The sequence below is a fragment of the Panicum virgatum genome, chromosome 4K (genome assembly GCF_016808335.1).
Source record: "Panicum virgatum strain AP13 chromosome 4K, P.virgatum_v5, whole genome shotgun sequence".
NCBI classification, from domain to species: domain Eukaryota; kingdom Viridiplantae; phylum Streptophyta; class Magnoliopsida; order Poales; family Poaceae; genus Panicum; species Panicum virgatum.
Window position 1 is genome coordinate 31,512,777 of NC_053139.1, and position 70,688 is coordinate 31,583,464.

Genomic DNA, 70,688 nt, shown 5'->3' on the forward strand with positions numbered 1-70,688 from the left:
TTGTTTTGGCGTTGCGATCGTGAGTAGACGTTGAGCTACCAGAGAAGCATCAGTACCAGTGCCAAGAGCCATCTTCAGAGCAGCTTTGAGCAGCAGCAAGAGCAGTACAAGGAAGGCAAGTATAACATGAACAACCTATCATCTTTAAATATAATTTCATACTGCATTTTAATACTGTATGCCTATAAGGACTTTCCTAGCCACTTTATATCCTTTATATATATCCTTGGGTTGCATTTTGGTTAGTTGTGCTAGGTTGCTGCGCTATAACACACTCTGGTCCTTTTTAATTAATTTGATTAATGGTTTACTTGAACTTAATTCTAAGAGTGGCCCTCTGTGTGGATGAGTGGCTCACGTCTCGTTAAAAGATGGTTTTTGTAGAAACATGGTTTAGGGGGGCCAGCACGGTGCTTAGTGCTTGGTTGGCCACTCTCCATAAGGACCGGTTCATAGAGCGACAACCTGGGACAACAGCGCTACCACAAGGCTAGAATGGGATAGACTTGGCTTGCTAATTAGGTCTTTTTGGTTTGGAGTAACTTACCTGCGGGGCAAGAGTAGTAAGCTTCAATGGTCCCTGCTCCTCCGGCTTGGTCTGTGCTTGGATTGCGCTCCTGTGCTTGTACCCCCGGAGGTGGGCCCCATCGTCGCTGACCTATCTCTCGCGGTTACGCCTTACCAACGAGATTCTTTGTAACGGCCTCGTAGTGAGTCGCTAGTCATCTCACCTAAGGAAGTGTGATGAACCCCTGGCGTAGCTCACGACTTGTGGGTAAGGATGTGCAACCTCTGCAGAGTGTAAAACTGGTATACTAGCCGTGCTCACGGTTATGAGCGGCCCAGATCCTCCTTTTGATTAGTGGGGTTGTCTCCTTCCGACGAGGGAGGTGCCTCTCGGGGTTACCTTGGTGGCTTGGTTTTGGTTTGGTTCTCAGTAGTATCATGTTTAATCTTGATTAATTACTATGTAACTGGGTTAATGGTAATTCATCAACTCGTAGTAAATAGCTTTAATAAAATTTTGCCAAGACTTAAAAGCTAATGCAGTCAGTCAGCCAGCCTAGAGCCTCATAGTTTGTGTTATACTTGTTGAGTACAAGTTGTGTACTCACTCTTGCCTCTTCTCTACTTTTTCCTCTTGGCTACGCTACTGCTGCTCAGTTCCTGCCGACATGAGGGAGTTCGTCCAGCGCTACCAGGACTACGAGGACTTCTAGGCGTTCGTCTCCCAGTCGACGTCCCTGTGGCGCCCTGCTCAGCTTCGGAGAGCTTTTATCGTACTTGTACTTCGCTTCCGCTGTATCAGACATTTTGTCATTATTGTAATAAATAACATTCGTATTTCGATTTATTATGTCTTATTCGTGATATGTGCTGTGATATACTGTTCATTCTGTTGTATATACGTGTGACTTGATCCTGGCACGCATATGATTGCTCGGTTTATGTTCTTTTATAAACCGGGTGTTACAGAGTGGTATCAGAGCCGTATCGACTGTAGGACGAAGCCTAGATAGAACTGGTCGAGTTTTAGGACTTCTTCTCTCCAATCCTTGCCTGCTGAAACTATTTTACTATTATACCCCTTGAATTCTATGACTTTTACCCGTCTTGCCTTGATTTTTCTCTCTGAAGAATAGTTTTCGTAGATTTTGGCCTGAATCAGTCATCTGACCACCATGAGTATAGCTAGGTGACCTTTTTATAAGAATACGATAGCACGTTCTGCGACGCGTTGTGTTAGTCGAGTCTTTTGCTAAACTCGGCTAAGTCGTGAAAATTGTCTGCTTGTTATTATGCTACATGTTTGATTTGGATTTTTGAATGATTGCATAGCTTAGTAGTTTACATTTGTTTAATGAAAATCAGTTTTAAGTTAAAGTTAAATTAATTAATAAAACGAGTTAGACCGTTGGGGGTAAAACCATCCACTCTATCCTCTCTGCCTAGTATCCTGCCAGGGCTCCTGTCTTGCTTGATTGCAGAAAGGAAGTGTAGTGTGAAGAGGAGGTGATCTCCAGAGCTTCACCGACGAGGACCGTCGGTTTCTGTAAGGGGTTAGGATGTGCACCGGGCCCTACATTTAGTACAAGAGAAGTTTGAATTATCAGCAGTAATGCCTGTGCAGTGTTGTCTAAATAGGATAGAACCTTAAATAATGGAGTTTTCTCTCTTCCTTGACCTTACCAATCTGTGTTTCCTCTTTGCCCCAGCTCAGATGTCGGCAGAACAAAAAGACCTTGGAGACAGTGCAATGGGTGATGGTGAGAAAACTTGCCCGTGTTGCCAATTCTATGGTGTTCCTTGTCGTCAAGTTCGTGTGACTGAAGATGAAGCCACAACTAGGAGGAACTAGAGGTTGTTCTCCGGTACAAAGAGAAAGAAGTCTCATCAAGAGCAGCTGACAGAGGATTCCCTTTTCCTCGACGGTCCATCGGTCGATGAGCTACAGACTATCCAGAAGAGAAAGGATCCTGAGTGCTCTAGAGATACACAGGTCAAGAACCAAGCACTCTATGATTATGTTGATGGGTTGACTATCACTATGAAGGTGATTCAGCCACGGAGTCACATGCAGTCCAAAGAGCAAGCAGCAGAAATAATGCAGGATGTGATGTTAAGTTCACAGGGAGGGTCAACCCAGGGATGTGACACCCCGGCCTACATTTAGTACAAGAGAAGTTGAAAATCTCTCAGATGAAACAGAAGAGTTATGCTCTAGTTCCTTTTTTCCCAGATTTATGTGACATTTATCTGGAGTTATCAGCAGTAATGCCTGTGCAGTGTTGTCTAAATAGGATAGAACCTTAAATAATGGAGTTTTCTCTCTTCCTTGACCTTACCAATCTGTGTTTCCTCCCTCTTTGCCCCAGCTCAGATGTCGGCAGAACAAAAAGACCTTGGAGACAGTGCAATGGGTGATGGTGAGAAACGTGCCCGTGTTGGCCAATTCCTATGGTGTTCCTTGTCGTCAAGTTCGTGTGACTGAAGATGAAGCCACAACTAGGAGGAACTAGAGGTTGTTCTCCGGTACAAAGAGAAAGAAGTCTCATCAAGAGCAGCTGACAGAGGATTCCCTTTTCCTCGACGGTCCATCGGTCGATGAGCTACAGACTATCCAGAAGAGAAAGGATCCTGAGTGCTCTAGAGATACACAGGTCAAGAACCAAGCACTCTATGATTATGTTGATGGGTTGACTATCACTATGAAGGTGATTCAGCCACGGAGTCACATGCAGTCCAAAGAGCAAGCAGCAGAAATAATGCAGGATGTGATGTTAAGTTCACAGGGAGGTCAACCCAGTGGCACCTTTCACCTCCGCCGCCTGTGCTACCAATGCAGGCAAGAAGGTCATTATGCCAAAAGTTGTCCTCAGAATCAGCTGTCACCAGTAACACCCGTCCAGGACCTTTCACCAATCCCACATACCAGTGGTGACGAGGCCCACCTTAGTTCTGGGAACTGCTCCAAGCAGGATGCTCAGAGTGATCAGGATCAGCGGCAGGTGATACCAATGTGTAGTAATCGTACAAAGCGTGAACAATCCAAGAAAGGATCAAAAGAGTACCTCCAGGGTAGAGTACACCATGTGCCAGCAGAAACCATTCGGGATGATAGTCCAGTCATTCTTGGAATGCTTCTAGCTAACTCATATCTAGCTATGGTGCTTTTCGATACTGGTGCTACGCATTCCTTTATTGCACAGTCTTTTGTCGAGCATCATGGTATTCGTACTAACACATTAAAGAAGTGCCTGATAAGGTTATTCATACTAACACATCATGCTAGGCGTTCGTCTCCCAGTCGACGTCCCTGTGGCGCCCTGCTCAGCTTCAGAGAGCTTTTATCGTACTTGTACTTCGCTTCCGCTGTATCAGACATTTTGTCATTATTGTAATAAATAACATTCGTATTTCGATTTATTATGTCTTATTCATGATATGTGCTGTGATATACTGTTCATTCTGTTGTATATACGTGTGACTTGATCCTGGCACGTATATGATTGCTCGGTTTATGTTCTTTTATAAACCGGGTGTTACACAAAGGAAAGCAGACCTGAAATGTCAAAGCCCTATGGACATATCTGGAGTTAGAGCAATGTGCATTTATAAAGCTATCGCCTGATTCAGAATTGGTGTGGTAGTGTTACCTGTTCTGAAGAAGTGTTGGGCGATTCAGGAGCAATCGTCCTGTTAGAGCTTGTGTTGACATCGAGAACATCGACCGTATCAGTTTGTTCTTCGTTTGTATCCATCAGTGCATCAGGAGTTGCAGCCATCTCTTGTTGATCCTGGTTTTCTGCATTGGGAATTTCTTCAGCTGCGTCCTGAAAATAAAATTACAGTCAACCAGATGTACACATGTATGAGATAAAGAAGAGGTTTCAGAGAAATTAGATACCTGGTTGGTATTGGACTCTGATGGACTCGAAGAAGCTGGTGCTGGTTTCTTGATCACTCGCCTCGTGATCATCTTCCTTTTCTTGGTCAAGACTCGGGGGGCAACACTTGCAGAAGTTTGCCTTCGCTTGGAAGCCGACTGAAGTAAGTCTGGCTAAACAGACATTATCACTTTCTTCATTGGTGGTAATCCTTTGCAGAAGAGTACATCAGGGGCGGTTGGAAGAAAGTGGAACGGCTTCCCAGTGCTGGTCGTAGGTTCTGGACCATCTTGTTGCTGCTAACAGGATGAGCAGGATTAGCCAAGAGAAAGGGATAGAAGACTTAGAAGAAATAAAGTGCATAAATTCAGTACCTCTTCCTCGGGGATTACGTATTCAAGATCGATTTGCTGCAGTCGGGGACCTAGAGCTTTTCTGAAAACATGAGTTTTCCACATGTTCCACCAAGTATCAAAGCCGATTGATGAAGAGGTGAAGGACAGATCGGCTGGTATTGGGATGTGGAGGTCATCGAACATGCTGTAGCATCTTGAACTGGTGAGACCGTCAGGCAGATCGGCTCTGCTCTCCACCAAGTGGTGAATATGGAAGTGGGGAGGGACCTGTCCTAGGCCAAATTGCCGAGCTGCTATGGCTGGTTGGTAAGATTCATAACCTGGCTTGATAATTCTGTTAGAAGTGCTCATGCCAACAGGGAGAAAGCCAGGTCGGATCATTAAAGAGTATAAATGCCGAGTGCTGTCGTTATCGGCAAAGTTATCTAATCTGAAGGCAGTTGGGTTCTCAAAGGATTCAGATTTAGTAAATGGGAAGTAGAGAGGATTATCTAGTCTTTTGTAGAAGACTCTGAACCAATTTGCTGCATCTGCTGAATTTAGTTTGCTGCCAGGGAGACTGAACAAAAGGGATCCTATTTGCTTCACAAGAGATCAAATCTATGGGATTTTCATGGGTCCGTGGGCCAAGACAGAAAGATTTTGGGTTAGAAGGATGCGGCAGAAGGATGTCTGACACCTGAAGTTCAGAAATTCAGAGATGTGCATATGGTGTCATATTTCAGAATTCAGTATTCGGAGGCTTAGTAAGCTGAAGAAAAATTAAAGGATTGGGCCGAATATTACCTTCAGGCCGCAGATTGCCGCATCATCGATTGCAGAATTTGTCGACTGAGCTGCAGAATCCGCCATGGTTCAGATCCGTGACTTGGGATTTCGTTGTTGTGGGTTCTGATTCGAATTCTGGGTGCTTGGAGAGTTCTTGCTCGGATTTGTAGAGCTTGGTTTTCGAATTATGCTCGGATTCAAGAGTTCGGTTCAGGCTGGAAGTATTACTCTATTCTTCTGTGGGTTGCTTCTAGTTTGAATTTCGTCGGCTCTTGGATATTTATAGAAGCCTGATGCGTTGCCATCAGCTTTTTGGAAAGTAAATGAAGACATATGGAATTGAAGAAACTCGATTTCATTAAAGGAAAGTTCATTACAAGGAAAGCCGATTTTACAAAGGAATCAATCCTTCGGCTTTGAGGTCCTATTCCTACAACGCTACCTACATCTACCAGTTGTAGGTATCTGAACTCCTATGGCGCTTCGGGCTTCGCGACAGTGCGTCTCCACCATCGTCGTCGTCATCATCGCCATCGTCGCTGCTGCTGCTGCCATCGTCCTCGGCGTTGCTGCTGCTTCGCCCGCTGCTGCTGCTGCTTCCTTCTTCGCTTCCCTCCATGGGGGCCTTGAGGAATTGATGGGGGTTTCCCCCTGCCGCCGTGTCGTCACTGGTGGAAGAGTCGATCTCTTCGGAGGAGTCGTCTCCTTCCCATGAGAAGGTGTCGTCCTCACTGCTTTCCAGTTCCTCATGGAGCAGGAACTGGAGGTCTTCTCCCTCAGTTGTAGGTTCGTCCTCCTCGGAGGCGACCCCGAAATCGAACTCCTCTGCAACCCAGTGCAGAGGAGCCAGCGCCTCATAGGCTGCTGTCGGGTCCCACTCGGGGGTCGGCTCTCGGCTCTCTGGGATAGAGTCGATGGAGGAGGCCGAGAGGGAGGAAGAAGAAGGAGGACAGGAGGAGGAAGAAGAGGAATCTCCGAAAGAGTTGGAGCCAGAGGAAGAGGAGATGGCCATGGCTGGTGGAGAGTTGGGGTTTCTGCACTACTGGCTCTAGGAGGAAGAAGAAGTTTGTTGTGGAAAAAAGCTGATTCGGGTGAGATTAAATAGTGAAAAGATGGAAGACGGATCGGCAGTTTCACATTCTACGAGGAGGCAGTTGTAGAGACGTTGCGTCTTCCTTGGTGGTTACAGTGTGATTAATGAGCATTAACGGGAAGATGAAGCGACGGATTGGTTTTGGAACTATCATTGCCAAAACCAGGGGGCATGTGTTATCGCCATAAATTAACAGGATTAATTTATGGGCCGAAAGCAAAATGGGCTTAAAGTAGAAAACTGAAGAAGACTTGTAAATCGGCTCCTACGTGAGCATCTGGGCCACATGGGCCATGTATCTTTAGATTTAGTTTAAGGTTAGAGATAGAGTCCGATCGGGACAAGATTAGTTTAGATTGTTTCCCAAGTCTCCGGACTATAAATATGTATCCTTTATTATTCGTAAAGGAGAGCGTCATCACGTCTCGCAAACAACAACTCTCGGCGCATCGCCACCCCTAATCCTAGGGTTTCATCCAAGTAAGCGACATGCTGCCCTGATCGCTTCTTGCGATCAGGGCAGTATTGTTCTTGCTTCTACCTTGGTATTACTCGTACTGAAGCATTTTTGATGGCGAGTATTACTAGTTATCCTGATGTTCGTAGCATGGCTTTTAGTAGATCTGTTGTGCTTCGTTGCTTATCATCTACGAATATCATGTTGTCTCTGTGCAGTCACGTTTCAATCTCATGCTAGTTCTTGTCGCATAGAATTAGTTGCACAGAGGCAACACCATGCTTCTTATGTTTAGTAGATCTGATCTGTTATAGTTTGCTCTTATCTCAAGAGTTAGTGTAATATCTGCTAGGTTAGGCCTTGCAAACAGATTGGATGATCCGGTGGTGTAATAGATGCTTTATCTTAACCTTGATAGGGATTGTTCCGGGAATCGGCTCTTGCTAGTTCTTAGGCCTCTGTTTTGGGTTGTGGTTTAGTTGTCTGTTGTGTTCATTAGGCCTAGTCACGTGTAGGATGTTCCGATCTAGCAGTGAAGCTGTTACCATCGTGGATTGGATCAATTAGATTTAATTGAAGCAGTTTTTATAGTTATTTGCTTTATTTATCATATCTGGATACAATCAGATCCCATCTGACACCGGGACTCGATCGGCTCTTTAAAGCCGATGCAAGAGTCATCCCGGGGAGCCGACCACGGCTCGGACTTACATTTACACGTGTCTTTGTATGCAGGAAACTGTTTGAAGCACGTCTGCACCCTCCTGATCGGGTATAGGTCAGGTGGCACGCCCGGTTTTCACACATCCTCCGGGCGCGTGACGGAATTGCGGGCCGTCGACGAGGAAGCAGTGTCTGCCAGCGCCCCAGCAACCTCCCGGCTCTTCGTGTTGCCCGTCGCTACTCGCCGGTGGGTTTCGACCGACAACACAAGGCTGCAGCACGATCTTCAGCAGATGAGGGCCTTTGAGTATCAACAACTTTCTTTTCTTCAGGAGAGCCAAATGACAGAGCTGGGTGAATCTTCTCTTCTGTGATTCTGAGTTTTGTTGATTGCAGCACTGGGAAAATTGCTGAGATAACCAGAATTACCAGGAACTCTGCTATTAAATCTGTAACTAGAAGAACCTTCACTCCTTCTTGGTTCCTTTCTCATCAAATCAACTGTTAATTCCTCTTGTAACAGGGCAAGAGAACTAGCAGTATCCAAGTTTTCAGATCTATGGATCAAAACTACTGCACGAATATCCTCCCTAAGACCATCAATGAATTTACTAATAACAGTAGCAGGATTAAACTTGGAATCATGAGCAAGTAACTGATGCACTAGTTCATCAAAATTTTCAAAATATTCAGAAACAGTTCCAACTTGTCTAACATGGAAGAAACGCCTAAGAAGCTGATTATGCTAATCTCTATCAAAACATTTACAAACTAAGAGACACAATTCTTCCCAAGAGGAGACACTGACTGAATCTTCTAGAGATTGCAGCCAGAACATAGCAGGGCCGATGAAATACATGGTGGCTAACTTGACTTGGAAATCAACAGGAACAGCATAAATCTCAAAGTATGTCCCACACTTTTTCTTCCATAATTTAGGACTACTACCATCAAACTCAGGAAAAGAATTTTGAGGCAAATTAGCACCCAAAGGAACACGAGGTAAAACAGAGTTGCTAGGAGGAGTAGCCACCCCGCTCATAGTGTAAGGAACAGGAGTCAGATCCAGAGCTTTGTTCATACCTTTGACCGGGGGCGGCATGAGGGTGGTGACAACCCCATGGCCAGTTCCCCGGTGGTGTGTGTCATCGTCGTGGCCAATTTGCCCTGAAGTCGCTCCAGAAGGAGATGCAACCAGAGGAGTAGTTGCTGGCTTCGTGAAATCCAGATCCTCATATTGAAAGACCTTGTAGGAAGGGTTACCTTCTTCCTCCTGCTTCTGCGTGATGAAATAAATCTTGGTTCGCAGCGCTTTGACGGATTCCTGGAGTTCCCCCACCTTGGAATCGACTTGCGGCCGCCAACCAGCAAACTCCTTCATGATGGCCGTGTTGGCATCCAGAGATAGCTTGAGGGAATTGAACGCCTCTCGATCTGCAGTCCGGCCGGCCTGCATCTGCTTCACCAACTCCACCAGATCGGAGACCGATTGCTCCATCACCGCCACCTTCTTCTGCTCTCTCGTCTGATACTGTGGCCGTAGGAGGTAATCGAGGACGGTCGCCATGATCAACTGCTCTGATACCAAATGTCACACAACCACTTCAATTTCACGACAGTTCTACTACTCACGCGATCACGAGTACACAATTTAGTCTGGATTACAAGGATAGGGTAAATCTAGCCGCAGCTCGCCGCTGCTGGTAACAACCAGATTCTACTTTGAGTTCAGATCACACACGTCTTCCTCCAGGACGAGAGCACTTATATAGGTAGGCGTTACACAATAGCTGAGCTGGGCTATGGCATGTTTACTTCTTAACCCAATCAGGTCCTCCATACTTGCTACTGGGCCTCCTGATTCTGTTGGGCTGCCTTGTAGCTTCCTTGATACTGCATTCTTCAGTAGGTGTGCAGTTCTTGTTGGTCACTGTCGTGGCAATTTGGTTTTTTGGAGCTCATCTAACCCCAAAACATCCAAACAGAAGGGTTAGATTGGGCTAGATGCATATAAATCACCCAAAAAACTATCCCCAAAAAGGTGCTTATTGGGTTAGATTGGAACGGGCCCACCTTTTTCCTCTCCCTCAGGTTCCTGTGTGGCGCACAACACCCTCTCCATCCGCACCCTATCCCGATCCACGGGTTCGCGCCACCAGCCCCCTCCCTCGACGCTCCTCCACGCCCCCCCCCCCTCCCCCTCTTGCCGCCCCTCCACGAGCCCCCTCTCCCTCGCCGCCCCTCCGTGCGTCGGCTACGAGCCTCGCCGTTCGCCGACCCTCCTAGCACCGCCCCCAAGATCCACCACTCCAAGCCCCGGTAGAGTGCTCCCTCACGAACTCCGAGTGCCAATGGGGCGGAGGAGCTCCGCGTGGTGGCCGGGCGTGCCGTTGCAGGGGCCGACGTCAATGAGGTCGAGGTGGGTCCGTGAGGGGTCTGTGACTGCGGCGCGTACGGGGAGGGCGACGCTGAATGCCACGACGAGCACGGCGGTGAGCACCACCCCGGTGAGGAACGCTTACCAATTGCAGATGGCCTTGGCGCAGCAGATGCAGCAGCAGAGGCAGCACGAATTTGTACGGTAGATGCAGCAGTAAAGGTAGCACCTATTGCACAAGAGCTAGCCACAACAAATCCAGCTGGAAAGATGGTGTAAAGGAGCCAAATGATTAGAAAAGTGTATTTATTATCAATCTAACCCTTCCATCCAAACACCTCTTTGGTTAGAGTTAATTCAGAGTTAGTCATGAGCTAGAAACTAACTCTAACTTCTAACTCAGTTAGAGTATCCGAACAGGACCATTGTCCCACTCCACCCTCCACAGATCACAGCGTCTGTGTGTGTCTCTCCGCAGCAGTAAGACGATGACTTTAAACCATGATCGTTTGGAACGAGATTTCCTTCAAAGGCAAGAAAGGACCACGTAGTCACCAATCGCGCGATCCTGTGCGAAGCCTACCGGAAGAGCAAGTACTGTTATTCAGCAGGGAATATGCATATTGTACTGGCGTCGCAATATAGCAGTTCATAGGTAGATGGATGACATCAGCTTAACTTTGGGAGCTTTTTTTTTTACCCAAAAACTGTTTTATAAAAATACTTTATCATTTCATATGATCTCCGTCTTGAGTATTGATTGCACCATTGTTTTCTACGTGATGAGACGAACAAAACTATATTCCACTTATATATATTTTGAAGATATTTTGCACTAATAGAAACTTATGTGTAAATTTAAATGTGATATTACTGGTTGTTACAATATACATATGTAAGTTATTACTATGTATATAGTAGAAATAACTTTTTTATAAAAAATATGCAATAACTTTTAGTATTTTTTGTTATGAAATATATACTAATCACAATAGGAACATATCAGGTCCAAACCAACTTCTTCGTGCAAACCGTGCAAACTTCAATCTGGGTCATCGCATCAATATCCAAGGGGGTGCGAGGGAGAGTGGGAGTGGGAATTTCTAAAAGTATGATTAGAGGTGGACGGTTAATTGTAAAATTATCTAATCCCCCGTTACCCTTTGAAGTTGTAAAATATATACTAGTAAGTTGCAACTGGTGCAAAATATCGTTAAAATATATGCAAGTGGGATCTATTTTTATTCGGCTCGTCATGTAGAATAAAAGGGTGTAGTCGGTTCTCGGAACGGAAGTAATATGGCAGAGATAAAAATTTTAGGAAACCAGTTTTATGAGAAAAAAAAAAAAGAAAGCTCCTAGATAAATTGTACAGAGCTACTTTTGATCAGAACCACGTGTTCATATTTTTACGGTCTATTTGTCTCGCATAATGGTCAAAGCCCATCTAACTTACGACTGTGGCAGCCCATGGGCGCGGATGTCGTGCGTTTAGGTCCTGGAGCGACGGGTCACCTAAAAGCTTTTACCGGAAAGAAAGGTCTAAACCAAAGGGCCTAAAACATGAGACTTTTTCTGAGAGGGGACGAATGCACGGGCTTTGTTTTTTTTAGAGGAATGCATGGGCCTTCCTAACTAAGCCTGATCTCTCTCACCGATGGCCCGGTGGACAAAACATGTTGGGCTCGAGGCATTGGCCCAGATTTGTCTAGTAAGCCTGATGTGCTGCTACTGTGCTGCACATACAACATATATTTTTCTATGAAAAAATGTATTGGGCTTTAGGCCAGACATTTTCACATCTACATATAACCTGACTGTTGTAACTTTTTCGGGGGCTATTAGGAGTCAAGGTGTCATAGTCATATTTTTGGAAAAAAAAAGTATATCCAAATCAAAATCCGACTGCATCACTGCGTCCCTTGCGACAAAATCTTCAAACCAAGATCACACTTGGATGATTTATATATACACATGAGCTATTATACACTTTAGGTGTAGCAGTTTAATCTATGCACCCATAGCTCTAATGAGCAAAATTACTCAACAAATTTTCAATAGTCAGCAAACCGGCGAGCTATTACTAAATATTATTCAGTAACTTGGTAAATTTAGTTTGGTATGTTGACCATTATTTTTGCTAGTAACAAAAGGTGGGTGTAGATAATATTCTACAGCTGGGGATAGGTGTAGAATATTATTTTTAAAATTCGCTCCAACAAAGGAAATTATTCATGGCAATGTAGCTTGATAGAAATACGTTTGATTACTGAACACGCTAATAAGTGGGATTATGGTTCTTTGCACTATGTTTTCAACATTATACACACCATAATTATTAGTTAATAGTAATAGTCACAGTTTGTGAAGATCACCGAAGTCTCCCCTGAACGTACCTGACGTATTTCTAGCTTTGCAGCTTCCGTCAGCCAAAGGGACGCCAGCAGCCATGCCGGCAGGTGTGCTGGGCTGCAGCTAGCCTCGCCGGAGATCGACACGGGACCTGGTCGCCGGGGCACCGAGATGGCGAGGTGGAAGATGAGGCGGCGCGATCAGGATGGCTCTCCCCTGCTCTGTCCTCTGAACAGGACACTGATCGATTCGCTGTGAACCCGACAGCTGTGACATGAACCGAGAGCATTTCATCATCAATCTTTTCTAGGATTCCAGTTCCCTGAGGCTGCTGATACGCAAGAAATGCAAAGGATTTATAAGGTTGTTCGGTTCCAGGCTAGCAGCCTGCCTCAATCCAACCTGGTGTAGTGTGTGCCCTTCCAGGAATGCTGGACCGAGTGATGACGTCTGAATTAATTAGTCCCAGTAAAATCCAGTGATCCGGCCAGTAATTCGTTATGTTTTCTTTTCGTTTTAAGTTTTAATTCAATGCTCCTTTTTACTTCTAAGTTGGCACTTGGCAGAGCAGGGTTTGCTTGTTTTGTGTTCAGTAATAGTGTGTTTCCCGAAGTGAAAAAAAATACATTGTTTTGATTGCAAAAGTTAAAGTTGTAACGTTGCCTCAAATAGGTGTGGACGTAGCTTCATTTTTGCATCCAAAACAGGAATTGGTGCCAGTAATTCACATTGTGTCCGTCAAGAATGGATTAAAGAGGTGTTCGAGAAAAAACAAATGGATTAAAGAGGGCAGGCTACTTTAGGAGTCTGTTTAGCTGGCTTTGTACCGGTGGCAGCCGGCAGATGTAATGCAAGTTCATGTACTACACCAGGTTTATAGCCACAAGGACATCCAAGAACTTGGGCAGCGTCTCTTAGCTGGAGATGGCGTTTGCTCGGGAATTTCATGCCACTAATATTCAGGCAAGCTAGAAAAAATAAAAAAAAATGATTGCTTTCCTTACAATAGACCACACAGCTGATGATGCTACGGCTCCAAAGGTTGCCCAAAACTTCAAGTCTTCAAGTAACGCTGCAGGTGATGACATTTGGTTTTGTCAGGGCCGCGTATGGGGACATGGATTAGTGACGTGCTGTTCGGTTTCTTGAGCAGTTGGGGTGTACAGGCCGGTGTGCACTACTACATCCTTAAGGGCAGGCTGACACCTTTGTGTAACGGTGCTAACCTCCTCCCAGCGTAGAAAATGGTTGAAATGTTGCATCAGCAGCAGCCAAATTTGCGGCTATTGTATTGGTGATGCTTATCGATCAGCAACAGACTCGGTTCTGTTTCGATGGATCAAAGCTCAATTCGAATGATCAAGTCTATATGTCCTCTGAACCTTCTTTTTAATCAAATGGGAGCGCTGCGAGTTCATGAAAACACAATTTTCCAAAATAGTTGTGCACATATACTTTATTTTTCACAAATGTAAGTTAGTTCATGTGGCCATTTAATTTATATGGAGGTGCCTACCTCGTGATTTATCTTACAAAGAATAAAATACCTTCCCACATGCAGAGTTAACTATTACATCTGTAAAATTCTACTCCTGTTTTTAAACATGTGATGTAACATTTTGTTGTAAATGTTATATGTTCAAAAACAGAGGGGCTATCACTGAAACAGCTGGCTATCGCGGTTATAGAAAACGTATTTTCGATAAACTAAAGTTATTGCGGTGAAGTAAATGTTCAAACTTGGTTACTTTTAGGCCATTCCCGGTGAAGATCTCATAAGAATTTCATGCACATTAATTGGCATATAATGTAGGATTGTATGATGACATAGCATAGAATTTAAGAAGAAAGAGAAGAAATCAGTTTCATCTAGATGAAACTCTCTCTTCAGAAATGCCAACATTATATGAGTCTTGAAATTAAATGCAATATAGATCCTAAGAAACCACAATCTGAAATTTTGCATTGGGAGATAGTCAAACATTGTTTCATAATCTTTATCCATACATGGCTATCTTGGAAACATCAACATGAAATCTTCCATTGGAATCAGCCTTATCTTATGCACAGTATACCGGTAATGTATATACCTATATACCAGTATGACTAGTATATTAGAACCTGACAATAACCGATAATGTATTTCCATGTCACCAGTACACTACTACCATAATACTGTACCATTGATGCGAACTTGTAGCCTACCACCATGCTGGTGTTCTCCGAATCCGTGTGCACCAGGATCGACTTCATTTTTCTAACAAATTCTCCCCAATATTTAACCCTCTTCTTCTCCCTGTCGATCCAATCGAGCCGGGATCTTAGCCCTCGTCTGCCCCCTGGCGCCAAGAACAATGCCTGTCAAAAACCATCCATTTCACAGTTTCACCTCCAAACACAACCGGAGCTCAAACAAACATGGCGAGCATGCTATAATAAGAGGCACACCACCCCCCTTCAAATGCAATTGCAAGTCTCCCTCCCTCCCTCCTCCCCCGGTTGCCGCAAAGGCGGCCGGCCTCGAGCTCGCCGACACCGACGCCGGCGGTTTGCATATAGAGTCGCCGGTCGCCGCGCTCCCGGCGTCCGCGCCATCGCCGCCGCCGCCGCGCGCCCGAGCCTCGACGTCCATGCGCGCGCGCTCCCCTGCGTCTCCCCGGCGTCCCTGCTAGCTGATGGCACTTTCCTCCCCCGCGCGGCGGCGCCGCCGGCTGCCCCTCCTCCTGCTGGCTCTGCTCCTCGCCACGCTTTCCTCGCCCCGCGCCAGCGCGGCAACGGAGCGGCGCCGCGTGCCGGCGGCGCCGCCACCGGCCGTCGGCCCCGGGAGCGCGTGGCAGGAGTTCCGCGCGTCGCCGTCTGCTACGGTGCCGCGGCCGGCGGGCGCCGGTGTGTCCAGGAACCGCGGCGCGGCGGCGCGGCCGGTCGGGGAGTGGCGGCGGAGGGCGCGCCGAGGCCGCGGCGGGGGCACCGGCGCGTGGGCGTTCTCGGCGATGCTGCCCCGGGGGTTCGTGCCGCCTTCGGGCTCCTCGGCGTGCCACAACGACATGCCGGCCACCGCCGCCGACGCCAAGTTCTTCGCCTGCGGCGGCGCCGGGACCCCGTGACGATGCTCGACGGACACTGCCGCCGCGCTCATGCCTGCCTGCTTCGACCAACAAGGACCCAAAGTCCAAGAACGGTTCATGGAAACTGCAGGACTGTCTCCTCTCTGTTCGTTCATGAGGGGTCCCCTGTTCAGTTCTGTCTGTTTGCTCTCTCTCTCTCTCTCTCTCTCTCTCTCTCTCTCTCTCTCTCTCTCTCTCGTTTTCATGACTGGCGATTTCCCATGAACGGGATCAAGAGAATTCTAGTATTATATCGCCGAACGTCCCGTGGCGTCTACTCCATGCACCCTCGCCGAACGCCCTTTAACAACGTCGCGCCGCCACTCGATCTCGTGGTGTCTGTTACAGTCCATGTGATCATCAAAGTTTCGATTCTTTTCATTCCCCAAGCTAAGCTTTGGCTAGCTAGCTCTTGGCTGAGCGACCGAAAGTGGAAAAAAAGGGGTTAGTTTGGTGCCATGATGGGGAAATGGATCATGATCCGGACGTAATTAGTTGCGCTCATTGACCGGATTCGTTTAACTACTGTCCTCTCTCCTGATGATAATAAAAAAGAAGTGGTACTGGTACCAAATATGCAACCACTAGTCTGTATTTTCTAATGCATGTATAAAAAAACAAATTTCTGATAATGAAAAGACGGGCCTCGATGGCTACTTTGATCTCTAAAATATCTAATCAGTCAAGCCCCTTAAGTTAAGTATTCCTAGTTGGGTTTGCGTACGTGTATTCATTGGGGTGTGAGTGTGCGTGTGTTGTGAGTGTCTGAGTTGTACTACAAAAATCTCAAAAAAAAGTATCCCCTGTTGGGTCAAAGAAGTTTCTTGGTTGACATATAGCGTGCCTGTATTCGTGCCACGTGTAAGACCGAGGATACCAACTTGAGGATGATGATTAGTTATTAGTTTCAACAATTTGCAAAAAAAAAAAGAACATTACAATGGCAGAAGAGAATCTGACGCTGCATACCAAGAAAACTGAAACACTCACTCCTATAATCCAAGTTCTTCAATCGTCCATGGAAATTTTCACGCAGCAACTGATGATCATTTTTTAGACAATTTGTGTTGCATAGGCATCATTCATCCTAATATGTGAGTTTGTTCTTAGGTTGGCTTGGGTACACACGCATGCGCGTTTCGTGGTACTGCTTGTTTTCCAAAAGGTATTGTGCCTCCCAATCTTTTCTTGGCATGTGTTCTACGTGTGTGCATGTATGGTGTGATGTGTCACCTAAATACATGCAAACAATTTAACTCGTTGTTGGGTCAAAGGTTACTATGTTTGACTTCTACAAAATGATAAAACTTACGTTGGTGGATGTGAAGAGTATAAGATAAGTAAGGCCACTCCCAATAATAGAAATTTCATAGGAATTTCATGCACATTAATTAGCATGTCATGTAGAATTATATGATGACATGACATAAAATTTAAGAAGAAATAGAAGAAATCAGTTTCATCTAGATGAAACTCTCTCTACACAAATACCAACACTCTATGAGTCTTGAAATTAAATGCAACATAGACCCTAGAAAACCACAACATGAAATTATGCATTAGGAGAGGTAGTTTCAACCATTGTTTCATAATATTTTTGCTTATGTGACTATCTTAGAAACATCAATATGAAATCCTCCACTGAGATTGGCCTAATAGGAACTCATTGTAGCCTACATAAAAAATTACATTTTTGAAGTTGCAAATATGTTTATTGTTGCAAACAATTTAGAAACCTCTAGAGGCAACCTCCTATTGCTTTGCTCGGCTGCAACTAGCCAGCAATATTTTTCTCTCACACCAAACTACTACCAGCCACCAGCACCAGCCAAATAGCAGTGTTTTTCTTTCACAACAAATCAGCACTAGCCACCAGCCATAGCTAGCCGAATAGAGTGAATGGCCTCCTATGTGGCTTTCACAAGATGGATTTTTTTAGTACAGTACAACGCAGACACTCACAACACGCATGCACACTCACCCCTATGAACACACGTACGCAAACCCTACCCCTATGAGCACCTCCGAAGAACTGGACCGGCAAATCTGGAGATTCCCGAAGTTACCATTAGCGCCTCGTTGTCGACGGGAACGTCGCTTACCACTTAACACATAACGCCGGAAAATCCTGGAATAAATCCAGAAAAGTGCAAGCACCCGTGCCAAGTCGAGGACTTGAACCCGGGTGGGTAGGTTCCACCATAACGCTGGAAAATCCTGGAATAAATCTAGAAAAACGTGAGCACCCGTGCCAAGTCGAGGACTTAAACACGGGTGGGTAGGTTCCACTACAAGAGACCTAACCAACTAATCTATTATAAGTTCGCATTCATAAGATGGATAAGAGATGTATCTCTGAACCCAATTAGCGGCCCAGCAAAGTTCAATCACCAATTGCTCCTATCCGCACCTTCCGTACGATAGGAAGTCCATGAGTCGCACGGCCCATGAAAAAAGCCCAGCAGCCCGTGGCTGAATCGGGTAGCAGCAATGCGCGAATGCTAAGAAGTAGAGAATAGCAGGCTAGCAAGCTATCATTTTTCCTTTTTCGCTGCCCCAGACGCTGCTGCAAGGCCTAGGCATGAACTCATGAGCATGGTCCTCTATTTTCATTATTTTCTTTTATTTTTCTATTCTAATTCTAATACCGTATTCAACATTTTCTGAAACCGATTCAACATTTTGAAACAACTAACTCAACACTTTGGGAAAACTAATTCAACTATTTGGAACAATATTGAAATAGAATACTACAAATATTGAAATGATAAATATTGAACTAGTATATTAAAATGTTGAAATGCTAAATAAAAGAACATAATAACATATTGAATTTCATTTTGTAGCACTAAATGCAACGAACAATATACTTCAAATGAAATTTAAAAAAGAATGAATGGTCTAAGAGAAATTTTCATTTGAAATTTGATTTACGAAGTAGACATGCCCTCACGTTAACCAACTGATGGTTGCCACGTCTTCTCTCTCTCCTCCCAGCTCCCACATACGGGGGCTCCTATATACTCTGGAAGATGTATAATTTGTGCATCTATCTGGAAGATGTATAATTTGTGCATCTATAAAGCTCAATAAGTCCAAATTAGATGCAACATTTTCAAAACAGATAGTTCACATTTGAAAATAGTAGATTCAGTATTTTTTCAGAAACATATATCAAGAGAACTACCTTCAATATTTTTATAAACTATTTCAACATATCAAGAGAACATATTCAACATTTATCAAAATCTAAATCAACATTTGTAACATCCCGAAAATTCACCCAAATAAATTACTCGCTAAAAATATTTTTCAAAATTTTTCCGTCGCTGAGCTCAAATCTTTTCCGGCGATTCGCCGTCCTGAAATCAAACCTCCGTCCCGACACCGAAATCAATCATTGTTTAAACTTTCCCTGTTTCCTCGTTTCTCGTGCACGTCGCTTCTCGTCGACGCCACGCCCGGCTCGTGACCGGCGCCGCGAATCCCGCTGGCATCTCTTTTTCTTTTTCTCCTTTTTCTTTTTCGCTTCTCCTCCTTCTTCGCTCCTGCTCCCTGCCCACGCGCGACTCCCTGTGCTCCCATGCGCCGCACGCGCGCCCCTGCTCCCACGCTCTCTACGAGCACCCCGGATGCTCGCCGCGCCGCCCATCGTACGGCACAGTGCCACCGCCGGCCGCTTGCGCCGCCCATCCTCTGCGCGCGCCGTGCCCCTGGCCGCCTCGTCGCGCGCGTGCCCCGTCGTGGCAGCAGCGAGAGTTCTCGCGCTCGCCCGAGGAGCAGGGCCGACCACGCACAGAGCCACCTCCCTGGGCGCCGCCTCCCCCATTACGCGCCACCACCCACCCCTGCACACCGTTGCCATCGATGACCGCGCCGCTCTGCGACGCCAAAACCGCTCCCACCTCCATTAATGTCCGTTCTTGTAGCTCATACCATTTCCAACATTATTTTAGCCATGCCATTAGAAAATCTTCCAAAAATATTATTCCTATTTTCATATCTAAATTTCTCTTGATTCGAGCTAAACGATAAAACCTCCATTTCTTTTTCCTTATTGTGTATTGTTTGTGTGCGCCGTAGATGCCGGTGTGAACGAGGGAGAACCCGTCGAGGAATTTGTCGAGCAGTACTGCGAGCCGGATCACCCAGAAGGCTTTGAAGACGGTAAGTTCAATCTCATCCTTTGATTGCATATTTAACCCAGTTTTATAAATACAACCCATCGGCCTGTTTTACAAAATTGCATATGATTTACTGCTGAAACCCTTTGGATAGCCACCCCTTGATTGCTATGATCATTCCTTGATAGCCTATACTTGTCTCTAACTATGATATACTTTGTTTGGATGATAAGCACTGCTAGAATGCTGCTTAGGATCCTGTGCTCATTTTATTACAGTCAAAATATGGTTGCAACATGTTTTATAAAAGGGAAAATGTGTGAGTTTTGTGAAAAGGGAAAGATGTGATATTTGAAAAATTAAAGAAAGAATGTTAAGATGGGATGGATGAATGTCATTCCCTGTGTGGATTGTCATGTGTTGGAGGCTCGTACCGTCGTGGTTGAGCAAGAAGGTTGGGAGATATTCATCTTGTCACAATTAAGGACTGAGTTAATGTGTCATTTTGCCTAACTCAACTATCGTGCAAACCACTCGACCTTTGTGTGTGGCAACGGCTTAGTATAAACTCCACTAGTTAGTCTGATAGCCATCAGGAGAGCTGAAAGCAATGGGTGACCAAGGAGAAGGGATAAGGTCGTGGTGACTTATGCCCCGGTTAAATCTTATCAGTGATAGGTTAATGGCCCTTGGTGGAGTCTGTGTTGGCTAGTCAGGTCTAGCTAAGGTGGGTAATGACTTTGTTGGGATCTGCACCGACATTAAGGTGATCGTGTTGACCCCACTTATGGGTAAAGTTGTACACCTCTGCAGAATTTAAAACCTATTCGAATAGCCGTGCCCACGATATTGGGCGAGTTACGGTTTGGTCACATAACTAGCTTTTGGGATGGATGGTTTTTTGGTGTGAGTTATTTTTGGAAAGGTGTTCGTCAGTTGTGCCGTGAGCTACTGCGGATAAGGAGTCCGGTTGCATTAAAATTTGGATCCTTTGTGTAGGATCAACCCCACCCAATATTCGGTTAAGTAAAGAACTGCTTCGAGAAAACCCCTTTTTAAAAATAAACACGTGCATGTGTAAAATCTAACTTTACTGCAAATAAACCTCAGCCTTATCCTTGATTTATCCTTGCATATCTGCGTTAACCCCCCTCCGTGGATGGGGTTGGACTTGTTGAGTATTTTTGTACTCACCCGATATTTATTTGTGGTTTTGCTTCAGAGGAAGATTCAGACTTCGTTGTTGAAGACGTCGAGTAGAGGTTGCGTCCGCACCCAACCTTGCCTGTGGTATTGACCCTCTGCAAGATACTTCTGCTAGTGCGTTACTTTGAGCCCGAGCTAGAAACCGTCTGGGTCGTGCTTTGGTGTATTACCGTAGCTGTTTTACTGCTTATCATCGTTTATATCGAGTGTCCGCCTCCTCGGAGATTTGTATAGTGACTGAACCATCTATTTGAATAAATGTGTTATCAGTTTCCTAGAACTGATATTTGTATCACATTTAGTCTCTACTCATGTAGGGGTGTTTCAATATTTTTTTCAATCCTTCTTCTATATCGGCGACGAGAAGTGTGTGTTGGGTGGGTGGGTGGGGGGGGGGGGCAGGGGGAGCGGCGCAGGGGCTGAGGCGGCGGCGCGGGTCAGAGGAGGGAGATGAGGGGGCGGAGGGGTGGGCAGAGGGTGGGGTGGACAAAATTTTTTAAAAAATATATAGGATTCACCGTCCATATACGCGCACATGCTCTGCCGCTTGCTACTGTGTTGGCCCACGATGGCTTAGCCCAATTTGCACCCTTTAGCCATTTACATCCTAGCTATTCATTTTCCTATTCATGAATCTCCAACAATGAAAGGTATATAAACTTCTATCTTCTTTAACCTCAAAAGAAAACCTTCTATCTTCTTAAAAACGAGAGAAACCATAATTAGGGCCTGTGAGCCTGTGAGAGGGCTCCATTCACACCCGCCACCTGCTCGACCAAAAGCCCCAACGGCGCCTCCCGCGCCATGCCGCCGCGCGCGGCGGCGCTCCGCCGCCTCCTCCCCTCTCAGCTCCACCAACCCGCCACTCGCCCCGCCCCGCGTCGGCCGCCTCTTCCGCCCCAACCGGCCGACGAGGGTCCGCTCCCCGACCCCTACGCCCTCCTCGTCCACGACCCCATCGACCTCCTCTCTTCCCTGTGGCGCCGCGCGTTCGCGCACCCGCCCGCGTCCCCGTTCCCCAACCTCTCCGGCTACGCCTCCCGCCTCGACCTCTGGCTCCTCTCCTACCAGCGCACCTGCGCTCACGCCACGGGCACCTTCCCGCCGCGCCACGCCGTCCCGCTCCCCACTCTCCACTGCCTCCTCCGCCTCCGCGCCGCGGCGCTCCGCCGCCACCCCGCCTTCCCCTGGGGCGCCTCCACGCACCTCCTCCTCCGCTCCCCCGCCGACCCGCCCTCCACCGTCCCGATCTCCCGCCGCAAGCTCGAGGCCCGATTCGCTGACGCGCCGCCGCCGTTCCAGGACCGAGTCGTCCAGGAGCTCCTCCTCCTCCTCCTCGAGCCCGTCTTCGAGCCGCGCTTCTCCCCAAAGTCTCACGCGTTCCGTCCCGGACGCGGGCCCCACTCCGCCATCCGCTCCGTCCGCTCCCGCTTCGCTGCTTACCTCTGGTTCGTCTCGGCCGACCTCACCGCAGTGGTGGACGGCCTCTCGCCGGAAACCATCCTTTCATGCGTCCAGAAGGCTGTCTCCGACCGCAAGGTGCTCTCGTTGCTCAAGTCTGCCCTCAATGCCCCTGTCCGGCCGGGGTCTGTGCCGCCACCGGAGAAGGACCTCGATGGGCTGGCCAAGAAGAGGCTGAAAAGGAAGGTGCTCAGGAAGAGCAGGAAGAAGAAGGTGCTTAACGAGAATGAGCCGAAGCCTGACCCTTATTGGTTGAGGCTGTTCTTTGGGTTTGCTCCTGAACAGGTGTGCCATGTGCCCAATTATGGGCATTGTGGGATTATTAGTCCTTTGCTTGCTAATGTGTGCCTTAACGAGCTGGATTGGTGGATGGAGCAGAAGATTAATGAGTACTTTTGCCCGTCCAAGCATGATTCGATTTGGAAGGAGGCGAGTGATGAGGGGTGCCACAATCCTGCTTGGCCTGAGTTTGTTCCATCAGCTGGGAAGGAGAAGACAAGGAAGATGGATTTCCTTCGATTTGGTTCTCATGTCTTGATTGGGATCAGGGGGCCGAGGGAGGATGCAGTTGAGATAAGGAGACAACTGATGGAATTTTGCGAGAGAACATTTGGTTTAAGGCCAGAGAATTCGATGGTGGAAATCGAGCACATCACAAGGGGGATTGAATTCTTGGATCATGTGATCACGCGCAGGGTCATCTACCCGACTTTGCGATATACTGCCAGTGGAGGGAACATTGTCAGCGAGAAGGGTGTCGGAACATTGTTGTCTGTAACAGCGAGCCTACAGAGGTGCATAAGGCATTTCAGGAAGCTTGAGCTTGTAAAGGGGGACAGGGATCCTGAGCCATTGCCATGTTCACCAATGCTCTATTCTGGGCAGGCACACACTAATTCCCAGATGAACAAGTTTCTCGAGACCATGGCTGATTGGTACAGGTATGCAGATAACCGAAAGAAGATTGTAGGGTTTTGTGCTTATGTCATAAGGAGCTCACTGGCAAAGCTCTACGCAGCAAGGTATAGACTGAAGTCCCGAGCTAAGGTCTACAAGATTGCTTCACGGGATCTTAGCCGCCCTTTGAGAGAAAGCACAAGGAATGATGCACCAGAATACTCTGATCTTTTGAGGATGGGACTAGTTGATGTTATTGAGGGTGTACAATTTGCACGCATGTCATCAATTCCATCGTGCGACTACACACATTTCCCTAGAAACTGGGTACCGCACCATGAACTTCTATTGCAAGAGTATATTAAGCTGCAAGATCCAAAGTTCTTTTGTGAACTTCACAAGACTATCAAACGTCAGGAAATAAGTTCACCACAAGATGATGTATCAAAGATGGTGTGGTATTATAAAGTTCATGGTGTTTATGATGACAATAGATCTTTGATGATAGCTAAGGAACTGAGAAATGAGGAAGTTGTCGATGGGGACAAGCAACTTCTATTAGATACATAGTCCTGACTCTTATGTTCCTGATTGTTTATGAAATATTGATGGAGATCCAATTTGAGCATCAGGCAGACCTCCTTCAGTTGTGAATCAGTTTTTTGTTGTATGAGTGACCCTATTCACATTATTTGTAAAGAAGAATGATGGGTATCTATGAACAACATATCGCTAAACAAATGCACCATATTCATCTATTGTGGCATGCAGGATTGCAGGAGTATAAGTTTGAATATTTACAGAAGCAGTTCAAGGTAAACTCATCTGCTCTCATGTCATGCCAATTTTACAGTTTATTTTCATATATTCTGCTTCTAACAGTGGAGCACTTCTGAAGCTTATAGATGCCACTTATTGAGCCTTACAATAGCATTATTTTCCCCAATCTGGTAACACTATCAGTGTACATTTTTTTTGTGGTGGTGGGTAGGGGGGAGTCTACAACATGGAGGTGTATGGAGTGGAGTATATATTTCCTATACAGGATGCTCTTTGTAACTTCTTTGGGAGAAGCTTCTCTATGTAATTATGCGGAAACTGAGAAAGGATAGCCCAGGTCCATGGAATTCTCTGTTAGTTTTTAGAGCAAACTATATGAAGATTCCTGTGTTTCTTTGAACATTACATAGAAGTAGCAACAAGCTTGTAATACCATGCAGAGTTAATTTCATAGTCCATAATAGACTGATCTAGCCAATAAGCTGATTTCCTGCTACTTGAAACAAGAGCTTTGCTAATGGATGATGAGATACTTCCCTTCTAGATCAGAGAAAACATTTCCCTCTACCATTTTTCATTCTTTCAGCTAAAAACTCATGAGAGGCTTACCTGTTGGATCAGGAAGTAAATATAAGTTAGATATTGTTATATACTCCCATAGCTTCTGCTGGTGAAGTTTGCATCTATACTCTTTTTTTCCCGACAGATAGGATTTGCTTTACTCTAAACAAAAATAATTGCCATTTGTCGAGGATCCACAGACCACAGGTACTCATCATACAGATCCCCTATTTGTTGAAATGTCATAGCATGCAAACTATTTCAAAAAAGAAAAGAATCATTTTGAGTGGTTTTGACAATAGGTCAATCTGGAAACTTATGGACACGCCAGAAGAATTGATGACCCGGTGTTGGCTAGAGATAGCTGCACCAGATGTCCAGACCATTCAATCTAGAATTGTAATGTTCTTCTCTCGGTGTTTAACTTCAGCTTGGCCTTTTCTCGGCAATAGATAATTTTGATGCGAAGATCTATAGCCATTCAAACACCTGGATTCCAGGACTTGAAGGCATAAGCACTTTATGGGATGGCTGATATGGATGTATGGCTCAACAAAAGCTGAGCCTAAGGGGAGAGAATTTTAAGCTTAATAAAAATGTAGTAAATCATTATATGAGATATCCATTATTGTCATTAATTTTTTTTGCCACCCATAGCAACGCACAGGCATTCAACTAGAACTCCAAATTGTTGAAAGCTTTAAGGTACTGAGATAGTAAAATTCCAGACTTTCACAGTCATTGATCAATTCAACTGTATTAGATCACCACACTGGACAGGTTTTGTGTTTCTTGATACTTCTGGAGAAAATAGAGATTGCATTTGCCTTCCTAGTTTTTTCTGCTCAAATAATCATTACCTTTTACCAAGTCTGTTCAAACTCAGTTTCTTTAGTAGTTATGCTTTCTTTGGAATTCTAAATCAAATCTCTTTTGACTTTTTGAGGGCGATTCACTGATAAAAAGCTCATACTCAAAAGCTATGTTATAATTAATCAAGTTTTCAGCAAAGCAAAACTTAACCTGATTTTTGCATTCCTGTCAGGATTCTCGAACTGAGGACTGTGAAATGAAATGTGGAATGTTCAAATTGGGATGATCATTGATTGGCATTTCCATCATTTTCCAGCATGGCTAGTCAGGTTTTTCTGGAAGTTTCAGACTTTTGGTTTATGACTTTTCGGGTACTCCCATTATCTGTATTGATTCAATTTCTCCTTTGTTGCCCAGAATCATCGTTATTTAGCATGTCTAGTTAGTTCGGATTTAAATATCAGTACAGAAGAAAACTAGGAGTTGATGTAGTTGTGCATTCCGCATACAGTAATCCTTTTTGTGATCAACTAATACTCTTCTTGATTCCTGATCTTTTTATACTTAATTGATGGTGCATTTGTATTCTTTCTTTCAATGTTCCATGTGGTTACGGTGGATCTTGGTGGAAAGCATAATATCCCCTTGGAACACTAACCTATCATTATTGCTATTTGGAAATATCGCTGATGAATACTATTACATTTGTAGTCGCCAGTATTTTAGGATGACAGCAGCATCCATTTCAATTGCAGCTATTGTTTTTATTTTATCCTTTATGTGGTATAACTATACAATGACTTTTCTAAGTTCTTTGTTCCACTTTTGCATATGTATTTCCTTTTAGAAAAATCTGCAAGATTTTACCATCTTGGACATGGTTAGTTTGCAAACTTCTTTCCATCATTGCATATTTGGAGCTGCATGCCAACTTCTGCAGTTGCATATACTATTACTGTTCCTAAATACTCATTCAATTGGCCATGATGTATTATGTGATTTTTCCTTTTGTCTTGTTATTGTTGGTTGGATGATAACAGAATATGTTCTTTTTTAAGTTATAATTGTGCAACCCGGTTTATTTCTAGCAACATGGGCAGACTAAAATGGTTGTCTCAATCGTAAGGTGGTTCTGATAGTGGCCACAGCTATCATATTGTTTGTTATTTTGAACATATTTCTCTTCAGTTAAACCAGTCGTGAGTTGGAGGCCTAATATTCTTGACCAAAGTATGTCATCCTAAAAGGATCTTATTTAAGTAGTAATAAAACACCAATCTGCATTCCACAGGAGGAAAGGTGAACATGAAGGACAGAATGTCATGGCCGACGCCACGACGACTGATGAGCTGTAGTTAAGGAGAGACGTAGTATTATATTTTACGCTTTCTTTGCTTGAGAAACGAGAACTGTAAGGTGGGCCGGAGGCCGTGAGCGTGGAGCATAAAGCTACCCGCGTGTAAGAGGAGAACTCAGATTTTGCAATTGAAGAAACGAACTCGGAGAGGACAACCTGTCCTCGTTCTGTTCTCCCCCAACTTATCCGCCATTTGTGCGTGCTCACGTCCCGGCGATCGCCGGCGGCCAAGGGTAGTGACAGTGGTATCAGATTCGGTCTCCTCGGCACGCTACCGCTCGACTCATCCCCGGTCAGGTATGCTTCACCGGCGTTCCGACTTTGCTCCGTCGATTCCGCTCGGGATTTCGGCGTCCACGCCCCGCCGCTGACTTCCAGTCACCGACGGCCACCGCAGACCGCCGGTTAGCCGTTCCGGCGCCGTCGTCCACTCCAATTCCTTTCGCGCCGCTTAGGATATAGTGGGGATTCGTTGACTTGGGGGATTTTCTTCACGTTCCAGGATCTAGAGATTTGTTTCCACGGGTGGAGCTGTAGTCCCAACAATCCCGTCGACCTTGATCCGGCAAACGATTCGGGTTGTCGAGTTGATTTCGCCAGCACATTGCGAGGCGTTTTCCTCCCGTAATTCCCAATCACGCTAGGTCGGTTTGCGGAGGGATTCAGCCACGGCGCCACCAAAGCCATCTGTTCAGACACAGTTCGTGCTGGACGCGATGGAGGACACAGCTGTAAGGGATGATGCTCGTTGGGAGCGCATGACAGAAAGCATTGATCTGTTATTCGCGCGGATGGGAAGTTTGGAGCACAACCAGCGCCTTACAGCGGGCCAAATCGACATCAGTGTGCAAGTGATTGAGCAAGTTCTGAAAGATCAGGCCGCTCTCACCAAGCAGATCGAGGCTACAGGACAGGCAGTCGCTCAGCTGACATCGCAGCCGCGGAATCCACATCATCCCCCTGTTCATCCAGATTCGGATCACTCTGCTCACCAGGTTCCTCGTCGCCCTGCGGGTACCGATACTGATTCTGAATATCATGGTGGTTTTCAGGGATTTGGAGAGCATGCGCGACACCACCGACATGCTATCCCGAAGCTGGCTTTCCCTAAATTTGAGGGGGATAATCCACTGATCTGGAAGGATAAGTGTCTGAATTTTTTCCAGCTGTATGAGCTTCCTCAGAGCAATGTTATACAGTCGTCCGACTAATCGCGATTAGTCGCGATTAGTCGACCTTATCGCTCCGCTGGCTTCGATAAGTGAAGCGACTAGCTTTTGTCGATCAGATGTCTGATCGTTCGACTAATCGTCGCCTAATCGAGATTAGTCGTCCGACTTGCTGCTTGGTTGATCAGGTTGCCGGCCAAAAGATGTCCAGCCCGCCGCCTGTACTGGGCTCAATTAGGCCCATTAGGGTTAACTATATAGAAGCCACTTCTGTGCACCACGCAGGCACAAACCTCCGCTCGACTGCTCGAGTCGAGCCGCCGCCGCCGCCTGCGTCACGCCGCCGCCGTCGCCTGCGTCGTGCCGCCGCCACCGTCGCCTGCGTCGTGCCGCTGCCGCCGCTCGCATCACGCCGCCGCCCGACCGCCTGTGTCACGCCGCCCAGGTCACGCGGCCGCCAGCTCGCATCACGCCGTCGCCTGACCGCCTGCGTCACGTCGCCTAGCCGCCGCCCGTCGGCGTGGCAGCGTCTAAAGATGAGCTCCTCTTCCGATGGTAAGTTTTCTTGCTCTGCTCCGCTCTTGCTCTGCTTTTGTCTCGTTGCTCGTGCTATGCTCTTGGCTCATTGCTCTTGCTCTGCTTGGCTCATTGCTCTGCAAATTTCGATGCACAGCGGCAAAGGCAGGTGTAATGCTTGGTTCTTTTTAAATTTTGAATTACTTGCTCACTTGCTGTAATGCTGTTACACATTTAATTTCAGCTACTGACTTCAGTTTTTCTCTTTGTAATTACAGTTTCAGCAGCAGAACAGCAAGGATATGGAGTTTTGGACAGTTCAAACATCAAATCTCACAAGTAAGTGTCACCAAACTGACTATCATTGTGGTGTTCCTGCTTGCTATATAGTATATAAGTACATATACATGTACATATATGTCCTGGAATATATAGGACGACTATAGCGACGACTAGGACCGACTAGGGTCGACTAATCGACCTGATCGACGACTAGTCGCGACTAGTCGCCTTATCGGTGCCATGGCGACTAGGTTCGACTAGACGACTGTATAACATTGCCTCAGAGTTTGTGGACATCAACAGCAGCGATGAATATGGATGGCCCATCTGCGAAGTGGTTACAGATCTACAAGCTCAGGTATGGTTTGGGTGATTGGGACCAATTCATTTCAGCAGTAGTTGATCAGTTCGGTTCTCATGACTATAGTTCTGCTATGAATGAGTTGCTGGATCTCACACAAAATTCAACTCTAGAGGAATACATCTCAGCATTTACTGATTTGCAGTTCCATGTGTCTATGCATAATCCTGGTTTGGATGAGGTGTTTTTCATTTCACAGTTCATCAGAGGTCTGAAACCAGAGATCAGAGATGTGGTACAGTTTCAGATGCCTGCTACAATGATCAAAGCAACACAGCTAGCTAAATTACAGCAGCAAGTTCTTGAGTGAAACAAAGGCCGTTCTTCTAAGCCTTATGGCTCCAACAAATACACTGCTGGCTCTTCTAAAGTGGAATCCAAACCTCCATTTCAGAAACCTAATTTGTGGAAGGAGAGGAAAGTGTGGGAATATCGCAAGGCTAATGATTTGTGTTTCTACTGTGGGGAGAAATTTGATCCAGCACATGTAGCTGTCTGTACTAAAAGGCCACAAGCTCAAGTTAATGCATTGGTAGTTAATGATTTGGACATGCCTCTCTCTGAAGAAGTCATTCAACAATTACTTGATGAGGATTCTCTACCCGCAGCATTTGGTCAGTTATCCCTTCATGCCCTGGCTGGCACTGAAGCATCTGATGCCATTAGGCTGCAAGCCAAAGTGAAGAACAAAACTATGTTGATTTTGGTGGACAGTGGGAGTTCTCACAGCTTTGTCAATGCTGACTTTCTCTCTCAAGTGGGTATTGTTCCACTACCAACGGTTCCCTTGCAAGTCCAGACAGCTGATGGTCATACTATGGTTACTGACCAATGGGTTCCTGGTTTTACTTGGTGGTGTCAAGGGCACACTTTAAAATCTGACATGAAGGTCCTTCAGTTGGGTGCTTATGATGCCATTCTGGGTTTTGATTGGTTGCAAGCCCATAGTCCAATGCATTGTGACTGGCAGAACAGAACTATTGAGTTCCAGGACTTGGGTAAATCATTCAAGCTGCAAGGGATTGCTCCACCAGCTCTAGGGGTGGGGAAGCTATCAGCTCGCCAGTTGTTGAAGCTTTGTGCAGGAAATAAGGTCAGTGCTTTTGCTATTGTGGACATTCTGGACACTACTTCTGCTTTACCTATACCTGCACCTGTTCAGTCTTTGCTGCATGAGTTTGCTGAAGTATTTCAGAAACCTGTTAACCTGCCACCTGTTAGGACCTATGATCACACTATTCCTCTTGTGCCCAATGCTTCTCCAGTTAATTCAAAACCCTATAGATATTCTCCTTTGCACAAAGATGAGATTGAAAGACAAGTTAAAGAACTATTATCAGCTGGTTTGATTACACACAGTACCTCTCCCTTTGCATCACCTGTCTTGTTAGTTCAAAAGAAAGATGGTAGTTGGCGATTTTGTGTGGATTACAAGAAACTAAATGCCCTGACTATAAAGAATAGGTTCCCTTTGCCTATTATAGAGGAGGTTTTGGATGAATTGGTGGGCACCAAATATTTTACCAAACTGGATATGACAGCTGGTTATCATCAGATTCGTATGTGTGCTGAGGATGAGCATAAAACTGCCTTCAAGACCCACCATGGGCACTATCATTTCAAGGTCATGCCTTTTGGCCTCACTAATGCACCAGCTACTTTTCAGTGTGTTATGAATGAGGTGTTGCAGCCTTTTCTTAGAAAATTTGTACTTGTTTTCCTAGATGATATTTTGATCTATAGCAAGACTTTGGATGAGCATGTACACCACCTCAGAGCAGTGCTGGAAAAGCTCAAGTTCCATCAGTTTTATCTGAAAATGAGCAAATGTTCCTTTGCCCAGTCACAGATTGACTATTTGGGTCATATTATTTCCCAGGATGGAGTTGCTACTGACCCTTCCAAAACTCAGGCAATGCAGACTTGGCCATTACCCACTACAGTCACTGAGTTAAGGGGTTTCTTAGGGTTGACTGGGTATTATAGGAGATTTGTGTAGAACTATGGCATTATTGCCAAACCACTGACTCAACTCTTAAGAAACAATTTCTCTGGACACCAGAAGCCACTGCAGCATTATGTGCTCTGAAACAGGCTATGACACAAACACCTGTACTTCAGTTGCCTGATTTTTCCCAGCCCTTTGTGGTGGAGACTGATGCTTGTGCAACTGGTATTGGTGCTGTCTTGATGCAAAAGGGTCGTCCTATAGCTTATTTGAGCAAGGCTTTGGGGCCAACACACCAGCATCTGTCCATTTATGAGAAGGAATTTCTTGCACTCATTATGGCTGTGGAGAAGTGGAGGTCTTATCTGCAGAGACAAGAATTCATTATCCAGTCTGACCACAAGAGTTTATCTTATCTCTCTGAACAAAATTTGCAATCTGATTTGCAAAGGAAAGCAATGACCCGCTTGATGGGTTTACAATTCAGAGTGGTGTATAAGAAAGGCAAGGAAAATTTAGCTGCGGATGCATTATCTCAAGTGGGACACTTAATGGCAATTCAAGCAGTATCTGAAATCAAACCTCTGTGGCTGCAGGAGGTTCTAAATTCCTATGTCACAGATGCAAATGCTCAAACTCTGCTGACTCAGCTGACCCTAGCCTCACCTGATCCTCAGGGGTATTCCTTGATGGATGGCCTCATCAAATATCATGGTCATATTTGGATTGGAGAGAATTCAGCAGTCAGAACTAAGATTATTGCTGCACTACACTCCAGCCCCATTGGAGGCCATTCTGGCATTCAGGCCACTTATTACAGAGTCAAACAGCTATTTCATTGGAAAGGCATGAAACAAGATGTTGAAAACTTTGTCAAACAATGCACAATTTGCCAGCAAGCAAAGCATGAGCATTCTCATCCAGCAGGACTTCTCCAACCTCTTCCCCTTCCACAAGGTGCATGGCAGGATATATCTCTGGATTTCATAGAGGGATTACCATTGTCAGAGGGCTCCAATGTCATTTTGGTGGTGGTTGATCGTTTCACTAAATATGCACACTTCATGGCACTCAAACACCCTTTTACTGCTACTCAAGTGGCTAAATGTTTGCTGGATTCAGTGGTTAAACTGCATGAAGTACCGAGAACCATGGTTTCTGATCGTGACCGAATATTTTTGAGTTCAGTATGGAAAGAGCTCTTCACCTTGCTGGATACCAAACTACTCTATAGTACAGCATATCACCCTCAAACCGACGGTCAAACCGAACGAGTTAACCAATGTTTGGAGATGTATCTACGCTGTGCAGTGCATCATACTCCTCACAAATGGAAGTCCTGGTTATCCCTAGCAGAGCTGTGGTACAACACATCTTGGCATTCATCATTGGGGTGTTCTCCATTTCGAGCTTTGTATGGCCATGATCCCAACATGGGTGCAACACCAGTGCTAACAGAGACTACTAATTTGTCAGTCACAGAGATGCTGGAAGAAAGGGCTACTCATACTGCTCTTTTGAGGGAACATTTGGCTATTGCCCAGACTCGAATGAAGCATCAAGCTGACCGTAAGAGGTCTGATAGAATGTTTCAGGTGGGGGAACAAGTGTTACTGAAACTCCAGCCATACGTTCAAGCTTCAGTGGTGAACAGACCTTATCCTAAGTTGGCTTACAAGTACTATGGCCCCTTTGCTGTGTTGGAGCGAGTTGGTTCTGTAGCCTACCGCCTGGATCTTCCACCTGGCTGTTTGGTTCATCCGGTATTTCATGTTTCGCAACTCAAACCCTTTACCCCTGATCATTCTCCAGTCTTTTTAGATATCACTAAGCTTGTTGATTTGAGCGCCATTACACTGGAACCTGAGAAGATCCTACAAAGGCGGTTGGTGAAGAAGGGCAACAAAGCCATTCCACAGGTTCTTCTGAAGTGGACCAGCCTACCCGAGTCGTCCGCTACATGGGAAGATTACTACGTCGTCAAGCACCGTTTTCCAGAAGCTGTTGCTTGGGGACAAGCAACCTCTGAAGGGGGAGGCAATGTCATGGCCGACGCCACGACAACTGATGAGCTGTAGTTAAGGAGAGACGTAGTATTATATTTTACGCTTTCTTTGCTTGAGAAACGAGAACTGTAAGGTGGGCCGGAGGCCGTGAGCGTGGAGCATAAAGCTACCCGCGTGTAAGAGGAGAACTCAGATTTTGCAATTGAAGAAACGAACTCGGAGAGGACAACCTGTCCTCGTTCCGTTCTCCCCCAACTTATCCGCCATTTGTGCGTGCTCACGTCCCGGCGATACAGAAAAAGAGTCCATCAATCAATCCATTCGTTTGGATCTGGTTCCGCACCCACTGAAAGATAACACAGAAACATAAAGTCCTAATTAACATTTTGCAGAAAGTATTTCGGTGTTCGTGACAAGTAAAGAACTCCTAGAAAGTGAGTGTACCTTGTTTTGACATGTTAACCAGTTGAAAGCTCTTAGTGATGTAATTGATGATTCCATGCTGATTTTGACACCCCCCCTGCACCCCCCACCCACCCAAGTAGCCAAGTAGGTAGAAGTTGGTTGGTGCCAAATGCTACTTTTGCATCTTGTAGTTTACTTTGTGCCCCAGTAATTCGGGAAGTGAATGTAATATATAACATTTACATATCTTGTATAGTTGTTTCAATTGCAAAGTATGACTATTCAGGCCAAGAGAGTTCTAGTGATTAAGGGATGCTACATGCCTACATTTAAATGTCTAGATGGTTTAGCTGATCTAGAAAACTAGGTGCGAGACTTATATTACTACATTAGGTGTTTACCAGGTTTGCGATGCGTTAAGCATGTCATAAAAATATGACTTGCCAGGCTTGTTTGTAACCTTGTAGTTTTGGAATCTGTTTCACAATAGTGTTTTATGGTTCGTGAACCCTGTAGTTTTAGTTTACTAAATCCAATTTGTAACATCATGCTGTAATCTGAAAAAAAAAATCCAAGATTTAGTGTCAATAATCTCAAAAGGCACTTATTGCTAGTACCACTAGTCAACTAAGAGAGCATGATAACCTATGTATGACTTCATGTCTTCATTCTGGACTAATGCGACAGTTACAGATCATAGTAGGGTTCATTATTTGTTTCCTTTGCCTATCCTGTAAGACCACCCAACAGATTCATGTTGTAGTTGGACCCCTCCTTTGATGCTTTACCGATGCATCAGTTATTCCCAACCACATAATCCCTCATTGGCCTACACCAACTTGGTGGTGGGGTTGCTTATCAAGTACCACGAATGGAATGATTTTTGCGAGTCATGTGTTTCCTTTATTGTAGGTCATTTTGCAACGAACAGCAAGTGGTGAGCCTGTTTCTTCCTGTATAGGGTCTGTGGCCTACAACCACTGGAAGAAGGTAAGTGGCACATCCCTATCCATAGGCTACAGGAAATGCTATTTGGCATTTGCATTGTTATGCTACTGTCACTATGAAGAGATTGTTACGGAAATGGGAATACCTTGCTACGCATTAGCGCATATGGTGTAGGTGTAGAACATCTTTTTCATTGGGGAGCATATATGACGATTTTCTTCCTGTTGTTTCACAATTCACATGTTAATTGATTGATGAGCAGCATTAAAATTTCACAAACTTTTCTTCATATTCTAGCATTTAAACTAACAGTATGAGCGGATCCCATTCAGTTAGCATGGGCTTCCATAGAATTCCTATCTTTCAAGCAAGAGGAGATGTTGGCCAAGAATCTAACCTCCTTATCTGTTGACTTTTTCGCCTTTTTATGTTTTTCCCCTTTCTACAAATCTGGAAGAGAAATATATATCTACATGTATAACTATAACCTTCACCGGTAGGATCAATCTTCTCTTTATTTCTTCAAATTTATGCAGACAAATAATCTGCAGACACTATCATGTCCATGTCCTGTCCTGTTCCCACATGTTTTTTTTTTCTCTTCTTGGATGTGGGCAACCTTTCGATGCTAGCTATGTTGTTATTGGTATAATTTGCCATCATATTATACAGTATCTTTGTTATAAGTTGGGAAGCATTTTTCATATGATTAGCACGCATATGTTAGCTACTTGCAATTATTCAGCTCAAGGATTTTGTCCCTGCCTCAAAGCGTTCACATGTATTGACAGTGACTCTTCCTGTGAGTTATCGTGCTGATCTTGCTTCCATTTTTCATACATACTTCAGTAATGCACCAGTCTGGTTTTTTTTTTCCTTCATTCGGGTCATGGATTTGTTTTCGTATACTATATCCCTCGTGCTCGATGTGCCCAAATATCATTGCGTGCTGAGGTGCGGATTGAGCTGCTGTGGTTCAATCCTCCTCTTTTATTTTTCTTTTACTGGTGGCTCGGTTCCGTCTTTTTCATCGCTATATTTCTGTGAATAAAGTTGCATTTGTTCCGAAGAATATGATATATTCGCGATGCGAGAAGAAGAACCTCATCTTTTTTTGCCTTTTGATGACAGTCCTGGATTCTCTCCAGTTTGGTCTATCGGGATAATCATGAATCCGAATAGAGAGCAGTGATTGAGGTAACCTTGAAAAGTTCCTCTTTTTTTCCTGGTCACTTGAGATTGAAAGGATTCCTAAAAGAAAAGGTCCTTTGTTGAAACTTTTCCCCAGAGAATTCAGGTCAGAGTTTGATCATGAATTATTTGCAAATGTTTGTGCAGCTGTTAATCTAGAGCAATGTGGAATTAAGTTGCGTCAGTTCTTGAACCGGACCGGAGAAATTGACCGGAATCAAATGTATATGTTGAATTGATCTAATGCTAGTACGACCCCTTCCTTTTCAGTTTCAGTTGACTTCTATCCCGCTGACCAAATTCAATTACTGCTATTACAGGTTCATCAAGAGGATAGTTAAGGCCAGTCTCAATGTATAGTTTCATTGCACAGTTGGCTAGAAGAGAAACTAGGTAATTATGCTAGATGAGTTTCATGGGGATGAAACTCATCTCATATGCCATGAAACTCTTTCTTCTTACTCTTCATAAATATACTATCACATCAGCAAAATTAAATGCTCATGAAATTATCATGAAACTCCACTGAGACCGACCTAACAGGCTAGCTTCTGTTTGACACACGAGATGTCAGATTTCTCGTTCAGCTACAATATCCCTTCTCCTGGACGTTTCGGCCTTCTTGTTTTATGCCGAAAATTTCTAAAAAGGCGTTTGTCTTTTTCCTCAAGAAAAAGAAAGGAAGAAAAAGGAAAGAGTATATCTTCTTCGTTCAGAATTACGCGCATGCCTCTATCTGAACCTCACGTGCGTCAGCACTGAGCCGCCCGAGACGTTGTGATCCCCTGCAGCGCGGATTTTATAACCCCCGTGCGGCGGGATCTCACGTGACGCCATCGCGCCCGAGCAGCGTGGGACAACACGAACTAGATTAAAATAGTATTGCTCCTTGTCGTGAAAACTTGTGTCCAGATCAGATGGGACAAAAATGCAAATTTAACTATCTAATTGGGGTGTATAAATGTATAATAATATGCACCAAGGATTTATAACCTTATGATTTTACTTGATCCTACAGATACGATCATAGTTAATTGAAATTAACATTCTGGAATGGATGCATGGACCTCTGTGAAAGCTAGGATTTTATTAGGATTGTAAGATTCTGACAACCTCGCTAGCTCTACTTAATTCTTTTCTATGTACACAATTCCATTCCATCGTTTAAAGATCCCATAACTGGACTTTTCAAAAATATATAAGTCGAATAATATATAATAACATGGCTAAATATTAATAAGATGGGCAATTAAACTGCTGAACTCTAATTTAGTGACTTACACTTTGTCATTTTAAATTTTAATGAATTTGTTGTGATGATTACCATTCTAGATATGATTTTGTCGACCTATGCGATGCTAATCAACCTCGCACGATCTTGTTAAAAATAAGTACCAGCCAATTTGTATCGCAGTAACTAGGATAATAATACTATAACAACATTGCACCAAAATTTCTACCTTCACACATTTTGTGGTTCTCATTTTCTCACCCACATTTTTTTGCAGTGCATTACAATAAACTAGTCTCGTTGTATTGTAGTTAGAGTATAATACCCGAGTTATGGTTTAACATAACATCTAGTCACGCAATGATCACAGTCTTTAGTCAAGGTTTTACCATATCCAATTTCAATTTCACATGTCAACAACTAATTACCAGAATGATTACCATTTGACACTATATTGACAAAATTCAAATTTCTTTTTTTCTGAAAAGATTTCAACATTCTAATTTCTAAACTTCATAGGACAACAGATACTCCTTGCCACGGTCAAACGCACCTCTCTACTTGTCAGCACTTAATCCCCCAAATGGCCACGTGGCATAAAAAAAACCAAAAGTGCTAGAAAAATCCTAGAGCTAACACAGCAGCCGTAGAAGATCCACACCGTCCGCCTCCGCACGCCCGTGCCAACGTGCCGCCCATCCCAACGCCGCCGTGCCACACTCGCCGCGCCCCTTCCATCCAAATCGCCAAACATTTCTTTCCCGAAAAGAAATCGAATTCTTTATCCAAACTAATCATCATTTTCTATCTGAGAGAGAGAGAGAGAGAGAAAATACGGGAGTGGAAAAAAGAGAGGAAAAGGGTGGAGGCTTCGCCTCGAGCTCCTATTTATAGCCAACCTCCCCGAAAGCGATCTCGCCTCGGCTCCTCGCGTTTTTTCCATTTCGCCCCCTCCACTGTTCCAATAATAATAAAAGAACATTCTCGATTTGGTTTCCTCGCGAATTTCTTCCGGCCAGCGGCGGCGGTCGGCTCCGATTCGGCGCGGCTCGGCGGGGCGGCGGAGATGGTTGCCGTGGCGGCGGAGGGCCGGATCCGCGGCGCGGATGCCGTGCCGGCGGCGGAGAGGGAGGCGGCGGCCGGCCGCGGCCTTGGCCGAGGCCGCCGCGGCCAAGGGCGGCGATGCGGAGGCGGGGAAGGAGGAGGTGAGGGAGTACGAGAGCGACATGAGGAAGCTGGAGGAGCTGCTCTCGAAACTGAACCCCTCGGCTGAGGAGTTCGTGCCGCTCTCGCGCCGCCGCGGGGACGGGGACGGCGGCGCCCGCCGCCTCTCGGCCGACGCGCCCGTGTTCGTGTCGCCGGCGATCGACTACTACGCGCGCCACCACCAGCTCCTGCCGCCGCCGCAGCAGCAGCAGCCGGTGCACGTGCTGCAGCTCGTGGGCGGCGCCGGCGGTGGCGGTATGGGCGGCGCCGGGGGGAGGGACTCCAGCAGCGACGGATCCACCAACGGCCAGCCGAATCGACGGGTAATCACCGAATTGCGGAGTCCGATTCGGTGCGGGTTTCTCTCCGGGTAGGGGTTTGCAGTGGGCTGTTTCTTCTCGATTGGTCGTTTTGGAGGTTTCCTGATGTTGATGGCTTTGGATTTTTGGCAGCTCCCGTGCGTTCGACTCGAGGGCTGATTTTTTCGTGGGAGGGTTTTAGGTCTAGACTGGTTGACATATAAAATTTAATCGACCTGCTATGATTAGGTGATTTTGATATTTCCCTATTATACTTGAGATTTTCAGTAGATTCCTGTCGGTTGATTATTCTCTGATCCCTGCTCTGCAAATGTTTTTTTCCCTGTAAATTTGATTATTCTGTTGTTATATATTTTTCCCAACATATTATTTGCCAGTGCTATATGAATTGGATAGTATAGGAAGATAGTGTCTTGAGAATGATCAGCTGCATTTGATCTGTGGTCACAGAGAAGGAATGGCTTCATCCACGGGAGGAGAAGGATGATGGGAGGCCGGCCACGTCGAGCTGACAGGGAGGACAGTGTGCGGCGAACAGTCTATGTCTCTGACATTGATCAGCATGTGAGAATATTTATAGTGTTCCGTTTGGTAAATTTGCTTTCCTTGTTTTATTTTGATATATTGGCCTCCCTTCGATTTGCAGGTAACTGAACAGAAACTGGCTGAAGTTTTTTCGACCTGTGGACAGGTGTGTTATAAGATTTATAAATCCACTCAAGATCATATGATTTTTCGTTTCCTATATATCCGAAAAACAAAAAAAATAGTTAATCAAATATTTTTCTCTCTCTCCTGGATTAGAGATTGCATGGGGTGCGATTGTTATCTACAGTATATCTTAGTTATCCATTATTTAAAGTTGTATTCTGACATATATTTCGTTTGATGTTCTCTATCTTGTCAGAATACTTACGATTTTGCTAATAATATTGCGCTATCATGTGTTATAAAAATTGAACTCTTTAAGATCTCTAATTTTTAGGATAGCTGAACAAAGAATGAATTTGCATTATGACCTAAAAACATTCGAACTCTTTAACATCTCTATTGTTGGGATAGCTGAACAAAGAATGAATTCGCATTATAACCTAAAAAAACATACATCCAAATTGAGTTTCAAGTGGGGCCATTCTGGACTATCGAATAATTTGAACACTTTGAAGAAAGTAAACCAGTTAGCTTCCATCTACACTGATCCATATTTATTAGGTTTGCCTTGATTTCTTATTTTCTTGTATAATTTGACCTGGCCAGCGTATAATAGCTTTTGCAAATCAAGACCTGTTTGGTCTAACCTTTAGACTCAATTAGTATATGCTTAAACTGCTATTCATGGAATTGCAGATTTGTGCTTAACTGGTATACATAATACATTTATCAAGAAGAAGGTATCTATTTGTATAATTCATCTGAGAACGTAGAAATGAAAAGTCTTCTTTTGGATAAGCGCCACTGAGCTTCGTTATCAGCCCCTGGAAAGATGATTGTGAGTTCTCCTTCAAGTGCTCTTGTAGAGCATAGTCCCGAGGCACTTGTTCCCGTAGCAGATGCTTGCATGTGTTCGTGCTACTACATCTGGTCCAGCCGGGCAGCCTCTCTTTCTACTGAAGCTGCAGTCTGGGCCAATCCTCCTGTAGTGCAATATCCTACTTCAGTGAAGGAGACATTGACAAATCTTGTCTCATTTGTCCATGAAACTTCTAAGGTTTCATTCCTTCACCGTATCATGCATGGTTGTTTGAGAGGAGAAAGGTGGTACGGGTTCTTGAAGTACTCCTTGGTGGCCACTAACCCTAGAAAGGATCAACTTGGTACACTAATTCCTAGTTCTTTCTAAGATTGGTTAGACACTTGAGTTATTAAGGAAAGATGGAAGGTTGAAATGGTTGGTGATCAGATTGATAAGCCTGAAATTGATCGTCTTCATATGGCATTGCAATATGGACGTTAGCATGAAACATGGGCACATGGGTTCTTCCCCTGTCAAACTTACAGCCATCAAACAGTTCTAGTCCATCCCTAAGTTTTTAATAGAGGTAGTTTTTCTTTTGATGAGTTCTAATGCTTAAGCTAAGTCATTTGAACTTTTCATTTGTGTTTTCTTTAATTCTTTCTTGGAAAATTAGAACACAAGTTTGCTATGTTTAATTCATTTCTACTGTGGTTCTTCTTTAAGTTCTTGTGGGCAATTTTTCTCAAATAGGCACTTGCACAAGCTGATCTACATTTTACAATGTGACTGTCTAAGAGTATAGTTACTCCTTCCTTTTATATTGTATGTTGTTTTATGCAAGATGTAATTACAACTTAGTATTCTGTGAGCCTGTGACTACTAAAATGAGCAGATAAATCTGGACTGACATGATGTGTGTGTACTACTGAAATGTTTGTCCTAGAAAATGCTTCCGATGTAGTTTTCATGGTTTTTACTGAACTGTCGAAGTAGTAAAACTTGCCTTTTATAGACTGGGTTGTCCTAAAGGAGATCTATCTGTAAAGGACTAAAGGTGTTACATGGCTATAGAAGCTCCAGTCATACTGTTTCAAGTGCCATAAGTGATATTTGTAAGCAGAAGGCTTTCAGGGACTATGTATTGGGCCACATCCTGCTAAGTTAGTGATGCTAAGTTTTGAGGATTTTGAATGATGCATTAGACCATTATTCCATTAAAAGGAATGCCTACCAAGTGGTCCATGTGATGTTGCTAGCTAGTAAGTTACCACATATTCTGTTAGATACTGGACAGACACCATAGAGAATTGTTGCCTGCGCTGACAGTTTCAGTTATAACTGGTTCAGTTCGTATTTGCAAACTTACGCATGTACTGATTTTCTTTAGCTCTTGTACTCATTGTATATAGTTATTGAAGATTAGTAGTATCTTTCGTGAAACATGAGTAAAATCCTGGGCAGAGTTTAAATGTAAAAGACATTATTTAGTCCAGGTATTTCATACATGGCTGTATCATTGTCCCCCCATCCACTCCTTTAAAATAGTCTACATTGTGGATGATGTTAGAGTGATTTTTGAAATTTTACCCACTTCAGTTCACATTTATCTATCTCTCTATGGTTGACTTGACACATATTCTTCACTTCTAGGTGGTAGATTGCCGTATCTGTGGTGATCCTAACTCAGTGCTGCGTTTTGCATTCATTGAGTTTGCAGATGATGGTAGTAGCTTCAACACACCAATTGTTATTTAATAGTCCTATGTTTGTGTAAGAAACAGTCCTGAATGAAGCTGATTTTTTCTGCAGTTGGAGCAAGAACAGCACTAACACTTGGTGGAACCATGCTTGGTTTTTATCCTGTCAAAGTTTTGCCATCAAAGACAGCGATTTTACCTGTGAACCCCAAATTTCTTCCTCGAGTAAGTAGACAGATGTAAATTATATTACCTATTAATGTTAAATCTGCAACAATACAAGCCTAAATCTCCTTTTCCTGCAGACTGAGGATGAGAAAGAAATGGTATCCAGGACTGTATATTGTACTAACATTGACAAGAAGGTATGCCAAATGGTATAATCATTTGTGTTCGAATTTTATTGTAATGGTATCCTGGATTGTGCATTGCACATGAAAAAATTCTAATAGCTGATCTTCAAAGTTGGGCATTCTTGTGAATTTGTGTTAAAGAGTTTTCCAATCACCAGTGGAATCCAGTGTATTTGTTACAATTGACCAATATTTGTCTGCAGTAGCAAATACTAATTGATGAGTAGTTCCCGCCTGATTTCCTGAAGTCAATTTATGATCTCATCTTTCTTCTGAAATGGCAATCCTTAATTCAGAAGCTTTGGTAGCTTGATGTTCAAGACAACATTTGGCCAGTTACTGAAGCATTATGTTCACTTTTTTTTCGATACACTTTGAAGATGAAATGTTGCATAACTGTAGCTTGTAGATTTTTATGTTAAGGTCAGATTTTTGTGTAGCTGGAGTTGTAATCCTGACGGTGCTTGCTAATTCTTTCTGATTTTGAAACTGTCCCGTGAGAAAACACAGTATTTTGCCATAAATTTGAAAATCAGTCAAATTCAAAGGTGGGTTCTAGGAATTAGTTCTGAGCTGATATTTGGCTCAGTTCTTGCTGAGCTTAACACTATTATTTTAAAACCCAATGATTGAGCATTTTCGTCGAAGGTGGTACTTGAGATGTTGACATGTTGTGATATTTAGGTCCATGATGTATAAATATGTTGTGATTATATTGTGCGCTCAGTATATATTTGTATTATTTTATTTGTCCAAGCATTTGAAATTTGAGTAGCGATCTAGAATTCTAGAATAGTACAGTAAAGAGAAATGGTGAAGTTGGAAAAGAATTTCAAACTAAGTTCTACTCCTTTTTAAGGCTTATAATTTTTTGCTGTTCAATTGCTAAATATAATGATTGTTCTATGGCTTATAATTTCAAACTAAGTTCTACTCCTTTTTAAGGCTTATAATTTTTTGCTGTTCAATTGCTAAATATAATGATTGTTCTATGGCTTATTCTTTATTACTGTATAGGTTGGAGAAGATGAAGTGAAACAATTCTTTGAGGGAACATGTGGTGAAGTATGTTACCTCTATGTGTTTTAGTTGTAGGCATGTGTTTCATTTACATGGCTAAGCATAAATAATTTGGGTAATAATTACCTGCCTTTTTACTTAGGTTTCTCGGCTGAGGCTACTTGGTGATTATGTGCACTCCACATGCATTGCGTTTGTTGAGTTTGTCCAAGTAAGTAAAACAGGAGACTTTAGTATGTTACTATGTCATCAAGAATGAACCATTTTCTATATATGAAATTATGCCAATAACATTGGAATGAACAACACAAACACTTTCTCATGTGCAAATTTCTGTTAGAGAAGTAAAGGTGATAATATTTTGTTTGTCAACCCATCTAATGGGTTTGTTTTGAAACAGTTTTCTCTTTAAACTTAGCTTTTCAATCCATCCACATCTGATTTTTTCCCCAATTGGTGGATTCACTATTTGATTTATCTCAGATGCTATTGCTTCAGTCTTCATTTATTTGTGTTGCAATTGACATTATTGACCACTATGCATTTAAGTTATTTGAGTAAATAAGGGCTGTTAACATGCATTTGATTTTTTTCCTGACGTGGATGACAAGTTTCAAGGATTTCTGCTATAGTAGAAAGCTCTTATGGATTCTCACCATGTAGAAACTGATGTCGTGCTCTATAAGTAGTTTCCGTTTCTTAACAGATAAAGTTGATTGCTACATAATTATCACTGATTCACAACACTAATATTGTAGACCCATATGCGTCTTTCTTCTCCTAGCTTAATCTATATCTCACCTTTTTCCTACTGTTTTTATCTACCAGCTGTCAGTCTTCTGCTGACTTGCTAGATATTCTGCATCTTCTTTCACAACACTACTATCATTACAAGCTTAATTTATATTTATGCATTCTAAGCCTAGTCTTGCAAGCTTTTGAGCATACTCATTACACATCTTTGTGATATGATTTACATAAATACTAATATAAAAGTGCCCGTTAGATAACCAAATTGTGGGCTTACTTTAACTGAAGATGTGCTTAATCCAACTTTGTTCACCATGTCGCTAAGCAATTAACTAGCAAGTAGAACGCTAACAAACTTGGCGCTTTCTTAATGTTTATAGTTATAATACCTTCATCTAAAATGGAGCTATACTTTGCATGCAGGGAATTGAAATATTTGCTTGTAGGCTGTATATTTAGTTATGATGTTTCTTATCCTGATAATTTTTAACCAAACATGTAGTTGGGAGTTGGGACTGGCGATCCATTGACTTAACTTCAGCTAGCCATCCCTGTCAATGATGTGCTGCCAGATCTTGTAACACTGCAATGCTTTAATGCAGTAGTACTACAGTAGAAATACATTGAACATGGACATGGTCAGAGCTCCAAAATATGATGGTGACCATATATACCTATATGTTTAGACCTAATCAAATTATAATTTATGAAAGTGTTTTGTAGAAATATGGCAACAAATGTATAGTTTCTCAAAATTAAAACAACTTATCTGCACACATCCGAAAACAACCTTTATTTCTTAGTGTTCCCCAAGGGCACAACACTAGTTAGGCGGCTCTGTCTTGTCTAGATCCTTATCAGGGGTCAGGCTGGGCTGGGTTGCAATGTTGAGTAATGTTCCCTAGTGCCTATCTGGTTCGTAGGAGGGGGAGTTGTCATCTTAGGTAACACTTATTCGGTATCAGATGAAGTAAATATGTAAGATAAATGGTACGTCATCTGTCCCTGAAAGAAATTCTAGTTTTGTCCTAAGTCAAACTTTCTTGAGTTTGACCAAATTTATTGAGAAGTGTATTAAAATTTATGATACCAAATAAGCATCATTAGATTTGATCATGACATATATTTTCATAGTATACATATTAAATGTTACAAATATGGACCCTATTCTCTATAATTTTGGTCAAACTTAAAAAATTTAACTTAGAACACATCTGAGTGGCATTTCCAAAGGGAGTCACGTTACCAGCAGAATACAGTGTTTTTCTCACTTACGTGGGCTGGACATCGCTGAATTTTCATTTTCATTTAGTAAGATAAGAAATGTTTCTTTTCGATTCAAAACAATGGTGCAAACTTATTTAAAAAAGTTCGCAAGATTTTATCTTCCCTTCTCTTTAACATCTGCATCTCTTTTTGTTCAACAATGGAAGTATGAAACCTTATATATCTGTGAATCTGTGCATAGAGATGTTATTTGACCTGATGATATGTTCATCCTTTTTGCCGTTTTGGAGCTTGACCAATTTATAAATTCAATTTGTGCAGGCGGATAGTGCTATTCTAGCTCTCAACTGCAGTGGCATGGTTCTTGGCACGCTTCCTGTCAGGCAAGAACATACTTTCCACACGTTCCAAGTTCCATCTTATGCTAAGGGTGGGATGTTTTCCACCCTGTGCTTACCGTGTGCCGCGTTCTATTGTTTTTTCAGGGTGAGCCCGTCAAAGACAGCAGTCCGCCCTCGTTCTCCCCGTGTGACGTCGTACTGAATCCGGCTTTGTGTGAAGCCGTCGTCCAGGGCAGCAGCAAGCCTATAGTCGCGCGGCCTTAGAGACTGTCGCGTCGCGGATCAGCAATTGTCGTTGAAGAGAGTTGTCGTTGATTAAAACCTAGTTGTCTAGTTGAAAGCCCCTCGCTGATGTTCTTGGATCAGAGACCCAACTATATGGTAGCGCTATTTTGACCTCTTTTTTCTTTCTTTTGATCTCTGTTGATTATGGATGGACATCAGCCTTGAACAGGCATTCGAACAAATAATGTCTATGGCTTCTGTTATTCGCTTTTGACTGATCATCTTAGGGCGCGTTTAGTTCCCAAAAATTTTCACCTCGAAATTTGTGCCTCTCCCTTTGGATACATGTATAGAGTATTAAATGTAGTTAAACAACAAAACTAATTGCACAGTTTGGATGTACACGACGAGATGAATCTTTTGAGTCTACTCAGTGCATGATTAGCCATAAGTGCTACAGTAACTCACTTGAGCATATTTGTCAAATTAGTTTTTTAATTAGTGTCCGAAAAGTTCTCCCGACATTTGGTCAAACTGTTGTTTTAACAACAAATTTTTTTAGTTTGGGAACTAAACGCCCCCTTATTCTGTGTGGCTGTCGTTGACCTTGCACTCAACGTTGTGGGTTTGACCCAGGTTGAACCAGAGGTCAGAGGTGGGTTGAATTGGGTACAAAAATATACTGGTCGCTTGAGTGAGTTTGTTAAAATTAGGAAAATGACTATTTTTGACCATCAAATTACTGTCTAAGTTTGGTTTGGTTTTCGCCATTAAACTCCGAAAGTAGAAATCTAACTATCAAAATCATTCATATTTTACCAAACTATTAAAATCATTCATATTTGATCATTTAGCTGTTTCAAAGGGTGGTTTCACTTACATGGATAGCTATTTAGTTGTTTTGAAGGGTGATTTTGCTCGTTTGGATGACGTGAAAGCGAGGGTCACATATCAGCTCCTTTTTCTGTTCTATCTAGATGCACAATTTTAGCTGCATAATAAAATTATACATCTAGAAAAATTAAAATGATTAATAATTTAGTACACGGATTAATTTTTTTTGATAAGACAGGGAGTACTAGTTTGAGATCATGATGAATATGATGCGGCTAGCTACGTCTCCATGGCTGATTTGGTGTGTAGAGTACTGGGATAGTATTTTTTTACACAAACGGTCGGTATATAATGGCATAAGAATACATCGGGCTCCGTGTCCATTCGGCGGGAGCGTTCACGTAGCTTGCATCTCGGCCGTGCTCGAAACATGAGCAAACATAGGGCGCACGTGTGCAAAGCTTTGGCTAATTGGCTGCTTGGGCACGAACTCTCTGATTAGCATTGCGGAACCTTCATTTACTAATCCATCGCTTTCGTTTTTCTAAGAAAACCTGCGAAATTCGTATTTCAAAAAAGAAAAAAAACCTGCTAAGTGGCACGACAACAACGGAGGTGAGTGGACCCCACACCCTGTCACCAACTGCACCCACGAACCCGTCGATATCATCGAAGCGCACACGCGCACGCAGAGATCGGCGGTGGTGCTGCCACGTTACGTCACGCGGCGCTACCAAGTACCAACCAAACCAACCACACGCTCGCTCGCACCGGGCCGACCGGTCGCCGACGGCCGATGGCCTCCTCCCTCCGCCATTTCGCCGGCCCCGCCTGCATCCCCGCCCCCGCCCCCGCCTCCGCCGGGGCCGGGGCGTCCGGCGCCACCTGCTTGCTGCGCCGCTACACCCCCGACTTCTGCGCCTTCGCGGCGCTCCGCCCGATCAGGCCCGCCGCCGCCTTCTCCGCCGCGAATCCACTCGCCTCTCCGGCCGAGCACGAGCAGCGCCAGCAGCAGCAGCAGGCCGTCCCGTGCCACGACGGCGACCCACCGGCCCCGTCGCCGTCGCCATCGCCGCCGCCGCCGCCGCCGTCCCCGGCCCCGGCGCCGCTGCGGGTGGGGATCGTCGGGTTCGGCAACTTCGGGCAGTTCATCGCGGGGGGCATCCAGCGGCAGGGCCACGCCGTGCTGGCGGCCTCCAGATCCGACTACTCCGACTACTGCGCCGGCCGCGGGATCCCCTTCTTCACGAGCGTCGACGCGCTCTGCGAGGAGCAGCCGGACGTGCTGCTCATCTGCAGCTCCATCCTGTCCACGGAGGCCGTCGTCCGCGCCATCCCATTCCACAAGCTCCGCCCCGACACCATCGTCGCTGACGTGCTCTCCGTCAAGCAGTTCCCTCGCAACCTCCTCCTCGAGGTATAATAATGATCAACGGTTGCCGAGCTGGATTAATTAAGCGCTCAGCATTAGTAGTTACACAAACAATGCACTAATTACACACACAATTAGACTTTCCAAATTTCAATACCTGCACAAACAATGCACTAATTACACTTTCCAAATTTCACCCCCTACCCAACTAATGCGCAGCTATGTTACACGGATACTAGTACGGGTATCGGATACGATACGTATCGGATACGCGGATACACACTTTCTCAAAAAACACTGATACGGGGATACAGCTAGGATAATTAATAATTATATATAAATATCACATAGATATTCAGCAAGTGAAATTTTACTCTTGAGTAACTTCCCCTATACTCAGATGTGCAATACTTACATGTATATATAACATTATCTCTATAACTAGCATTCTCTAAAAGCACAATTAATTCCACAAGGGGTTCTTCAGTTGCTGCTCATCTAGTTCTACAGTTCTATTGCAGCAAGTTCATCATTTTGTATCATCTCTTACTATCAAAACAACATTTGGGTGGGCTGATTACTGCTTTGGGTTGTATCCCATCTGACCCAAAAGTATCGGATACGTGTATCCAAGCAAATACGTATCCGTTTTTTCAGGATACAGCTAGAAACGTATCCGAGGCGTATCCGGGGCGTATCCGTATCCGATACGTATCGGATACGGATACGCCACCTCCTAGGAGTATCCGCGTAACAGAGATGCGCAGTACTCAGATCGAAATCAAACTGTTGTGAGCTGGCTGAGGTAGGTTGCGAGCCTTAAGTGGCGGAGAACACTATAGCTGAGAAATTGTACTATCTTACGAATGGATCCCTCTTTAGTGACTACGACGTTGGCTTGATCTTTCAAAAAGAGACTACTATGTTGGTGTGATGTTGGAACTTCCAGTATGATGATGACTGGTCCACCGCCGTCGGTTGAGGATTACTACTGTTTTGGTGACATAATGCCAATTTGTCAGATTCTTCCACTGGGGTTTGGGATTGTCTGCACGCACCCGATGTTCGGGCCAGAGAGCGGTAAAAATGGCTGGGGTAAGCTCCCATTCGTCTACGACAAGGTTAGGGTGACAGAAGATGGGGATCAAGCAGTCAAATGCGAACAATTCTTGAGCATATTTGAGCATGAGGTGATTCTATGGGTCCATTAGCGCCTTCTCTCTTTGCTAATGGCAATGTTTTTGGTCATTAGTAGTAATGGCAACATTTTTGGTAATTAGTTGAAATTGATTAGCCACTAAACATGTGAAGTTTTTGTTTCCTTTGCTTCTAAATAATGGCTATAGGGATGTAGGATGGTGGAGATGTCATGCGCGGAGCATGATCGCTATGCCGCAGGAAGTCAATTTATCACACACACAATTGGGAGGTTGGCGTGACATTACACATCTAAAATAATTATTGTACAATTATTTCTACGAATTTATCACGCACATAATGTTGTGCTAAATTACTAATTGACTAATATTTTTTGATACAGGGTTTTGTCACAACTGAACCTAAAGACAACTCCAATTAACACAAAGGGTTACGAGAGCTTGTTGCAACTTGTAAGTAGTGAATGTCATGCTTGTCTCCATTCTTAATTGCTGAGAGCTTATTTGTGACGTTGTCATGTATAAACCTTGCAGACTCATAACACTGTAAGTGATAGTTTTGATCTATACTATGGGCTTTTTATGTACAATATCAATGCCACGGAGCAGGCAAGTATACTCTCCCGTCTCCATATGATGCATCATTATTATCCTTACCATTGTAGAACATGCGCATAACATGTGCATGACATTTGCTAATAGTTTGTGTGTCCAAATACTCAAACATTATGATAAATATTTATAATTATTCATACAGCTTGATAATTTGGAGCGGGCATTTGAGAGTGTGAGACAGATGTTGTATGGTCGGCTCCATGATTTACTACGAAAGCAAATCGTGGAGAGAGTCCCCGTGACAACGATCTCTTCAGAAAAATTGGAAAATAGCAGGTCAAATTCTTTCGCAACATCTCCCTTATCGCCTATAATAACAGAAGAGAATAAACATGTATCTTCAATTACTTCTGTAGCATCTCCTACTAATATTTTACAACCTACCACTTCCAGTACAGGGTAATGGTAAATTAGTATATCTAGCTATTGTTGTTTTGTTGTACATTTATATTTTGTTGTGGAAGATACACGTGTGAAATTGTATAGTTGTTAGTATTGACGGGTGGAGTAAAATCATTGCTTTGCTTATTTAGTTGTTCGTGAATCCTGATCTTCCGCATCCCTTTTAGGTTAAATATAATTAAATAGAGAGAATTACATATGTTCATCTTAAAGACCAAAATATATCTTGTTATACAAAAAATAGTAAAATATTATTTTCGCTTTTAATAATCAGATGTCTACTCTAATTTTATAAAATGGAATCTTGATATCGTGATTGTCATGTCCACTTTATAGGGTTGAGTATGATGTGTATATTATTAAATCATGTTTTTAAAAGTTGTCTTTATGTTATTGTGCCATAACAATAATAAATATTTTTGAATCTTAACATGCCAAAATGACATTCATATTTGTGGTGGCGTGTGCACCATGATCGATCATCATGTTATCACACCCTTCTTGCAAAGGCCATTTGCTTTAGCCAAAACATGATGATGAGGGTGTTTGGGAAAGGAAGAGAGGAGCATGACGAACATGATGATGAGGGTGTTTGGGAAAGGAAGAGAGGAGGTAGTGCGACCAAGTTGTGGGGGTGGGGATGGCAAGAAGAGTGGGAATGGTGATATGATAATCTGATTTATAGTACCTTGCCCTATATCTTATACCCCCTTCAATCAATTGTTCTATTTTTCTTACAAGTGTTAGAACCAACAATAAAATCTAGATACAAGATTATAATAGATAATATCATACTAGATTCTCCAATGGTATAGTATAACATGTTCTTCCACATGTACTAGGGATGTTATACCCCCTTGCGTATTTGAAAAATGTGTTATAATATGTTTACTAAGTAGCTAGTGGCTTTTTAATTTCTTACTATTCATTCGTCCACCTACCCCGTAGGACAGATTGTTATTTGTTGATTTGGGGGCCTTTATAGCCATCTGAGTTAGGAACGTTGGGTGTGCCTTATTTATTTATTTTGAGGGGAGATGTGCCTTATATGTGTTATTACGGGTTCACAAAAAAAAATATAACGAGGGTATAGATTGTGGGAGAACATATCCGATGTAAACCAACCCCTTTGTGCAAACACATCTTAGTTTGCACTTGATATGTTCTCTAGATTGTGTGTCAAACAAATCCAAAAGAAAATCAGTCTGTCCAAATCCAACGAATAGGTTACAGGCCTGCTATTGGGCTGTAACCCAAACCAGGCACAGAGAAACTAACCAGCCCAACCCAAGTATAATAACGACAAGAGAAAGTAGAGCTGGTGAGGGTCTGATCTGAGACATTGAACCCACTGAGCTGCACTTGCAGGGAACAAGTTAAACACGCCGCATGAAGCTTCCCCAAAAATAGATGATGCCGCATGACCTCTGAAAATTTTACGTTACTATACATTTCTTTCCAGACAAATTTACAGTACTGCAAAGACTCTGTGGTGAACATACAAAAGCACACACCCACACACAGCACTACAGCAGAGGCCGGCGATCAATCAGATTCAGGCACCCCAGCGATCACATGATCGAGCAAGCGCTCGGGTTCTCGTCGCTGAAGTAGTTCCTCACGGCGGCCGGCACGACGTCCGGCTGCTCATGGTAGTTCCCGTAGAGCTCGGAGTCGTAGTAGCCGTGCACGTGGTAGTTGTACGAGCTGGCCTTGGCCTGGGGGTACTGCGCCACCGCCGGCTTCCTGCCGGCGGCCACCGCCGAGAACGAGAAGCCGCCGCGCGGGACGCTGCTGTAGTAGTGGTGGTGGTGCGCCTGCGCCTGCGCCTGCGCGGGCAGCTTGGCGTGGTGCTCCGGCGGTGGCTGCGCGTAGGCGTGGTGGTACGCCGGGTTGTTGTAGGCGGACGGCCACAGCACGGCGAGCCTGCCCGTGCGCCGCGCCGCCCGGAGCACCTTCTTCTGGCTCACCGACCCCATCACCGTCACCTTGCCGTGCATCCTGTCTATGCTCACGCTGTGCACTCCTGATCGATCGAGGAAAACATACAAGAGGCTATGAGGAATTGTAGTAATCGTCGATCCGTGGACGGATTTGGTTGCAAAATTTGGTGGTATTACCTTCAAGCCTTTCGAGGGCCCTCCTGACCTTGCCCTCGCAGCCGTCGCAGTCGATGTTCACATGCATCTCCACGATCTGCAAGTTTCAGAAGCATATCATGATGAGGAGCTTCTCAAGAAGTTTTGCATCAAACAAATCTGCAACAAATTAAGTGGGAAGGGAGCCAGGGATAGAGCAAGAGACAGCAGCTCACAACCAAACTTACCGTCATCCCGGCTGCTCTTTGGATAGAAGATAGATGCAAATCGAAGAGAGCGAGTTTTATATTAACAACTGCGTTCTTGCCGATGGAAAAGTTGATTCACTTTGGGGGGGAGTTTGCTAGGACAGTGCACTGGTGTATATATGCACAAGCGAGTCACTACTGGGGATCAATGCAGTAGTAGGAGAGAAGCCAATAGAGGAAGAAACCGTGTCAAGTCACTGATGAAGTCAAGTCAAGATGATTAGTGATGATGTGTGCGTTGATGACGTGCGCATAAACAATAGTAATGCTTGGATATTGCCGGCTAATATCCGCGTTGCTGTACCCCGCCGAGCCCGAAAAAGCGACGGCGCAACGAATGGTCGATCTACATGCATTGGCGTGGCCTCAGTTGCCATGACATCGCCCTCCTGGCCGTGTGCTCATCCTTGTATGACGTGGAAGTTGCGTGTCATTACTGGCCTGCTTCGGTCATGAACAACGACCAGTTGAAGTAAAACTATAAAACTAAGTTGAATCAACGCAGCAGGGGATAGTGTTGTTTAAGATAGATAACTCTGCAAATTGAGCAAGTAGGCAACAAACAGAAATATCAGGTCGCTAGCTGTTACTGCGAAATAGCAGCAGGCTTCTTTTATTTTCTATTTCAAGAATATATATAAAAAAAGGAGTCAGCAAACTAGACCTATTACTGTTGTTGTGGAACACACCTACAAAGAAAATGATATTGTTGAATGTTAGTTGATAGACAGCCTATATTTTGTGCCCTTCATATATATATGTTTATGGTTTATTTGTTTTTTATTATGGTTTAAAGTTGATTCAGATCATTTTTTCCTTCTGTATATTTTCATGTAAGATGATCCTACCGACACTTTTAGGAGCCATCTAGGCGGAAATGGAGAGAAAATTTAAGGGGGGCCATATTCAAAATGACTATTTTAGTCCTCAAACTTCTCCATCGTGCTTATAATTTAATCAATCGTCCTTGGGATGCCATGTTAGCACGCCTTGTTACATATAGTCAGTTATGGTTCATAAAAAAATTAATATCTACATAAATTTGATCATTATAAAATTTCATCTTGATGAAGCTAAAATAATTTTTTTGCTTTAAAATAATGTAGAATTTTTAAGGAAGGTTGTTGACCGAATATATTTATTACACACGTACTAAAGTTCCTTTTGTGAAAAAAAATTCATGTAGACACAAGTTAAAGTTTTGCCGTGTTATCTTCAAGTACATGTAAACCAATATATATTGTTGGTAAAAAATAGGAACAGTTGGATGCTAAAAAGCCAAGACACGTAGAACGAAGGACTAAATTGAGCTGCATGAAAAAGGTTAAGGACTGAAACGGTCATTTTAAAAGGGAAAGAAGTCTGTATTACCCCCCTCAACTTGACAAGGAGTCCGGAAAACCCCCCTGAACTACAAAACTGGTCATCCTACACCGCGAACTCTTGAAACCGTTTGATTTACCCCTAGACGAAAACCATCTTGGTTTTCACCACACAAGAGCGGTTTTTTTTCTCTCCCTTCAACTTTCATAACAAGAAAAAAATGGAGTAACCCAGTTGTAGTCCTTCCTATTTCCTTTTCATAAACATATACTACTGCGTGACATATCTGGTACACAAGAATTTGATGGCTCGTCCTCCTCCTCCACCAGGGCGGGGGCTCGGCGACGCCGTCAGCCTGCCCGTCGACACCTCCTCCCGGGCGTTCAGGCGATCATTCTCGAAACCTCGCTTCCCGTTCGATCGGATCGACAAGAATTTCGTCCAACCCAAAGCGGCTCCCATTAGTTTCCATTGGGATTCGGCGATTCCATCGCTATGGGTAGCGAATTGCGCGAATGCGCCGCACCAGGATGTCGTGTCGCCAATGGCGCCGACTGCGTGGGGTCCTGTTGTTCCACTGACGGTGGATCCCTACCGCGCTGACTTTGGGCGAATCCCACCAACTCTGCCGAAGATGCACTCACCCCCTGCGTGTAAGCTTACCAATGGAATCCTCGGCATCCATTCGGTGGAGGCAACATGTGTAGGCGATCCGGGGGGGGGGGAGGGGGGAGTGGGCAGGTGGAAGAAACTGGAGGTGACGAGACCCAGGTCAAAGGCAACAAGGTGAAGGGGGAGGAGGCCCCATCTACATACGAAAACCTAGGGTTTTCGCCGACGGGGAATCCCAGAACCAATCCCATGAATCAATCTCTCTAGAGATGCATTGATCGATATCCGAATTCCACCCACAAAACCTATGCACAAGTGGTGAAGGAGACCCCCCAAGCTGATGAGGACATCGCCATGCTGGACACGACCATGCCATGGTCTTCTCCAACTTACAAGTCGTCACCAACTTGGTCATCGCGTTCGTCTCGGATTCAGCCGGCACCCCTGCACAGTTTCGGCGATATCTCCCTGATACGTCATCCAAATGAGGTGACCTTGGATGCGTTGGAAAGCTGACGACGAGAAACTTCGTTTGGTTCTAGTCCTAGCTCCAGAACATTTGTGGATCATTCTGTGTGACCATGGAAAGGTGCTGCGTCACCTATTTTGGCCTTTTCATGCTTTGTATCATGTCGGACCTTAAGCCCATGTTGTGGGCGCCCCCTGGTCGCCCGCAACCCTAGGACGCCCCTGGTTCTCCCATAAACTTAGTAGCCGCCGCCGTTTAGACTTGAGTTTTGTTTAGTCTTGTGTTTTCCTTCGAGGAACAGACATTGCATCATTATATCTGTGGCGATAAGTCCTTATACATTGATCCAGGGCCCCCGTTCTTGATCTCCTCCACTGTATCGATTAGTCCTTTGGAATCAAGTTCTTGAACCCTTCTTTTGATTTGCTTCATCCATATTTGCAATATCAGATTGCGTGTTTACATCTTCTTGCTTGTGTCCTTCAATTCGCTTGCAGGAAAAGCCTTCTCGGCGAGGTCAATCAAGTTGTGCTTGGTTGATAACCAACGGAGCAGTGATGTAGCGGTTGCAGGGTTAAAATTTTGATGATTTGAAGCTGGATCATCAACGTCGAGATCTCCACCAATTGAACGTACCCTTACCTCTCGGAAATCGGGCCTTGTCCTCATCACAAGCCATGGTCTACCCAGCGGCGAATCGCGGAGGTTCGAGAAGAGATGGCTTCGGCGCCGGGCGGGATGGTCGTGGCACGGGCCGCATGGGGAGACACAACGTTGGGCAATGCACTGGTCGAAACATCCCGGACAGAAGGGAAGAAGGTGAGTTGGATTCTTCTCAAGATAGGGAGGATCCTAGACCTGAAGCAGGGGATGGGCGGGAGCACTCCCGATCTACTGCTGAGGATAGAGAAGTTGGGCACCGGAAGAACAATTCTAATTGGGATAAGGAAGCAAACCCAAGGAATCATCCGGCGGGAGGGTCTAATTAGGGGAAAGAAGATATGAATAGAAACTCCTCTGCCATGGGTGAGTCCAGTATTGGGTGGGCCGACATGAGAGAGGAAGATCTTAGATCCAAGTTGAACAACAAAGTGGATACTGATGGTCCCTCTGCAGCTCAAGCCAAGATGGGCTGTGATTTCTGTGGGATCAAAAATCATTCAACTGCTGAGTGCAAGAAAAGAAATGCTTGCGAGCTTTGTGGTCTCAACAATCATGCCTCTCTTGACTGCAAAAGGGTGCCCCTCTGGAACTTTGGGCCAGAATTATGTGCTGCTCAGGTACCTGACCAAGGTTTTTTCTACATTGAGGAACAGTTAGACCAGAAAATTATGAGAGAAAAAGCAAGTACAACCATCATTACTGTCATCAATGGGACACTAACTGCTAAATAGATTGAGGTTGAATTCAAAAGGATTGTGGGGGCAGATATATCGAAGTGGAATGCCAAACAGGTGGCACCTGACAAATTCACAATGAGATTTCCAAATCCTAAGATGGTGCTGGATTACAGTCAATTCAAATTGGGCATGAAGACCAGTAACATACAGATGCTGATTGAACCATGGTCATCCTCTGTTGGTGCTAAGGGACAGTTGCAACAAGCCTGGTTCAAGGTGAGGGGTATCCCTGCTGACCAAAGAAGCATTAGAACCATTGCCAAGCTTGGAGGCTTAGTTGGCAAAACAATGATGATTGATGAAAAAACAAGATTCAACCCAGACTTCATTAGGATTAAGATTGTCTGCAGAGATATACTTGTTGTTCCTGTGAAAGCTGAGAGTGCTCTTGGTATATTCCTGTATGACTTTCACTTTGAGCTGGAGGATAACGAAGACCAAGGGGACAATGGCCAAAAAAGTGCTATCAAGATACCTGACAATGAAGCACCAAGTTCAAAGAAACAAAAGATGGATCATAATAAAATGGAAGGGGGTAACTCTGGCACTTCTCAAAAAGAGGATGCTGTCCCCAAACATTATTTCTATTGGTGGAGAGTGACCCCGGATCGGACGAACACTACAACAGTAAGGAAAATGCGCTCCCGGCGAAGAAAACAACGGTTGACGCTCACTAATGATCATTTCCAGGCGTCAACTTGATCAGAAAATCATGAGAGTTTGCATTTCTTACATGCATCTTTATCCAATAAAGTCCCTAAACTACACTTTACCTTCTAGAAAATGCAAGTTGTGTTTTTGAGCTAATATGCAGGTTACAAGCATACTTTGGCCCGACATAAAATCACAGAAATTATCAGAGCGCCGATTCAGGCTCAGACGGACCAAAAGTGATGCAAGAACCCAATTCAGATAAGCCAAGATAGGCCAACACCAACATGGACCAGACAAGGAGGCCCAGGACAGCCTGCCAGAAGAAGATGGGGGCGGTTGGCCCCACTGGCAGGCCGACCGACCTACCAGGTCGGCCGACCTGGCCAGTGGGCCCCACCGCCTTAGCCAAGCCACGTGTCGTCTCCTGGTTGGTCCCTTAGGTCAGTTTGGAGAGTTTCACCCCGTGGCTCCCTGCTATAAGTACAAGGGGGGGGGGGTGGAGAATGAGAACACACACACACACACACACACACACACACACACACACACACACACACACACACACACACACACACACACACACACACACACACACACACACACACACACACACACACACACTACACTTACCTCTCCTCTCTTGCTCATCTTGCATAGTCTTTAGGATTAGTGGAGTTTAGAAGAAGTTTTGGAATCTTCAAGTCGCCGGATCTGCTCGAGAGTCTGGTATGGGTTCATCTCTAGTTCTCTCTTGTAATATTCAGTTGTTTGTAATAGAATTAGACTATGGTTACCGATATCTGCTCGAAGTAGGTTCTAAGTTATCGGATATATGCTTCTTGATATGGTTGTGTTATTGTTCAATGCTTGCATTGCATGACCGCCTTGTGCTTGAGATGATTAGCATTTCATGCTTAGAACTCTATCAACTGCTCCAATATTCGTATGTTTGCTCTAGTGTGATGTCTGTCCATCCGGAGGGTGGGGGCTCCGCGTGGGACACTAGAGTATCCCTTACTAGTATAGACATGGTGTCTAGATTAGCTAAGAGTTGCTGGATGTCAACAATACCCACGGTTTGTAGAGGTAGCCAGCAGGTGGTGACAGCCTTGTTTGAGCCCGAGTAACTCCTCCCGTTGCTTTGATAGCGGTCTCCCTGTTGTGTAGTTTAATCTCTGACGATCTAACCAATGAGATAGTATAGATATAGCTAGCCTAGCACAGTTGACTTGAGCTCTAACTTCTGCCTTGCTCCCGGCCTAGAGCATCTTATCTTTTTCTTTTATTTATTTATCTAGAGGGTAGTTTGTGTGTGTCACACTACCTCCTACCATGTTATATATCTTACCCCTGTTTATGCATGAAAATATCCAATCTAGATAAAGTTCATCAACTCGTCTATATCTCTTCACTCACCGCCTTCCCTGCAGAAATATAAATGACACCCCAGTATACTCCCGGGTAAAATGCTATAGCGGTATTCCGTGCGTTTGTGGATTTATTCGTGGTTCATGAAATACTGCCACCCCAAAATTGGGGTCTGCGGGCGTCATTGCTGCTTTCCCGGTGGTGACGCTGGTAGGCACCAACAACTCAAGACCAAGTATGAAGGCTTCGCTCAATCGAGCAGAATCCTCTCTCTCTCTATTCAATGTGTCCCATCAATATACAATAATCTGGGTATTTATAGATGACGGTTCACCTACCAATCCCCGTAATTTACACTGTAATGCCATCCAACAACTATATTCCTAGAATATTCCATGGACAAGATCGTATTTTTACATCACATAGTGGATCACAGCTGGGTTCCTACCGCCCTGGGCCCACCTTCGGGCGTCATCTTTGACCTGCTTTGATCCTCACTGCCTGCGGCGCAGCTGCCCAGGAAGCTTCGCGGGCCTTTGGTCGATGACCGAAGGTGGCATCCCCAACAGTAGCCCCTCGGACTCATTGCCCCTCCTTGGAGGGGCGATGACTCCGACTTCTTCTACCGAAGCGCCACCCTTTGGGCCTCGTCCGATCACTTCGTGGTCCGACGAGGGCAGAATCTCGTTTAGACACCTGTTGACCAATGGACAAGACATCGAGGCGTCATAAGTGCATTAATAACTAATTTAAACGGTTTGACTTTTTTCCTTCGACACGGTGAATGAGGCACTCACTGCGAACTGCCGATGTTGCCCCTCTGCGCGCGCTCGCCCTGTGAAAGGCAATGAAGGGCAAAATGGACTTTGCACATCCTCGCTCCCACCCTATAAAAGTGAGGGCACGCGAACGGGGGAGGCACGCTCCCTTTGCTCGCTGCACTGAACTCTCTTGCTCTCTTCTGCCTCGGCTTCTCTTCGACGCAAGCTAACAAAGCCTCTACTCCTTTCCCTTCGTTGGCACCATGGCGACCTCATCCGACCCCGCCATGGCTCCAAAGAAGAACAAAGCTCCGCCTACCACCTTCTTCGGTCCGACGAAGATGACTTTGACCATGTTAGAGGACACAGAGAAAAGAGGTGTACTCTCTCCTGGCCTCGGACGGGTCCCACCAATGACGGATGTCTACGCGAAGCCCCATGATGACGAAGTGATCGTCTTCAAGGATTTCTTCCCGGCTGGGCTTCGCTTTCCCCTCGACCCCGCCATTATTGACATCTTTGCTCGGTACGATGTCTTTCTTCACCATATGACTCCGAACTCCTTCACTCGCATCAGCCTCTTCATGTGGCTGTCGAAGACCGACCGCATCACCCCGACCCCTGAGAACTTCGCTCAGGTGATGCGGGTTCATTATCAGCCGAAGACCATCTTCGTGCGAGGCACCGACGGCAAGTCGACAGAGATGGAGCCCCAGTACGGGTGCTACACCTTCGCTTTTCAACAGACCGCCCCCAGCCCCGTGGGAGCATCGAAGAACAAATGGCCGGGGGATTGGTCTTCGTTTTGGTTTTATCACAAGGTGCCCCTCGACCCGGCCACAAAGCGCCACCCTCTGGTGACCCGGAAGCTTGGCAATCTCGGTGACACCCTAAAGGTGGACGTGGACCGCGTGCCCACCAATGAAGCGTACCTGACAATCCTTCGCGAGGTGTCTAAGGTACTAAGCATGTGCGACATCACGGAAGAGTTTGTGGCGTGCGGGTGCTTCCCCGTTAGGGATGGCTGGACCGTGTCCTCATGGGCTCCACTGGAGAAGGAAGTTTACGGGCTTCCTATGCCCAACTTCAGCGAAGTCTTCGGGCTTCAAGAAGAATGTGAGTTTTTTTTATCGAAGACCTGAGAACTTTTCCTTCGGCTTGCAGTGATTAATGCCGCGGAGGTGGAGACCCGTGCCGACGAGATCCTTGGCCCCGTGTCTGGGACCGAGTATGATCTGCTGCTGTCAAAGCTCGCTGGCACGTGGGGAAATCGGGTGTTCTCCTTCTTTGAGATCGAGGCCCCGCAGCACTCTGCCAAAGCCCAGCTCGCCACACAGAAGGCAACGAGCAAGACTGGAGATACGGGCGGCGCCACCGCCATGCTCGAGAAGAGGAAGAGGAAAAAGGGGGGTTCCGACCCCGGTGGAGCGAAGCGTACGAAGCTACTCGACATCCTGACTTCGTCGCCCCTTCGCAGCACAGGGGACTCTGATGACGACGGGGGAAAATGGAGCCCCGCCGCCACCGCTCATCCTCTAGTCGCTGCTCGGCCTCTCTCGGCCGTCGCTCCTATGCTGAAGCCACCTCTGATCTTGGAGTACAGTGTGATGGAGCCGGAGAGCGACGACGAATTCGCCCTCAAGATCCAATCCGCCCCCGCGGCCACAGAGCGCCTCGTGACCACCTCGTCCGCGGCCCCTTCTTCAGCCTCGTCGACTTCTTCGGGATCGTTGTCGTCGTCAAGCGGCGAGGACGCCGAAGGGCGGGTCGGGGTCCAAAGTACAGGCCGCTGCCTTAGGCGCGGGCCCGAAGCTCCCCGAATCCGGGTCGTTTGGTTCGGCTGGTCGAAGGCCCGCGGCCTCCACTTCTACGGAGAGCAGCAACTATCACGTTAGCACCTCCAATCCTATCGAGGTGGCTACTGCTCTCGGGATGCCGGAGGCAAGGTTGATCGGGGGTAACATTGTTGGAAGCCTCCGGTTTTCAAGCAGTGACCGTGAGAGGCGATTTCTTGCCGAAGCTGGCTCCTCATTTGGTTTCCCCCTCATCGAAAGGCGTTTGATGGCCTCCGGCATGAGCCAAATCCTTCAAGATGTCGAGGACCTCTCCTTGTAGGCCTTCGTTGCCTCCCGCTGCGCCTCCCACAACTAAGGATTGATAACGAACAGACTTCGCATTTGGCGTGAGTGGAGGAGCGTGTGGCCAGCCTGGAGAAAGAGAAGGCTGCTCTTGAGGAGGCCCTTGCTGCTGCATGTGCCGAGGCGAAGAGTAATGCTGAGGCAGCCGAAGGCGCCCGCCGGGACGCTCGCGCAGTGGAGGTGGTGAAGGCCAGCGCCGAAAAAGCCAAAACGGAAGCCGAGGAGGCCCGGAAGCTTGCCGAGGACGCGCGCGCCCGTGGGAGAGAAACTGTCCAGCGATGGCGCACCGCTATCAGCTCCGCATCCGATTTGGTGCAGGCTGATATGCACGGCCCCCGAAGATGTCGCAGGAAGAAACCGTCAAAGTGTCGAAGCTCTTCCGCTGGATCCGTGCTTCCTTGGTGATGGCCAGGTCTGGCGCGGACTTCAAATTCGAGCTGTCCGCTACGGTTGCGGCACGGACACTTAGCGCTGCCGTCTGCGGTTTGCTTCCGGCGGAGAGCGGCAGCTCTTTGATGGGCATTCTGAAGGCTCAACTGCGGCTTCTTCGGGACACGTCTTTTGAGTGGCCTCTGCTGGACTCCTTGCACCCCGAGTCTCTTCGCACTTTGCCAAAGAACATTGCCAAGAACTTCGCCAAGTACTTCCACAAGAAAGGCCGGGGACTCGTCGACCTAGAGCTGGAGCGCATGAAGGATCAGGTACCCCTTCGCTTTTCTCGGAGTTGAATCATTTTTGTTTCCCTTTCGCTAATTGACAAGTTTGTATTTTTCCAGATTCAAGAGAAAGCGGAGATCTTCGCTCGAAGTGTGCTTGGTGAAGCAGATGCTGGCAACTTGCGCAACGGTGCTCCCGGAAGTGGTGGAGACGAGGCCCCTGAGCAAAGTGAAGGCGGATCTCCCGGAGGGCAAGAGGATGGCGCGCCGAAGCTTGGGGAGGTGTGAGAGGCGAAGGCCGAGTGATTTTGTTGTCTTTGTCTATTGTACTTAAACAAAACATTATTGTATCTAACGCCTTCGGTGTCTACGCAAGACCCTGTGTTGGCCCCTACGTGGATTACCGAAGGTATCGTTCCCTGGCATCTAAACCGTGGGAATTTTTATGTTTCTGGTTTAACTTGGGAGAAGATTCATGCTCGTCACCCTTGGCTTTTGTTCGAAGACTTCTGGTCGGATCGAAAACGTATATATGAATACCGCAACACCGATACGGAGCGATTTTTCGCGGAGTTCCAGCGCGATCCTGAGAAACATGCTTAGATTCTGGCCGAGCGCTGGTTTTGCCGTGAGGTAAAACGGCTTCTGGACACCGATAGGCCTTATAGTGCGCCCATGGGCCTTCTGGAGTTGAAGCTGGAGCCCGCACAAATTTGTGTACCGTCGTAAAGGCATTTTTGACGAAGAGTCCGCTTAATGTTGCGTTGACCTCACTTGCAGGGGAGGACTTTGAAGCATTTCTTCATCGAATTGCTGAAGAAATATTAGATCACACGGTCCGCGAGGTCATATCTGAGTTGGACCGCATTATCTTTGATGAAGAAACCTCAGATGTAACTGTATGAATTGTTGTGTTCTCTTCACCTTCGTGCAAAGTGTGACACTTCAGGTGTCTAGTAATTAGAACATAGGATAATGTGTGAAATTTGTGTTTGTTCTTGTGTGAAAGTTTAATTTTTTCCAATGCAAAATTAGGTGTATTTTTGTAATTAGGGAAAATTACAAGCCCCCTTTTTGCAAAAGTTTTTGACTTAAGGAGCAAATTCAAATTTGTAAAGGGCTTTCTTGCAATTGTGCTAGTACTCATTATTTTGGCAACTTTATTTCAATTTAGTTCTAAATTTGTTGAAATTTGCTACCAAAAAGTACTTTTCTTTTATTAAGTAGAGTTCATTTGGACTTTGGAAAATATTTTAAAATCCTTTGACCTAGTGGAAATTTGTACAACATGAAAGTTGTAGATCTTGAAAAACTGAACAAATTTCATTTTGGGCACTTTTTCATTTGAGCCCTAGAATAGTGGAAAATTTTAGATTACAGTGAAGCCCCTAAGGATTTCACAATTTCCACTTTAGTCCCTGGAACCCATCTTCTACCTCCAGCTCTGCTGGAGCTCTGCTCCACCGCCGCCGCTGCTGTTTCCACCCACCGGCTTCCCCGCGCCGCCGTTTAGGGCGTCTCCTAGCCTCCTGCTCCTCCTGGACCCCACCCCTCCCCTCGCTGGCACCTTCTCCTCCTTCCACGCCCGCGCCGCAGCTCGCCGCCCATGGTTTTCTTCTAGATTTGCCTTCCCCGAACCACCTTGCCGTCTCCACGCACCGCGCACAAGGCCCCGCCGCCATTCCGCGGCCTCTGCTGGCGCCATTGGCTCGCGCCACGCCGCCCCGAGGCCTCCCCGTCACGCCACCTCGCCGGCCACCGTAGAGAAGCCAGCGCCGCCAGCAAGTACACCTTTTGCTCATCGATTTCGCTCCCTGGATGTTTCCTCTCACTTATCCCTTCTTCTGCGGCCTATAAATAACCCAACCGAACTTCAATTCCGGCGAATCACACCGCCGCACCCCTTCTCCAACTCCAGCAAGCTCTGCCGCCGTCGACCCGCCGCCACAGCACTACTCCGATCACCACGACCCCCTATTGAGCTTCACCTTCACCCCGTGAAGCTCACCAGTCCCTCAATCTCGCCCTTCCCTCACCGGAACACCCTCGCCGCCGTTCATCCCCGCCGCCGCGCTCTGCCCCATCGCCATCGAGCCCTCTCCGGCCACCTCTGCTAGCTCCCAAGCACACCTACAGGTGTGCCATGGCCCGCTGCACCTTCCTGGCCCCTTGGCCCTCGCCGCCGGCGAGCCCCCTCGCTGGAATCTGGCCGGCCCTCCCCTGCCTTCTTCTTCCTTGGGTCAAGGACCCAATTGCTTTGATCTGAATCTTCTCGAGGTCCTTTCTGCAAAAAGTTCAAACATTTTCCTTTTCGTTTCAGTGAACTTTGAAAAATTCTAGAAAAATGTAGAAAAATCAGAAAAATACCAAACCAATTTTGTTGTGTCCCTTGTGATTAGCTCAATAATTTGATGCTATGAGTTTGAGTTGTTTTCTTGTGTAGCTAATTCTAAAAATAGGGTTATCTTATAGCTCTTTTTATTTATATCTTTTGTTCTAGAGCTATACTTTGAATGAGCTTTTGATCATATACTCTTTAGAGTATGTCAAGCTCTGTATAATTTTTCTAGAACCATTAGTAGACTCTATTTTGTACTTTTAAAATTTCTTTTTAGTGTCTTGTTTATGTTCTTCAAGGTTTATTTTTAAAAATCCTTTTTGTTATTTAAATAAAAACCTTTTCTCATATTATTTTATGGAGTCTATATGTGTTCACTTTTACTCTATAAACAATTGCCCAATAAAGTAAAACTTTAAGTTTTATCTTAAATGTTTACTTTATTGGTTTACGACTTTTTAGTGAAGCAAAGCTATACTCAAGCACTTCACTAATTTTCCAACTACTGCATTGCATATAGAAACAACATTGTTAGCAGACGGAACATACGAGCTCATCCAGGAGCCAGACGGGGATTTCTCTGAAGCTCAAGCTAATATTGCTGAAATAACTGAAGTCCCGAACTCAGATTCGGAAGATCCAAAGCCTACTGACTCTATCGACACCACCGAAGGAAAGCCCCGGTGCATATTTCCCATTATTTTAAATTATGCAACCTATTACTATTTACTATGTGCATTTAAGTTATTGGAGTTGAATAAAAACTTTAGTTGCATATTTCTAGATACATATTGATTGAACACTAGAAACTGAGTTCGAATAAATGCTACGCTAATAGGACCGATAAAAGTCGAGTGATTACCTATCACTCGCGAGCTTTATAGGAGTTGATTACTTACTTTCTTGCAATCACTATAAGGATCATGAACGGATTTGGTTACGAGCTTCATGGTTGAAATCCGTCTGTGTTGATAATTTGATAAGGCCGCAGTGTGTGGTAGCGGTGGTTAAGCGTTTGAAAGTACAAGCCACATGCCGTAAATATGGTACGCGGTAAGCCTAGTAACTGATCGGCCCGGCAAGTGGACATACATCCCACTCTCTCTTAGAGATAGGAAGTTAAGTTAGGTTGGAAGTTAAATTATGTTGCAACACCACGGGTGCAGGGATGTGGACTGTTCTCTATAGTCGGGGAGAGTGGCACTGATCCACGAACCGGAATGAGAAACAAACAGTTGCTTGGAAGTGACTCGATGGTACTCCAAGCGTGTGTGTTAGGTTTACCCTTGCAAGGTTGGAAATTCGATTCAGAATCGTCCGTTTCTTGCGAATATTGAGACTGCTTGATCCCTTTGCCACATAGAGTAAGAAATGGATCAATTTTTGATTCATAATATGGTTGGATGAATTAATTTCTCTACCATGTTTGTATAGATAAGTGCTTACCTAGAATGGCTAATGAAACTAGAATCTGAAAGCTAAAACTTGAAATTAAGGATATACTCTTTGTTGCTTTTCAGCAAAAGAAACCCTAGAGCCTTCACAAACCTTACATGTCTAGTTAAAGGGCTGTTATATACCCTTAGTCGGATCAGTCTTGCTGAGTATTAGCATACTCAGTCTTGCTTGTGACTTTATTTTCAGGAATGACTTGTGAGGACCAAAACACTAGTTTGACTTGGCCTAGTGTTTTACCTACTGGCTGGTCTATGGAGTGGGAACCATCCCCGGCCAGCAATGACTCGGCTGAATGATGTCATGCTCGGGCTTACCATGGCATCTACCCTACGACAGTTGTGTATAGTTGTGTTTTCTTTCCGCTGCAGAACTTCTCTCTTATACTTAGTTTCTGTTAAACTTCTTTAAGTTTCTTTGGAATAAAGTGTTTAAAAGCTAGAACTTCGGTTTACTAGCTTTAAAACTCTGATATAAATTACACCCCTTATCTATGTGATGTAAAATATTGTGGAATGTTGTATCACTGACTCGCCTTCGTGCGGGATGTATACTTGTGTTACGATTGGATATTCAGTGGTTACATCATGATGTTACCCGACATACCAATGATTATACCAGTTGAGGTGCGTTTTGATGTTTAGTGCACCTGAACTGGTGTAATTCAAACTAGTTCTACAACACAAAGTGTATGTTTGTATTGTAATAAAAACTGTATTTTGTACATGCAATGAATGTGTTCTTCTTTCTCGTTTACCCTTCGACTGTGCAAAAAATAAGCGAAGCGCCACCCCCCTTTTGTGCGGGCGATAGGGTGAACATATTTTGTTTTGTTCATCGGCGTTGCTGTCACGCGCGAATTGGTTTTGCGAAGCGTTGTTGGTACTTTGTAACGTCACGAATAAAATCCGCAAGTGCACGGATACCGCTGTAGCTTTCACCCAAGAGTATTCCAGGGTATCATATCCACTGGGGAATGTGAGTACACTATCTACGGATTCAGGCTGTCCAAGGACACACACACTGGTGTAGGAAGGATAGGATAGAGAGGACTAAGATTTAGAATCTATGTTTAGGAGAAGAGATCACGTTGCCGTTATACTTCGAGCAACCGGTTTCGACCGGCTTATACAAGCCGATAGCTCCAGTAATAATGCTCTATCTGATTTCCGAACGTGGAGGATTACTAGGGCTCGAATAGGACTATCACCACTTGCCGGCTACCTCTACAAACCGTGGGACTAACGGACAACTGAGTGGTATAGTCCAGCCTAGACACCACATCTACGCCTTTCCCTACTAACTCTAGAGACGATCAGTGTTATCCTTTTCTTTCTGGAGCCCAACTCTAGAGTCAAATGCTACTCGCTAAGCATACACATCAACTAATATAAGGCAGAGATGATAAATTGCGATCTAAACTCTAATTCTAAATAAACAAAGAAAGTCTCAAACACTTACAACCGAATAAGCATCCGTCGAGGTACAAGTGGAGAAAAGCACCGACAAGCCCGGCACATCCCCCGACTCCTCCTCACTCTCGTGTAGAGGTACAAATTGGAGAAGAGCGCCGTTACCAGCACCCCTCCTGAGTACCTCTACCCTCTCTTCGTACACTAACACAAGCTAAGAGGATCTTCACTTGGTGGTGAGTGAGTTAGTGTGTCCAATTCTTACCCCTCCCCTTGTATTTATAGGAGGGAGTCACCAGCCTCTTGTCCGGGATATGAGCCAAACCGCCATTGGGCACCAACCACACCTCGCCACGTGTCATCTGAGAGGCAGTGTGGCTTGTGGGCCATCACCAATTGGTCGGCCATCTGCCGACCGTGGGCTGGGCCTGTTTGGCCCGGTCTTCGGTCAGGTGGCTGCTAGGTGGGCCCCCATGTCATGTATATGGGTAAGGGCCTGTCTTAAGTTGGTTTAGTAGCTCTGGTGGTCCTGTAGATCCTCATGAATGCGTCTGATTCATCGAGAAGTTGTTGCCTCGGATACATGACGTGTCACCTTGCTTGGGCTGCATTCTCCTCTCATTTCCAGGCATAAGCAACCCGCACATAAATGTATACCAACACTTTGTGGAATTTGTTCGTAATAACTCCTACCACTAGTGTTGACGCTCGTCTTTCATACGCTCATGCAGGAGCTGATTGCTTGCTCTGATGGTCGGGTTTGTATCTTGACGCTTGAAGCCTGTTTTACCTGCATTTCTACCCGAATTCCGATATAGCAATATTTCTAAGAGGAAACGTGAAATTGGCTCTTTCTGGATAACAACAGCAGGTATGAGACTTTATTCTCATAATTTTAGGCTTAAGATGATGCCTGAAATGAGTCGATAGCGAGAGTCAACAAGCACCACTCCCCTTCACTCGACTGGCGGGGATGATGAACTTTGCTTGTTGTGGCTGTTAACACCATGGGCTCTTTCGATTTGAAACGGGTGCACCTGGCCTACAATTTTTCATGACAGGACTCTCCGCCTTAGGCTTTCGCATGTAAGTACTTTGTTAAGGGGACCTTCGGCTCTTTAGCCGGAGATGGTCGCACCTAGCCTTCGACTTTCGTGCGATAGGATTTTCCTACCTTAGGCTTTACTCTCATAAGGACTTTTCTGCCTTAGGCTCTTCGCTCGTAAGGACTTTTCTGCCTTAGGCTCTTTGCACATAAGGACTTTTCTGCCTTAGGCTATTCGCACATAATGGCTTTTCGACCTTAGGCTCTTCGCTCATAAGGACTTTTCTGCCTTAGGCTCTTCGCACATAAGAGCTTTTTTGCCTTAGGCTCTTCGCTCATAAGGACTTTTCTGCCTTAGGCTCTTTGCTTGTAAGGACTTTTCACCCTTCGCTTCTATGCGAAAGCGTTTCTTCTTTAAATTCTTTGGAAGTGAAGCTAAGGGGTGCGAAGCCCTAATGTGGCATTGCGCCCCGTGCTTACTTCTTTCAAGTGTCATTGCTTGTTTTCTGCGCCGATGACTCCCCTCTTCGCTTGGCGAAGGAGGATGGATGCTTCGGCGCCTCCAGAATATACCTGTGCCATAGGGATTTTTCTTTTGCGGGAGCCTTGCTTATATTTCACAAGGGGTTACATAAGGTTCCGCCTCGTTAAAAATCTCACATCTTCGACGCTCAATTTGAACGTACGAAGGCTTCCCCCGTGAGGAAAAGAGTACGGTCCCTTCAGTACATTGTGCGAATCTTCGCAAATGGAAATAAAAATTTGCATAAAGAAAAACTAAACTATGAGCCCCTTCGGTTATTTCCCTCCTGAGGCCTCTACACCGTTCCTACACGAAGTACTTTTGCAGCATGTCTTTGTTCCATGAGTATGGGTCTTCTACGCCATCCAGCGTGCGAAGTCTACAGGCTTCTGGCCTCACCATAGAGGCGATGATGAATGGGCCTTCCCACTTGCTGTGCATTTTTCCTTTCTGTTTGGCCTTCGGAATCCTGCGAAGCACAAGATCTCCTTCCTTAATATCCCTGGGCTTCACTTTCTTGTTCTTCCACATTCGAGTTTCTTCTTGGTACTTGCTGAAGTTGATTGCAGCTTGTATCTTGTCCGCTTCAATCGTGTCGATCGAAGGCTTTATGTCTTCTTCTATTGTGTCTGCCCCTTCTGTTGTTCTCCAAGATTTGAGCTTGATTTCCTCTGGTGTTATAGCCTCTTCGCCGTATAATAGCTTGAATGGGGTAAATTTTGTGGCCGTCGGCTCTGTCATGTTGTGGGACCAAATCACTCTTGGCAGCTCATCGAACCATTTTCCCTTCGGCGATTCGGTGATGTTCTTCTTTATGCCCGCGAAGATGATGCCGTTGGCCCTTTCCATCGCACCATTTGACTGCGGGTGGTAGATTGAGGCAAAGCATAGCTTTGTCCCCAACTGTATGGTGAAGTCTCTGAATGTTGTGTAGTCAAATTGCTTACCATTGTCTACGGTGACCTCTTTCGGGACGCCGAAACGACAGACGATGTTTTGCCAGAAAAACTTCTGCAAGGCTCCGGCAGTGATATCCCTGAGTGCCTTGGCTTCGACCCATTTTGAGAAATATTCCACTGCTACTACAGCGTACTTGTAGTTTCCTGGTGCTTTGGGCAGAGGCCCGACAATGTCGATGCCCCACCGTGCGAGGGGCCACACCGGAGGCAACAACTGCACTTCGTCTGGTGGGAACTTGCTGTATGGTGCATGCCTTTGGCAATTTTGGCATGTGTGAACCACATCGTGCGTGTTTGCCACTGCCGAAGGCCAGTAGAAACCTTCGCGAAAAGCTTTGCCTACCAAGGCCCTTGTTGCAATGTCTGCATGTATCTCTTCGAGCAACTGTCTGCCTTCCTCACGAGAAATGCACTTTAAGAGAGGCGCGCAGACCCCCCCTCGGTACAGGTCTTCGTTGATGATTCTATAGTTCCGGGCGCGAAGAGCCATCCTCTTTTCTTCGTTGTCATCTTCCGGGACGAAGTGTCCGCGAAGATAGGCCATTATGGTGGCCTTCCAATCTTCGCTGGTTATGGCATTGATGAATTTTTTAGGCTCTTCTGCACGGTTGACAGAGCCTTGCTTCAATGTTTCGAAGAATACATCCGGCGGCAAAGGATCGTACTGTGCTGCTGCCTTCGCCAATACATCGGCATGCTTGTCCTGTGATCTGGGGAAACTTCGTATGCTGAATCCGAGGAAGTACTTCTCCATGCTGCGCAGCTGCTAGGTACTTTGCTAGCTCTGGCTTCGGTGCTCTGTTGGATTTGTTGATGTGCCTTGTGATTAACTCAGAGTCGGATCTGATGGATAGCCTTCGCGCTCCCAGCACTCTTGCCTTCCGAAGACCCAAGAGTAGGCCTTCATATTCTGTAACATTGTTCGTACACCCTTTGAAGTCGAGCCTCACTGCATATTTCAGCTGTGTGCCCGAAGGGGATGTTAGAACTACCGAAGCCCCAGCTCCATCTCTCTGGTATGCCCCATCACATTCAAGCTGCCATATTGTTTCTAACTTCGGTGGTTTGTACAAAGGCGTAGCTGGAGTCCAGTCTGCGATGAAATCTGCCAGGACCTGGGACTTGATTGCCATTCTGGGAACAAAGTCAATTGTGTGTTCTGCTAGCTTTGTGGCTCACTTGCCAATTCTGAGGCTTCTCTATTCTCAAACATGTTGCGAAGAGGAAAAGAAATTGAGACTTTTATCTTGTGACTTTGAAAATAATATCGAAGCTTCCGCGAAGCCATGACGATCGCATAGGCCATCTTCTCCATTTCTGAATATAAGAGTTTTGATCCATTCAGGGCTTCAGAGACAAAGTAGATGAGGACCTGCTTGAGTTCGCCTTCGACTATGCGTTCTTCCACAAGAGTTGTGCTGACTGCTGCGCCTGAAGTG

General features: G+C 45.1%; 4 protein-coding genes and 1 pseudogene across 17 annotated transcripts; 4 read left to right on the forward strand and 1 right to left on the reverse strand.

The window, feature by feature from the left end:
* Nucleotides 1–21,624: 21,624 nt before the first annotated feature.
* On the forward strand, nt 21,625–35,136 carry LOC120703642 (nuclear intron maturase 1, mitochondrial-like). 11 transcript variants are annotated; one of them, XM_039987786.1, is made up of 6 exons: nt 21,625–24,363; nt 24,733–24,794; nt 24,890–24,986; nt 25,633–28,481; nt 28,721–28,781; nt 34,357–35,136. In XM_039987786.1, exon 1 carries the CDS (start codon nt 21,693–21,695, stop codon nt 23,814–23,816), a length of 2,124 nt encoding a protein of 707 aa, XP_039843720.1. In that variant the 5' UTR covers nt 21,625–21,692; the 3' UTR covers nt 23,817–24,363; nt 24,733–24,794; nt 24,890–24,986; nt 25,633–28,481; nt 28,721–28,781; nt 34,357–35,136. The 11 variants fall into 11 exon arrangements, with proteins under 11 accessions (XP_039843720.1, XP_039843721.1, XP_039843724.1 ...); XM_039987787.1 differs by having other exon boundaries at nt 21,625–24,061; nt 24,238–24,363; nt 24,733–24,986; XM_039987790.1 differs by having other exon boundaries at nt 21,625–24,061.
* Nucleotides 35,137–37,880: 2,744 nt separating this feature from the next.
* On the forward strand, nt 37,881–45,681 carry LOC120703644 (annotated as a pseudogene). The gene is made up of 10 exons (XR_005687103.1): nt 37,881–38,343; nt 38,791–38,904; nt 38,987–39,031; nt 41,447–41,519; nt 41,606–41,718; nt 41,799–41,858; nt 42,864–42,911; nt 43,009–43,077; nt 45,165–45,226; nt 45,329–45,681. The product of XR_005687103.1 is annotated as a polyadenylate-binding protein-interacting protein 8-like (transcript).
* A 1,264-nt stretch (nt 45,682–46,945) lies between these two features.
* LOC120703645 (arogenate dehydrogenase 2, chloroplastic-like) lies at nt 46,946–49,919 on the forward strand. 2 transcript variants are annotated; one of them, XM_039987792.1, is made up of 6 exons: nt 46,946–47,660; nt 48,638–48,805; nt 48,962–49,044; nt 49,156–49,225; nt 49,307–49,381; nt 49,530–49,919. In XM_039987792.1, the coding sequence occupies exons 1-6, from the start codon at nt 47,040–47,042 to the stop codon at nt 49,788–49,790; spliced, it is 1,278 nt and encodes a 425-aa protein (XP_039843726.1). In that variant the 5' UTR covers nt 46,946–47,039; the 3' UTR covers nt 49,791–49,919. The 2 variants fall into 2 exon arrangements, with proteins under 2 accessions (XP_039843726.1, XP_039843727.1); XM_039987793.1 differs by lacking the exon at nt 48,638–48,805 and having other exon boundaries at nt 46,971–47,660.
* A 1,291-nt stretch (nt 49,920–51,210) lies between these two features.
* On the reverse strand, nt 51,211–52,273 carry LOC120703646 (heavy metal-associated isoprenylated plant protein 29-like). Its single transcript, XM_039987794.1, has 3 exons — nt 52,116–52,273; nt 51,910–51,985; nt 51,211–51,815 (listed from the first exon to the last, which is right to left on the reverse strand). The coding sequence occupies exons 1-3, from the start codon at nt 52,119–52,121 to the stop codon at nt 51,361–51,363; spliced, it is 537 nt and encodes a 178-aa protein (XP_039843728.1). The 5' UTR covers nt 52,122–52,273; the 3' UTR covers nt 51,211–51,360.
* Nucleotides 52,274–58,047: 5,774 nt separating this feature from the next.
* Nucleotides 58,048–62,648, forward strand: LOC120703647. Of its 2 annotated transcripts, none has more exons than XM_039987795.1 (2): nt 58,048–61,562; nt 61,638–62,648. In XM_039987795.1, the coding sequence occupies exons 1-2, from the start codon at nt 61,203–61,205 to the stop codon at nt 61,803–61,805; spliced, it is 528 nt and encodes a 175-aa protein (XP_039843729.1). In that variant the 5' UTR covers nt 58,048–61,202; the 3' UTR covers nt 61,806–62,648. Both variants share the same exon structure in this region; 1 of them encodes a protein (XP_039843729.1).
* The last annotated feature ends 8,040 nt before the right edge of the window (nt 62,649–70,688 follow it).

What these genes read in the sequence shown, in the direction of transcription:
- LOC120703642 (XM_039987785.1), top strand. Translation starts at nt 21,693, where the DNA reads ATGCCGCCGCGCGCGGCGGCGCTCCGCCGCCTCCTCCCCTCTCAGCTC.
- LOC120703645 (XM_039987792.1), top strand. Translation starts at nt 47,040, where the DNA reads ATGGCCTCCTCCCTCCGCCATTTCGCCGGCCCCGCCTGCATCCCCGCC. An exon ending in CTCGCAACCTCCTCCTCGAG is followed by an intron (nt 47,661 to 48,637) that starts GTATAATAATGA and finishes CCAATTTGTCAG; the next exon opens with ATTCTTCCACTGGGGTTTGG. An exon ending in ATATCAATGCCACGGAGCAG is followed by an intron (nt 49,382 to 49,529) that starts GCAAGTATACTC and finishes TTATTCATACAG; the next exon opens with CTTGATAATTTGGAGCGGGC.
- LOC120703646 (XM_039987794.1), bottom strand. An exon ending in GGCCCTCGAAAGGCTTGAAG is followed by an intron (nt 51,816 to 51,909) that starts GTAATACCACCA and finishes TCGATCGATCAG; the next exon opens with GAGTGCACAGCGTGAGCATA.
- LOC120703647 (XM_039987795.1), top strand. Translation starts at nt 61,203, where the DNA reads ATGTCGCAGGAAGAAACCGTCAAAGTGTCGAAGCTCTTCCGCTGGATC. An exon ending in TGGAGCGCATGAAGGATCAG is followed by an intron (nt 61,563 to 61,637) that starts GTACCCCTTCGC and finishes GTATTTTTCCAG; the next exon opens with ATTCAAGAGAAAGCGGAGAT.